The 72,089-nt window shown below is 45.1% G+C and overlaps 2 protein-coding genes across 2 annotated transcripts; one reads left to right on the top strand and one right to left on the bottom strand.

Annotated features, from left to right (window-relative positions):
- Positions 1-51,111: 51,111 nt before the first annotated feature.
- LOC120840846 lies at positions 51,112-55,351 on the top strand. The gene is made up of 4 exons (XM_040211603.3): positions 51,112-51,212; positions 51,811-52,035; positions 53,295-53,448; positions 54,860-55,351. Exons 1-4 carry the CDS (start codon positions 51,112-51,114, stop codon positions 55,349-55,351), a joined length of 972 nt encoding a protein of 323 aa, XP_040067537.3.
- A 1,767-nt stretch (positions 55,352-57,118) lies between these two features.
- On the bottom strand, positions 57,119-59,034 carry LOC115315064. The gene is made up of 2 exons (XM_029974290.4): positions 58,186-59,034; positions 57,119-57,781 (listed from the first exon to the last, which is right to left on the bottom strand). Exons 1-2 carry the CDS (start codon positions 58,923-58,925, stop codon positions 57,202-57,204), a joined length of 1,320 nt encoding a protein of 439 aa, XP_029830150.2. The 5' UTR covers positions 58,926-59,034; the 3' UTR covers positions 57,119-57,201.
- Between the last annotated feature and the right edge of the window lie 13,055 nt (positions 59,035-72,089).

The raw sequence follows: 72,089 nt of genomic DNA, 5'->3' as shown, positions 1-72,089 counted from the left end.
ACGTACTTCGTAAAATGGCGACGATAGCGGAGCTGACGCTACACGCTCAAATCCCAGAGCGGGTCGCGCATACGCGATGGCGACTCCGCTTTCCATAGAGCGGAGCGGGAAACCGAAAACGGTCTACTAAAACTCTCTAATAACTCAAAGCGTAAAGGCTCTGTTATACTCCAACTTTGAGCGCAGCGATCGCATCGTAGCGCAGAACGCGCGCTTTTCACTGGCCGGCGAGCAGTGACTCGATATCTGCGACCAGTCAGCATCTGTGTGCGCTCCACTACGCCGCGTGTGCTACGCTCGACGTCGGAGTATAACAGTCTTTACGATAGGCCTAACGTTAGGCCTAAAATCAAGCCAAAGCATATCCGCGTTCCCCCCTCCAAGAGCGCCGCGAGCAGTTCAGCTGGCTCCTTAGCAATGATGACCCGTTTCTTTAGAGCCAAATGACGCGTCGGAGCTAATGGGAATTAAGGTGCCGTTTCGCTGCCACAGAAAACGCCGACTTCGCTCCATGAAAGAGTTAATGGTTTCGCATTAACACATTGCGGTTTTTGTTCCAATGGACAGGTGACAACAGGAGCTTGAGTGCCGCTGACCCGAATGGGAGAGCTACTCTAGGTATAAAGGAAGCGTCTTAAAAAAGTAAATCCGTATTTATTCCAATGCGAAGGACATTTTTACGAGTATCAAAATGTTTCGGAGTATAATGCAAAGGAAACACACTTCACTTTAAAAGCGGAGGCTTGTAATACTGGAGCACATAATCCATAAGAATCTATTCATTCACCTTAATTCCATTTCCTTTTTGAACAAGGTACAGCCCTGCTTCCGTAGAAACTTTTCTTGTGAAACACAGCTTTTTGCTTGACCCATGACCTTTTTTCTAACCTCGACTCCTGTTCTCCAACCGATGCTGTATTTCTTGACTTTGCTAAAGCTTTTGACTAACTACCGCATAACCAACTGCTACTAAAACTTTGATCGTTAAACCTTGACACCAAGGTACTCGAATGGATGAAATCTTTCCTCTCGCAAGGAAACCAGTTTTTTTATGCTAACGACTCTTCATCTGCCTTAGCCCCTGTAACATCCGGTGTACCCCAAGGAACATTCCTTGGTCCCCTACTCTTCCTTATTTACATAACGGCCTTCCACTTCAGGTGTCTTCATCAATGTGTTTATTTGCAGATGACTGTGTCGTTTATCGTAAAATAGCCTCTCTCTCTGATTCTGCAGCGCTACAAGATGACCTTGACTCTATTAATAAATGGTGTTCGCAAATGCCCCTCAATGTTAACAAATGTAAACACATGCGCTTCTCTCGTTCTACCTTCCAAACTTCCTCTCCTCTTACTCTTAATGCTGTTCCTCTACAACAAACTGACACATACAAGTATATTGGTGTTCTTCTAACTAAAAACCTCTCTTAGGACAGCCATATTAATTCAGTGGTGTCTACTGCTAACCGAAGCCTAGGTTACCTCCGTCGCATTTTCAGACCTGTCACAAGTAACCTAAAGCTACTCCTTTACATTTCCTTAGTACGATGGAAATTAGAGTATGCATCTTTCATTTTAGACCCTCACTTTCCTTCACTAACAGAGAGTATTGAGGCTGTCCAAAACTGTACTGCCTGGTCCATTCAAAGTGACTACTCACGTTTTTCTAGTGTTACTCGAATGAAATCTGACATTTCTCTTTCCTTACTTGTTGCCCGGCGGAAATTTTTTTCGTCTGTGCCTGTTGCATAAAGTCTATTATTTCCTTCTAATACATCAGACCCTTCTCACTCCGCCAGCCTATTCGTCTTCTAGACTAGATCATCCTAAAAAATATAGCCCGGCCGCGATGTTTTTCCACAGTACATCAAAACGCCCATCTCCCCGACGCAATTGTCGACTGGAGTGGCCTTCCCGGTGACATCGCAGCCATCGAGGACTCCGCCGCATTTCGCGAAGGGATTCAGCAGTATTGTAATACCCACTCCCCTCTCTAACGCCTCACGGCTTTGAGGGTATTGTAAATAAATAAACAATCACGGATCGCACAAACGTTTTGGCACACGTCCGTGTAAACAATCGCGGATCGCACACTTTTTGGCATACGTTCGTGCCATGACATGACTAGTGAGACTCGTATACCTATTCGGAAAATATGTCTCTTATTGTCCGCAAATCCCAAACATCTGTCTGCATACTCTTGGATAGCAGCACACTCTAAAAAAAGTTTGTGCGTCTACTCTCACGCAAAACCCTCGGAGAGCCAATCACTGCAACTTGCGGAGGCAGCTCAGCGAATGACAATGCCGAAACATATGCTTAGACCAAAAAACGCAGTCTGAGTTGTGGCATTAAGCAATGCAAAACGTCACGCTTGCATTGCTTAATGTCACAACTCAGACTGCGTTTTTTGGTCTAAACATATGTTTGGGCATTGTCATTCGCTGATCTGCCTCCGTAAGTTGCGGTGATTGGCTCTCCGAGGGTTGTGCGGGAAAGCAGACGCACGGGCTTTTTTTAGAGGGCATCTCCGTCAAACATTATCTTCAGATCAGATCAGGTCACATTTTATTTCCCCAAAGATATCCGAATGGGGATACATTACATGAGGGAGGGAATATATACAGCATTCAATGCACAAAAATAAAAGATAAACAGCAAAACGACAAAAAAATTCACTGATCACATTTTACAAATGGGAATTACAAATGTCGCGAAATTTATTGGTATCAGTTTGATGGGCGATGTGAGCGCGTAAGGAAGAGCAAGTAAAAGGGGGGAATTTTGAAATTCCTCTGTTCTGGAAAAGAGAGAATGAATTTTTAGTGGATGAACGCGGCGCTTTGTAATGTAAGATGGATCTTGGAGCTAGAGGCTACGAAATTCCGACGAAAAGTAATAGATGCCATGAAGAAAAACAAGAAGGGATAGTTTTGTTCTAATAGTTAGAGGTTTGAACTCCAGTCTAGTTTTAATAAGTTTGACACTCGAGGTTTGTGAGTAGTCATGCACAATGTAGCATGATACCTTGTTTTGAACAGATTCGATTCGAGGTCGTTAAGAAGGTATGCTTGATGAGGCCGCCAGATGATTTGGCATATTCGAGTTTCCATCGCACAAACGCTTTGTTTGGCTGTTAGCTTGACTGTCTGAGATGAGCGGAAAAGATTGCGTTTGATTATCCTAGCGGTTTACATTCACTTAAAAAGGTGTTATTGATATAATCGTTCCAGGTGAGGTCCTCTGAAAAAATTACTTCTAAATATTTGTATGTTCGAACTTTTTCTATGTCCTCGTGTTTAATGGCATATTTCCTTGGCTTGGGAGAAAGCTGTCTGGCAAATGTTATAAATATTGTTTTGTTTGTGTTCATTCTCAGTTGTCATGTTCTGCAGCAAAGTGAAATCATGTTGGGTCTTGCTGTAGCAGTGATTCATCCTCTGGGTTGGTGATGCGCCGGTAGATAACACAGTCGTCTGCAAAGAAGTATTATGGAGGATGTTAAGCTAAGAGGCAGGTTGTTTATGTAAAGCGTACCCAATACGGTGCCCCGAGGGCCTCTCAGGGGCGGATCCAAGGGGGGGGGGGGGGGTGCGACGAAGGCGGCCGCCTCCCTCCTCCCCCAAACAAGCTCGACCCCTCCCCCTCCCCCTTCTCGGAGGGAAATTTGACATGGGTGGAACCCCCCGGTGCGCGAGAAAGAATGGGAGAATACTATCCTTACAAATCCCCCCTCCCGCCAAAAACAACAACAACAACAAAAAAACAAAAAAAACAAAAAACAACGGGGTTCTGGATTTACCTCTGCGGACTCCGGGCATTACTGATAATTTAGAAGCCTTACTCTCTCCCCGATATGTAGCCTGTTTACGATTTTCAAGAAAAGTGGCAATCCATTGTATGATAACAGGATAAATGTTGAGTTGAAACAGGTTGTACAACTATCATTGGCATAGGCGTAGACTTCGGGGCGGGGGGGGGGGGGGGGGGGGGGCATCAGGGCTCGTGCGCCCCCTGGTAAGATCCGGGGGGGGGGGGGGTTCGGCCCCCCCCTCCCGGGCCCGGGCCATCATCCCTACCGAGACGCTGTTTACGTGCCATGTAAACAAAATAACGCCCACGTTGCCTTTATTGAAAAAAATACATGGGAAATGAAATCCCAGCGTGCTTTCGTTAGCTTCAATCTCCAATTCTGGTGAAAAGATAACACGCCCCCCCCCCCCCCCCCCCGAAGAACTTCTCAGCCTGCCCTCCCGGGAAAATTTAAAGTCTACGCCGCTGATCATTGGTGAGGTACGGAGTCAAAGGTTTTGGTAAAATCAATAAATACGGAATCAGTTGGTCTGGAAGAGTGAATGTTTTCGTGCAAATTAGTAACGAATTAAAAAAAGCTGCGTTTCACACGAAAACCTTTTTCTGAATCCATGTTGGTTAGTACAGATTAGGTGATGGTCAGATAAGTAGCTAATGAGATGGGAATATATGACATGCTCCATAATATGCACGGTACACTTGTTAATGAAATTGCTCTATAAGTTGAGACATGTTTTTTATGACCAGATTGAAAAATTGGCGGAACTTTCTCAAATCTCTAATCCGCCGGAAGGTACATTAGCTCTACAGATTGCTTGAAGATGAGATATAGTAGATGGCAAGATATGGTTCGTGTTACCTTCAAAAGTTTGGGACATATATTGTCTTCGTCAGGTGCAGAGATTGGGTCTCGAGAGTCGATCAATACTTGCCAAAATGCCTTGTGTAAAAGTGAGAGGTTCATATGGTACAGTTGGGGATACACAAATTGAATCATATTGTAAAGGAAACTGTTCTCCAGTGCAAACAGATATAAAATTCCCATTAAAAACGGTTGCTGATTCATGCTTGGGGAGCTCCTGTCCTTGCTATCACATTTTAGACAAAGTTCGGTTGGGACAAATGGTCTTCCAAATTATTTCGGGTTTGTTTCTAATTAATTTTGAAGGTCGCTCATGTAATATTAACTTTTTTGTCTTTCTAATTTCAGATTTGTACTTTTTGTAGCACTCATTATATTTTGACCAGTCTATAGCTAGATGACCTAACTTTGCTCTAGAAAACAGACGTTTTTTTTTTATTAGATAACCTTTTTAACCAGTTAGTGAACCATGGTCGTTGAGCATTCGTTTTGAGCCCAATTTTTGGAACGAAAGTCGACTTTCGTTTCTTAAACTCCATTTTCAACATATTCCAGTTTGCCTCAATCAATCTTCTGTTAAAATTCTCTAAGTACTTGGACGCAAAATTTTTAATGGAGGCAGCAAGAGCTTCCTTGTCGACTTTAGAATGATCATATATATATTATTTGGTGCCGCAGCTCTAAACTCAGTCGGGAGTGTCATTTCAACAAAAGCAATGTTATGGTCACTAATTTCACCGAGAACATCTACTGACCTAATATTGGGAGTAGGCGACGTAAACACAAGGTCTAGTATAGCATGTTCCCTGTAGGCTGAGTAACAATTTGATTAAGGTTAAAAATGTTTGCTATACCCAAAAAATTAGAGGCTTATACTGGGTTTGAACGTGCATTTTCCATACGTCCTTCTTTCCAGTTAACACCGGGGTAGTTAAAGTCCCCTCTCATCATAATACAACAATCTGGGTAAGAAAATTTAATAGATTCGATGCATTCAAACAATCAAAAGCCACTATCTCTTCCCGGAAGGCGATAACAGGCACCAAGAATAAGACATGAGTGAGCGAATTCTAGCCGAACCCACAACGCTTCTAGGTTACTATCAACAGGAATGAGAGATGCGTTAATTGATTTGCTAACTGCAATAAGGGTTCCTCCTCCTTGCGACAGCATACGATCTTTCCGATATAGATTGAATGACTCACTCAGAAGAAGCTCTACATTTTCAACTTCAGGTGTTAACCACGTTTCAGTTCCTATTATTTTCTTAGCATTGTTATCGTCGATGACCGATGCAAAATAATCTTGTTTGGAAAAAGACTAAGGAAGTTAGCGAGAATGAGTGAGACGTCAACTTTTTTTTTTTTGCCACGTTTACCTCATGTTATTGCACAGTCATATTGTTGTTCGGAAGTTGCCTTAGCAAAATCGCATCGTAACTCTGGGGACAAGAGCAGAACTGTTTACCATTGGCGTATAGCTTATCGCTGACAAGTTTGACTTCAATGTTGCTTTCTATGAATTGTTCATTAAATTGCCATTGCTGCGACGTAGACGGGTCCGTGGTATAAAATCTTCCGAAATGGAAACGCAAAGGGAGGGAACGTTTTTTGTTTGTGAGCATTATGAAGAACATCCTGTCTACTTTGATAGTTGAGGAAGCGCAGAACGATATGGCGTGTTGCGCCATCACATTTGCCAGACACGCGGTACGCACGCTCAATCACACCGGCTTCGAAGCCCAGGTGTGTATTCACAGACTTTATTATAATGACAGATGACCGTTTCCATGTTTTGTTATGTTTTCCTGGAATGCCCCGGATGAGCAGATTGTTCCTTCTCATTCTATTATTTAGGTAATCGATTCCGGACTCGAGGGAATAAAATTTTCCGCGCGTGCCACCAAGGTCAGCCCTTAATTCGCTGACACTCGCTTCAACAACTGTAAGTCTTTCTTTAACCTCCCTTATTTCCTGAATTTGTTTTTCTAGGGCATGAACCTTTTTAATAAGTTCGCGGATTTATGAGCAGATAGAATCCAGCCTTTCCCGAGTTTCCTTTTGGTTTTCTTCATTTGTTGCCACGAGCTTTTGAAGCATCACTTCTAATTTTTCCATTCCTGTAAGTGGCCCAGGGTTCAGTTCCACGTCTCCTGATGGGGCTAGCAATCCCTCCAAAAACACGAGACATGTGTCGTGAGATAGGGAAAGCAGGCTGCTAAGCAAAACAGTGAATGCATTACAGAAACCATGAAAACAGGTTGGTACGCATTGTCAGTCGATGGGGCATGATACTTCAAAGAGCATGGGGTTATTAGAACGGTAAAAGTTTGCATTTTTCTTGTAACCAACCTGGGCTGTGAAGCATGTTAGGTACGGCGTGGGTGTGCCGTGCCCCGATGGTTGCAGACAGTGTAGTTCCTTTTGAAGATGTTCCGTCAGCGAAAGTGAAGCACGTTTTCCTCCGACCACGACGGTTGGTGCAACGTAGTCTCACGCAGCCCGGTTAGATCCGCGGCGACGAACGGGAGCAGGACCTGGGGTGTGAGGCGTGTTAGATACAGCATGGCTGCGTTGTAGCCCCGTGAAAGATATTTGCGCCAAAACATGTCTTCCACGAGAAGACATGTTTTGGCGGGCTGGCGCTAGATCTCGTACCCGGCAGTTTTCTTCTAATTAGACTTTCCGTTAATTGAATTTTGTCTTGCTTCTTCTCGTCGACGGTGATGTACCTATACTTATGGTTCCGCGCCCACCTGTCCCCGTTGTTCCCAGCTAGTGTACAATAATGACGTCGCCGTGCAGTGCGACTGTTGTGAATAGTGTCTCCATGCACCACCAATGCGAATGCTTATTTGAAAGTATCGACGCCTCTCTTAATTAACAATAATGTAGCTCTCTAAGCCGTGCCACCTCCCGGAATTTACTGATGCTGTTTATGACGCTGACGTAGTTTTTGCTACCCCAGTGTTGTAAAATCGTTCACTGTAGATGAATGTCTCAAATTTCATTCGGTGTGCCTCATGGAGGTTCAGCAAATATTTCATTATGGGGCACCAATTGTCGGTGTGTAAACAGACTCGTTGACCTCCGCTCCACAGTAGCAACACTCTCGGCTAAGACATATCACCCTACTTCCAAGACAGGCTTAATCCTGGTGTGTACGATGGTAAACTCGTCGATCTGCCCACCCGCCCAATCTTCTGCAACGATAGTCGCGGCCGCGAGGGCAGTTTCTTCGTCGTCATCTCTATGAGTCTCCTTGCTAACCGCAGGCACGACCTCGAACATCTGAATATGAATGCCATCTTCTTGGAGCTGCTCCTTCACCGAGGAGCCACCCTTCTTGAATGCGCCTACTGCTCACCAAGAACTCGCGAAGGTTCCGCCAAAATTAGGAATCCTGCTCTTTTCAAAACAGCTGTGAAGCCAATCACCGATGACTTGCTAGTTGGTGACTTTAATTTACACATCCGTGCAGGTGCAATAAAGCGGTGTGCAGCGATAAATGTGACGACTTACACTCGAATGCTGTAACTACAGTGAACCTGCACCAGTCCTGCCAGCAGCCTTCTAAGACTGTAAAGTCACGCATTTAGTTTCATCGGCCATGCATTTTTCTTCAAAATCAGCGCAGTCACCTGATGTAAAATGCTCCCTGGTCTTCCCATCCTGGTATGACAAAGACACTTCGCGCAAATTCCCTGGAAGTTTCAAAAGACAGGCTATGCCCAGATGGCCCAACTGCTTCACCTCGCTACTTGGAGCTTGATATCTAGAAAACACTGCTCCAAGAACTTCAACCTTTTGTGCGATTTCACCTACACCAGCCCCAAAAAATTGTTTGCTCTTTTCAGCCAGTGAAGAAGTCCGGCGAAAACTGTAGTAGCGTAGAAGACGAGAAAGACTAGAGACATAGGAGCGTGCTGGGCTCATGTGAATCGAGAGATTCGGATCCTGGCGCGTATGAAGAACGGTCTTCGCAGTGCAGTTCTCGGGCCCAAAGTAAAGTGCATTTAGCTTGCCAGACGGGTCCGTGTCTTCTCCGCTACAAAAACAACGATAGATTTCTCTAGACACTATCAAGATGGCCAAATGGAAAAGAGCTCTGAGCAAATAGTTGCGAAGTCAAAAGCCTTACAGTGGTAAAATGATGTGAAAGCTCCATTTTGATCTTATGCCACACCACAACAATTCAGCTCGATTAAGCGTTGCTTTACCGACAAAAATGCTCCAGTCTCTGATCTTTTTTGCCGCCGGGTGTACGCGCTGCGACTTCGAAGCATCATCTCACTGCGGACGAACCCGTATACTTTCAGAGGAGGAAGGAACCCGCGCTTGCCAGCGGGAACGCTGTGCTAAAGCCCCTGAATGTCAAGCTGCTTCTTCACACACACACAAAAAAAGAACGATCTAAATTACCTGCCTCACTGCTTCTCAGTTAAAGAAACATAGTAGATGGCTAAGAGTACGCCCATTTTTCTTTGTTCCTTAATGGCAAACAAGCAGACTGAAAATATAAAAATAAATATTTTGCGGAGAGTCGCGTCCTGGTTCTATATGACTTCTCCTAATGTTGTGGCTGGCGTCTGGATCTAACGGAGCTTGATAATGAGGGAGGCCCCTGGTTTTCTAAACTAGGAGGGATGGGAAGGTGAGAAGTAGGAAAGTGCTTTCTCCTTGGTGTACCCGTGCTTCTGGTTTTGTCTAGCTTCCTTTTTGTTTCGCTCCTTCTTAGCCTCAAGAAAGTAAGCCGTTTCTATATAGTCATACTGCGAAGTTCTGAGTTATCCACAATATTAATGAACATTGTAGAGCTTAAGCAAAACAAGTCTTCATTTTGGTTGACCACAAGCGATCATCTCCCTGAATACGTTGAATGCCGATGCCCTTGAGTGTGAAAACGACAAAATCACAAAACTGGTTTCGCGTAATATGCGGCTGTCCTTGTATTTGGTAGCAGTAGCTATGGTTACGACCTAGACCTGTTTTGCTAGATTTGTTTCCTCTTCTTTTCTTCGTATTTTTCTTGCAGCTTCAACGAAGGCCAGGAATCGTTTTGTAATAGCACAATTCACCTGTACAAGGACATTTGTTCCTAATAATCTATAAGGCAATTCTGCTAAAAAGCTGGATTCTATATCCACGAATGAGTCACACTTATATAGAGTGCGGCTTTCCTGTTCAACGCAGAGTTGTAAAGTAACATCCGTACGGATCCTACCATACTTTGTTGCACACCAGACTTGAAACATGTTTCAAACTATTCGTTGCGCTTTGCCTTTTTTATACCTCCTTAAAATGAGATGCTGTCAGTCTTGGTTTCTTTGTATTTTTCATTTTGAATTATTAGTCTGTCATCTGGTGAGCATTTAAATTTTGTCGTGCTGTGCAATATCAACTTAAAGGTAATGCAGCTTTATGATGGATTTTTGGTCATACACACTCGGTAGCATGTCTGGCTGTTCATATCGCTCCTCATAGTAGGCCACATATGCTTGTTCTGATGAGAGCTTTCTTTGTGCCTCCAGAAGGCGAGGTTTCTTTGTGTGCGTAGCACATGCTTGTTTCTCTCTTTTTTGAATGTACTTTTTTTAGAAGATCAGAAGGAGATATCCCTGTTAACTCTATTGTGGCAGTATGGTGCCATCAGCCAGCTTACTCCATACTGAAAGCGTAATGCGGCTCTATTGCATCGGTGTTTATGAGACCCTAATTAAGAGCGGTTGATTTGTTTGCACTTGGCAAACTTCACAAATAACAACTCGACAGATTTTTCCAGACTGCTTGTGCTGTTCGTTATGAGACTATATGCTTTCTTAGCAGTCTAGTTTGCAGCAGCCATTATAATATTTTGAAGGTTTTGCCATTGCAGGAATGACCTAATAAGTCGCCCTAAGCAGGTGTTTGCATCATGACCGTCGCGGTCATGATGCAAACACCTGCTTTGGGCGACTTATTAGGTCAGCTTACAAGTTCTTACTCGTACCTTGCTTGGTCTTCAGAACTGCGTTTCGAATTCGGCAGCAGCGCAGCATAGTGCGAGACAGCTTTCCTAGCATCATTCTTAATTTTCTGCATGCGGGGAAATGAAAGGAACGTCTTGTGCTTTTTACTCTACTTGCACAAGTTGTATAGTTCCGTTGCATAGCACACGTGGTTGGCACATTCAAGCTTCTCAACAAGGTGATCATAAGGAACTCTGCATCCATCCACCATCTCTACCACCATTTAGAATAAATTTCCGATACCCCAGACCACGCCTATTTACACTTGCTTATAGGACCCTTCAACAAGAATATTAGATTCCATGGCAGCTGAAGATGTGCTGCAGTTCCTGTAGCAGGTGTCTTTGGGGATTGCAATTGCGGTTTGTTTATAGTGCTTGCAATAGCGTTCGCAGGGGGCGTGGCTGACCGCGCCAGCCACGCCCCCTGTGAACGCTGATATATACTGCTCGAAGCAATTCATGGCCCCGAGTGAGCACGGGACCAGCCAAACGATGTGGTCAACTCATGCTTTCTTCTTGTTTGCACAGATTGCGGTTTCCCTTCAGTTGACGCCCCACGAGTCCCTTCCCGGTCGCTCCTGCACGGCTTTGGAGTACGGTCACTTGAATGGCCGAGGGAATACGCGCCGGCATGTGAACAGTGCGACCAATCTGCCGGGGATACTTCTACGGAACTTCAACCCAATCTTTGATGGAACTTGGATAGCGACACCGACAACGTCATCGCGTCTGACCGCGCCAGCCACGCCCCCTGTGAACGCTGATATATACTGCTCGAAGCAATTCATGGCCCCGAGTGAGCACGGGACCAGCCAAACGATGCGGTCAACTCATGCTTTCTTCTTGTTTGCACAGGTTGGACCAATTCCTTCGTTAAGCGCTAGAAAAACAAGTAATGTGTGTTTACTGCTGTTCCCGTGCTCACAAGTGCTTTGTACAACTATTTGCGAATGTGTGGACGTAGTTGGCCTTCTTCTCATGGTTTCTGGAGACGTCGAGTCTAACCCCGGCCCGATGAGTGATGTACAGCTTAAGCAGTTTAACGAAATGCACCAAATGTTGAAAGTCGTCAGTGAGCGCTCGTTCAGAATTGACCAAGCTCAATCAGGAATTCATGCCTCACTAAACGAAGTAAAACAAAACAAAGAAGCCATTAAAGTGGATATAACTGATATAAAAGCTGGCCTAACTGATGTTGAAAATAAAACTACGGCTGTCACTCAACTTCAGCAAGACGTTAACAGGGCGCGAGGCTTCGCAGAGAATGCAGAAGGAAAACGAAGCAGTGAGAGCGCGTTTGGACAACGCGGAAGATCGTTCACGCCGGGACAACCTAGTTTTCTTTGGAATTGCTGACACACTAACCGAAACTTGGTCACAAACGGAGGGATCAATTTTAAATATTTTTCAGCGGTCGCTTAATCTTCAAGTTGCGAATGACGCGATTATCAGGGCCCATAGAATTGGAACACTCTGTCAGTCAAAGTGCCGCCCAGTCATTGTGAAGTTCTCATCTTACAAGATTAAAGACCAAATTTTGCAACGAAGGTTAATGCTTAAGGCTGACCGCATTTCTGTGAGCGAGGACTACTCGATTGGAACGCGCCAAGCGCGAAAAAAGATTATTGAATTCGCGAAAGAAAAAGGCGACACGTTTAAACTACGGCACAACAAAATGCAGATTAATAACATATGCTACGCTTATGACACGGTGAATGACAACGTATATGAAGTCGGCCCCTCCGTATCTCCGATACCATCTACCACGCAAAATCTGGCTCCCAGCGGTGAATCGCCTCGGCAGCCGATATCGAGTTAACTGACCGCGAGGGGTAGAGTGCCTGCGTCAGCTTTCTCGGATGTATCGGTGATATACACAAATATTGGAAGCATCATTGAAAAACGAGATGACTTGTGCTCAATTATTGACTCAACTGATGCTTATGTAATTGTTTTAACGGAAACTTGGTTAAACAAGAAGGTGCGTAATGATGAGATTTTTCACGCAAATAAAAAGTATAATATTTACAGGAACGACAGAGTAGATAAGAGCGGTGGTGGAGTGTTAATTGCAGTAGCAGCTTGCATGAGTTCTTTCTGCATAAACACGATCTGTGATTTAGAAATTCTTTGGGTATGCATTGGTAAAAACCATTAAAAGTGGATACTAGGAATATGCTATCGACCACCCTCCTACGCGACATCATTTGTTAAAGCCTTGCATTATTCATTAAATGACATTAAGGTGCGTTATCCCAGTTCACCTATTTTCCTTTTGGGTGACTTTAATTATCCTTCTATTGTTTGGCCTGAACCTATAGTTGCAACGACTTTATCTTCTGAATGCAAAGACTTTGTCTTCCTGTGTCTAGATTTTAATTTAACTCAGCTAGACATGGAACCCACGCGAGTGACCCCATTGATAGCAAATGTCCTTGATCTTGTTCTAACAACTCCTCCTGATATTGTATCCCCGATGATACACCTCGCAGGACTTAGTGATCATTCCATATTGCATTTTGATGTTAAAGCAGCAGTTCCTAAGCTGTCAACTCTCACAAAGCAAATTCGTAATTATGCTAAAGCTGACTTCATCAAAATTAATCATGACCTCGAAGCTTCTTTTGACGTGCTTTTAGCAGGTTTCTCGAGCCGGTCAGTAGAAGAAAATTGGCAACTTTACAAGACCAAAGTACACATGCTTATCAATCAGCATATTCCACTCAGAACAGCCTTTGAAAACTCACAGTCACCCTGGTTTACTAGGGCCCTAAAACGCCTGTCCAATAAGAAAAAGCGTTTATTTCGCGCTGCAAAATTCAGCACATGTGAACCTCGCTGGTCGAGCTATCGCACTGCTGCTGAAGTGTATAAAAAGCAATTGAAGACGCCAAATTAGATTTTTTCACACGCAGCTTACCAGCAATGTTGATAAATAACCCTAAATAATTTTGGAACATTATGAACAAAACATCCCATTCTTAAATCACACTAATGTCTTCAAGTGGTGAAAGTATGCCTAGCGAAGTCTGCGCAAATGTATTTAATCGCGTTTTCATTGATTCTTTTTCAAGTGATAGACGCCTTGATACACCACTGCTGGTTAGCACGGAATACCTGCCGATGGATTCGATTCGTCTTGATTATGTTGGAGTGATTTCAATTATTGAAAATCTCAGATTGTCCTCCTCAACAGGAGTGGATGGTATCAATTCAAAATTCCTCAAGAATACTAAATTTTACTCATCCATAATATTAACTGTTTTTCGAACAGTTAAACAAAGATGCCGTTCTTCCTCTCGACTGGAAGATAGGGAAGGTGGTACCTATACTCAAAGCTGATAACAAGCATTCTGCTCATAATTACCGCCCAATCTCAATAACCAGCGTACCTTGCAAACTACTTGAGCATGTCATCTTCTCCCACGTTGTCAACTTTTTAGAGTTTAACAATTTTTTCAGCACTTCCCAGCATGGATTTCGAAAGACATTTTCATGTGAAACTCAGCTTCTCTCTTTCACCCATGACCTCCATTGCATTTTAGATCGAGGATCCCAGGCAGACTGCATTTTCCTAGACTTTGCAAAAGCGTTCGATAAAGTGTCTCATAAACTACTGATTCTGAAACTTTCCAAGCTTAACTTAGATCCTAACATACTTGCATGGATTCAATCTTTTCTGTCTGATCGCTCGCAATTTGTTACTGTCAATAATAGTAACTCATCTCTTACATATGTTACTTCCGGGGTTCCTCAGGGATCTGTTCTAAAACACTACTATTTTTAATTTATATTAACGATCTCCCGGTTAACATCTCCTCGTCTATGTGTCTGCTTGCTGACGACTGTGTCCTTTATCGTGAAATAATAGATAATCATGACACCAGTGTTCTACAGTCCGGCATTAATACTATCATCTAGTGGTGTGATTTATGGTCAATGAGCCTTAACGCTAACAAATGTAAGTCTATGCGTGTATCTCGGCAATCTTCTGACAATCCTAACTATTTTCTTGATCAGGTTTATATGGAGCCAGTGTCGTCTTATAAATACCTCGGCGTGCACATAACATCTGACCTTTCATGGAGGAATCATATTCAGTATGTTTCTTTTAACGCTAACCGCATGCTAGGTTATGTTAAACGAAATTTTTCATTAGCTCCAGTTGCACTAAAGTTGACTCTTTATAAAACATTAATTCGTCCAAGGTTGGAATATGCAGCCTCGGTCTAGGGTCCTGGAGAAGTCACCCTCATTACTGTATTGGAAGCGATTCAAAAGAGATCAGCTCGTTTCATCCTTTCTTACTACCACGACACTGCTAGCGTGACTGCCATGAAAGCTACTCTATTATTGACGCCTTTAGCCTTGCGGCGTAGCATTTCTCGCCTTTCTTTATTCCATAAGGTTTATTTTCACAATTCTATCCTGCGCGACAAATTAATATCCCGTCCTTTTTACGTTTCTGCTCGCAACGATCACAATCTGGTATTCCAATTTCTAACACAACAATTCATTCATCGTTCGTCCCTCGTACATCACGAGAATGGAACCACCTTCCCGGGACAATTGCCACCATCGCGGACTCTGACATTTTCAAAACTGCAATTACTAAACTTTTACCTGTTGAGTGTGTTTAACTTATTCTTAGGCTTGTTTTCCTTTTCTGTATTTTTTTTTTGCTCTCCCCCTCTGTAATGCCTCTGGCCTTGAGGGAAAAATGAATAAATAAATAAATAAATAACTTGTTGCGCACCCCTAAGTACAAAACCGTATAACACGGATTCCTGATTTGGCTACGTAGCGGTGTCCATATGACCCCTCTGGGAGCAGCCTCTATCTACGACAGCAGTCATAAACGCAATGGTACCATCTTGGCAGAAATGACCAAACTGCCAGCAAGAGCTCCTTATTTCTTCCCGGCTTCAATGATGGATTTTATCAAGGTGGCTTTCCAGTGCTCAAGAAAAAAACAGATACACGAAATGTAGTTTTACGAACACCAGATACGACTGGAGGGGGGTTCTAGGCAACATAATACATACGAGTGCATTACACCATCAAAAGAGAGCAGTCCCATTGCTTTAAAACGAGTCAAAGTGAGCTGAAGTACATTTTTGCAGCGGAATCTGACAAAGAAAATAAGTGCTGCTCATTTTAATTTGAAATGTGATAATGCAACGCCTTCCTCAATGAGCCACCGGTGTGGATGCAGTTAATTTTATATCATCAGCACACAATTCACCGCAACTGTAATCATGTCTACGGGAGGCCCACCGCAAGCAGCAGTCGTTTTATTTTCCTAGATTATGACCTGCCTTCCGACAGCTCATTCAATATAATATTTCTGAAGCTCTTTGAGTCACAAGACTGACTAGGATTGAAAGTAACCGGAGGAATCAACAGAATAATTTTTCAGTAAACATTCACACCTGCCCAAGTCCTTCTTCAGGGCGCATAAGTGCATTCTTGCTAGGCGCGGGCAGCTTCAAGACAGAGCAAGCCTTTTCAAGATTGGAATGCCTAGCGCCAATCGACATGAAGGCCCAGACAGCGGCATCATTCACACCCAGTTCTTTTTGCGGAGTTGCGATGGTTGGTGACTGTGTAACAAGGTATGTTGAAACGTTTCTTTTTACATTGCAGCCATTATACATACATAGACATACCCATTTTGACCAGAGGCCGACCTTCAGCTCAACATTGAAAATTATTCTTTCTTGCTTATTCCGTGGGCAATCATGCTGCTCCAGTTCACAAAGACGCTCGACGAAGTGGCTAGCTGTGATTGTTCTCCTTTTAGCAATTGCTCCTTATTCAGATAGAGTTGTTCGGTTTGAGGATGAGTCAATTACTAGATCAGAAAAATCTTCACTTATGAACAAGCAGGAGAAGCCATTCATGGGTGACGTAAGAAGAGCCTTGGTGCTTCTCTGTCTACGCAATTCGAGACAAATGACTTCTGTGAGAAGAGTGCTCTATGCTGGAGTCGTCCTGTGATTGAAGTTACAAGAGTTGAACCAGAAGAGGCTCTCGTTTGTAAATCTTTTATACTCTCACCAACAACACTCTGGAATCACAAATACATAATCACAAATAGATTACTGCTTAGTCTGGGTTGCAGACGCTCGCCATTTGTGTCTTAGACATATTTATTTGAAGAGGTCACCAGTGAAATGTTCTTTCCAGCTGGAACTGATGTGTGGGCTAAACTGCTTTCAAGACAGCCTCGGTCTTGAGAACTTTGGTGGGCGACGCATAACCTCCGAGTTATTATTTTCCACAACCTCCTTATGTTTAACATTTTCATTAAAATACCTGAGACTGAATGAAAAAACTTCAGACAACCGAACAGAAAAAAAACGACTCACAAAAGCGTTTTAAACAGAAATGTTGCTATTCGTAAAAAAGTCAATTAAAATATAAAGCAGAGCACCGAAACAAGCAAGGGAAAACGCGCACGTCGCCACCAGCTCTTCCTCCACTTCGGTCGCCCGTTCCCTCGGTGCTCTATTATCCCCGAGAAGTTTGGGTGGCGCCCCCTTACGGCAAATTGTGGGGACGTCACGCCGAAGACAGAATTTTTTAAAGACTCGCCCGGCTCGATTTGCGGAGGCTGGGACGATGTTAGCTGTCGTTTCTACTTCCTTTTTACGGAATTTCCTGTAGGAAATGTGAATTTAATAAGTGGTTTCACTGAGGCATGGCCTGTAGCTGCAGGCGAAACTTCAACCAACATTTCAGGCATGACTGTCAGGGCAGACAGTGCTTGTATCACAACTGGTATATAAAAAGGAAGAAATGTGTCCACACCCGCAGGAGCAGCACTATAGATTTACATCTCACACAATTAATGCTGCTGTTGGTTTTATTGAACTGGCAGTTATGTAAAATAATTCGTGTTTTTTTCTCCGCTTCTAAAGAAAAATGACTTACCAGAAAAGCTGCATGCTGCTCAAGCAACATGTTAAATATATTCTGGGCCACGGAGGGAGAACCACAAGTAAGACAGCCCAAGTACAGGGACAAAATAAAGAGATCAAAGGAACACTGTCATATGCAAGTTATTTATTTATATCTATTTATATTGATCAGATTTGACCTTCGCTGGATTCGATTAGTATGAAGGGTGTTCATCTGCCCTTCATATATTTACTTATATGTACATTCCATCTCGGTCGACAGTGCGCGATGGTGTCCTCGGTCTCGAGCTCTCTATCTCAAGCCCCTTGGTTCTTCTTCTTCTCCTTCTTGCTGGCCCTACATTACTCCCCCCTCCGGGAAGGCCAAGGCACGGTTTGCCCATGCACATGTCGGCAAATTGATGACTTGGTCGGAAGTCGTGGAGGGTGTCGCAACGATGACTTCAATGGTGTCTGGGGCGAAACCTGTACACTCTCAATGTACGCGGGTTTCAGTCGATCAACAGACACCATGTCGTGTCTGTTTCCTAGGTCTAAAAAGAAAACCTTGGGGCCCCTTTGAATGACGATAAACGGTCCGTCATAAGGGGCCTGCAGAGGTGTCCGCACTGCGTCTCTGCGAACGAAAATGTGTGTACACGTATTTAAATCTTTGCTCATGAAAACTTTCCTGTTAAGCGGTTGTCGTGTAGGTGGTGGGCGCAAAGCTCTCATCGTCGTCTTGAGTCTTGATACGTAGTTGTGCATGTCTGGCACCGCATCTTCTTCGAGAGTATGGAAAAACTCGCCTGGCAGCCTTAGGGTCGTACCATAAACGAGTTCAGCCGGTGTAGAGGAGAGGTCTGCTTTGTAGACCGTACGAAGACCCAGTAAAACGAGTGGGAGTGCTTCTGACCAGTTTGTCGGATTCTTGCAGGCCTTTAGCGATGTCTTGAGTTGCCGATGAAACCGTTCCACTAGACCGTTTGAGGCCGGGTGATAGGACGCGGTGCGGATTCGCGTTGCTCCTAAAATCCGTAGGAGTTGTGCAAAAAGGCGGGACTCAAACTGTCGGCCTCTGTCAGTTGTGATTTTGTCCGGTACGCCGAAGCGTGAGACCCATGTTGTCATGAAGGCTTGGGCGACCTCTTCAGCTGTGATATTGGTTAGTGGTGTTGCTTCTGGTCAGCGTGTAAATCGACCAACACACATGAGAATGTACGTAAATCCCTTAGAAGCTGGTAATGATCCAACAAGGTCGATATGAACTTCGGAAAATCTGGTATCTGGGAGCTTGAACCTGGCGACTGGCGCAACGGTATGTCGATTAATCTTTGCCTTTTGGCACTGCTGACAAGTACGTGTCCATGTGCGAACATCGACATTTATTTTGGGCCAGACGAATCGTGATGTGACTAGGCGTTGTGTGGCCCGAATGCCAGGGTGTGCGAGTGAGTGCAGAGCCGTGAAGATTTGACGACGGAACTGCTGAGGAACAAACGGCCGTGGTGTGCCTGTAGAGATGTCGCACGTTAGAGTGGTACTGCACCATGGAAGATGAATATCTTCGAACCTGAGCGCGGTGTGTCCAGAGCGTAGATTTTGAAGTTCTTGGTCTGACTGTTGGGAGCGCGCCATCTGATGAAAATCGACGGTACTCAAGAAGGTTCCTTCCAACGACCGTATATCTGCGCGGAAGAGAGCGTCGGCTGCGTTGTTGCGAGAACCTTTGACGTATCTGATATCGGTTGTGAATTCTATAATAAACGCCAGTTTCCTGATTTCTCGAGGAGAGTATGTATGTCCACTGGATGTTAAGGCATAAGTCAAGGGCTTGTGATCGGTGACTATGTGAAAGGAGCGTCCTTCGAGGAAGTATCGAAAATGTTTCAGTGCGAGATGTATTGCCAAGAGTTCTCTTCCAAAAGTACTATACTTCTTTTCTGATGGGCGTAGTTTCTGAGAAAAGAAGGAGAGAGGTTGCCATTGCTGCTCAATGTTCTGTTGTAAAACAGCCCCGACGCCTTCTTCGGACGCATCGGTCATGACACGCGTGGGAGCGTTAGGCGCGGGGTGAACCAACATCGTGGCACTCGCGAGGTCGTCCTTAATCCTCTCAAATGCGAGGACTCTGCGATCCGTCCAGATGATGTCTTGGTCTTTGCTGTTCTTAGGAGACAGGGCCTCTGTAAGAGGCTGGATAGTAGTAGCACAGGTAGGAAGAAAACGCCGGAAAAAATTTATGAATCCCAGGAATTCTCTTAATTTCTTGAGGTTCTGGGGCTTTGGAAAACGAATAATTGCGTCTACTTTATCCGGTAGTGGTCTAATGCCGTTGGTGTCAAGGCGATGCCCAAGGAAAATCAATTCCTGAACGCCGAACTGGCATTTGTTTAGGTTGATGATGACGCCGTTCTCCTCCAGACGTGTCATGAGAAGGCGGAGGTGCTCCAGGTGCTATTCTTGATTTCTGCTTGCAACGAGGAGATCGTCAAGGTACGCAAAACAAAAATCGAGTCCTCTTGTCACCTCGTCAATAAATCGCTGGAACGTTTGTGCAGCGTTTCGAAGTCCAAATGGCATACGGATAAATTCATAAAGTCCAAAGGGAGTGGTAATAGCCGTTTTGGGAATGTCACTTGGTTCAATGGGAATTTGGTGGTATGCCTTGATTAAATATATTCTAGAGAACATTTTCATACCGTGGAGTTTGCTTGAGAAGTCTTGAATGTGAGGCACGGGGTATTGATCAGCTTGTGTTACGTTGTTTAAGGCGCGATAATCGCCGCAGGGACGCCAATCACCTGGAGTCACCTGAGGCACCATGTGAAGTGGAGAAGACCATGAACTCGAAGATGGTCGGATGATGCCCAGTTCCAGCATGTGGTCAAATTCTTGACGGGCGATCTGAAGGCGTTCCGGAGCTAGTCTTCGAGCTCTAGCGTAAACCGGTGGCCCGGAGGTTACAATATGGTGTGTAACATTATGCTTTAAAAGCCGCATAATGTTGCTTGGTCTAGCCAGGTCTGGAAATTCTCTCAATAAGTTGTCATAGATAGAAGTGGTGCTGTGAAGAGCAGGTGAGGGTAACAGAGATGCCTTTGTGATGGCCCCTGTAACGGTTTGTCGGGTTGTTCAATTCTCGCTTTAGGTGTTCAATTCTCGCTTTAGGTGTTCATAGGGCTCTTGGTCTGGTGGAGAAATGACGATGTCTCTCACTTCCATTGCCTCTGCAGACGACAAGGACGTGACGACCTCACGAAATTTTGTCATTTGTGCGGTGATGTTTATACGGGCAAGCTCCTGCTCTACTTGCGCGAACCACAATTCCGGGTCCGCAGGCCAGAATGTGGGTAGTCGGCGGCTGATAGTGCCAAGTTGGTGGACCAGTTGTTCGGTGGTCGGCTGTCCACCTCCGGCGTTAGCGTCAGCCATGTCGGGCTACTGTAAGAAGAACTGTGAAGGAAAAAAAAAAAACGACGGTGACTTGCCGTTGCGTAGTCCTGTCAGGTGTGGATTTCCGTTTGCTGAGGTCGGGATCACGTCTGGGTCACCATATGAAGGGTGTTCATCTGCCCTTCATATATTTACTTATATGTACATTCCATCTCGGTCGACAGTGCGCGATGGTGTCCTCGGTCTTGAGCTCTCTATCTCAAGCCCCTTGGTTCTTCTTCTTCTCCTTCTTGCTGGCCCTACAAGTATTTCAATGGACTCAACTGATAGTATTTGTGAACTTGTTTACAATATACCTAAAGTAATGCACAACAAACATGAAGGTGTCTAGCCCGTTATTAGTCACGTCTTGAGAGTTTAGGTTTTAAACAATCTAAAAATTGAAATATTAATTTAATCAAATTGTCAAACTAAAATACCAGAAGCTGGTATTTTAGCTTTAGGTATTTTAGGTAAAAATGTGGAGCCCTCCACAGGTTCCACATTTTCTGCAACTAGTGCAGCATCTTCCACTAGACAGCCTTTCGAATGCTTGCTGTTCCTCTTGTTTTCCTCTGTTGTCAGTAAGGCCAGCTGCAGTTAGTTTGGAGGCTGAGGAAGCTTTTGGGGACTTGTGTCGTTTGGGAACAGGGTCGATTTTACCTGAAAATGATAATTCAAACTGAACGGTGCATTTTCCGAATGCACACGGCTGGAATAAAAGAAGAATGCCAAGAAAAAGTATAAATATTTTAAAATGAGTGCTATATTGCTGTGCATAATTTGGACAGTTCAATACATCCCATACAGGCAACTGGGGGAAATTGGGCCTTTTATCTTGTTATGATACGCAAGTATTTTCAGTCATTATATATGTGTCCTAAAAATAAGACATATCTGCATACGTGTACGAACTATATCATTAATTCCAAAAGAATATACATTTATGTAAAACAACCCTGTTCCAGGAGCATTCCAAAGGCCTTCAGATACAGCACCTTTAAAGCATCTGCGAACCATCGCATGAAGAGTGGCAGGTGCAGAGGCAGGTCGCGAGCTAATTTGCCGACCACCCAAAAGCCATTGATAGAAATGCCATTTAAAATGCCCACAGAGCGGGGTGTAATATACTTTAGAGCGGGGTGTAATATACTCCTGACTCGTGAACATGCAAGGAACACAATTTCAGCGTTTAAAACATTTACGCCGCCGCCGCTTCGCCGACCCTTCGCACGGTCGCCTTGTGACGGGTGAACGGACGGGGAGGTTCATCAGCGAAATGGCCTCCTCCGTTAGCTTTTATTATTTGTAGCCTAATTATACAGGTAAAAGTGATAAACAATTTAGGAAAGGTGCAGAAGCACGTTGATATCGGGGTTCCTTAGCGTCTTGTACACCGGGTAAACGATGTTTCAGTCCTCGAAGTGCTTGGGACACAGAACGGCCGACATTGACAGAACCTTTCTCATCCTTAGCTTTATTGTGTATACTTTTCTTAATCTTGACGTCTTCGGGCGGTGAAGGCTGATGCCTGTTTTTTTCGGGATTTGTATTGCGGCACTGAACACTAGGTCAGCATGGTCGCAAATCCTGCACACTACGGTCGGGGCGAAACGGGTGCAGGGAAGCGGGCGAGATCCGAGATCGCGAAGCGGTGTCCTTCCCTTATGTCACGGTGCACCTCCCCCAACCAAAGCGTGGCGACCGCAGCGAAGCTGGTGTTCGCCCTCGGGGATAATAAGCCTTTTCTCGCAACAATGGGGTGGCCGAAGCACACGCCGGATCAAGCATGGGCTGCTGCACGGCGTAAACCAAAATGTGAAAAAGAACATTGTCGTTATGTAGGCGCACGGCCTCAGCCTGGTTGTTAGAATAAGGAACGCAGTCAACGTCATGATCATGCTGTGCTTGAATGTGAAGCGACACGTAGAGGAGAACGTTACCGAACTTAGACTAGACACGCTGGTGCGACCAAGCAATTTGTGCAGCGCGTACGCGAGAACGTGTTTGGTACTGGCTGTTTGTTCTGTGCGTGATCGGTTTTGGTTTGCGCGAGATACAGCGCGATGCAACATCACCGTACGATCGGTCCTCAAAGGGCACCGGTTGGTGCCCTATGAGAGCACCGGTTCGTTCCCTCAAAAGTACGGAAATAGATTAATAGCGGACATTGACATCCGTCAAGCTGCAGCAGACTTTGGCTTACAGCTCTAACGAGAGCCGTTGGAGCTGTAAGCCTTAGAAAAAAGGGTCTATATAGTCCTCCCTAAACGGAGGAACGCTCTTGTAACTTATGTTCCCTCGGAAAAGGAGAACCTTTAGTCCTTGAAAGCAGGGGAGCAAAGTTCCTCCGTCGTCTTCATCTCATCATGGCGGCCCCGAATCGAGCATATCGAGCTCTATAAGGTTTAACAAGGATGCTACGTCTATTGTACGGAGCGAGAGGAGCAGTAACTAAAAGCGTAACACCAGCTTTCCGTGAACTGTATTTATTTCCGAAGCAAGCTTCCCTTGCAGGTAAAGAAACTCCCGTTTCGAAAGGAGTCACTCAGTCTTCCCGTCGTCAGCTCTGCGACGTTAAACGTAGACAACCTATACCCAGTTTCTTCGCGCACTTTACGTCTCAACTTTGCTCTTCCTCGAGCCACAATTCCACCTTCAGCACCGCGCATCACGGAAGAGTGATAAACCATTCGCGAAACCAAAAGCCGCTCTCAAAATATCAAATTCAAAGCAGCCTACTTGGCTCATTGTTACACGGTGACCAGAACATATCGCAAAGCGTGCAATAAGGTTAGATCGTTTGCCACCACATGGCAGGGTCAAGCAGATTATTGCAAGTAGCCAGGCTAGGTGGCGCTGCTACGAATGTGCCACGAATAAATTTTTATTCGCTCACGGCATCACTACGCTTGAGGTAACTTTATCTAAACGCATGTATACATTACGCATACCACAAGCAACAGCTGAACATATTCCGCCAGAGCATACACGTACACGGCACATACAAACATCAATTCAACACCCAACTAACTCGATTATTACTTCCGAGCTCCGATCTTCCGCGTTTTAGTGCCGTCGTTCTGAAGGTACGAATTTTCTTGGTAAGCACCTAAGCAATAAATATAATTCTCAGCATTTTGATCTTTTTTTCATTAATGTCATAGCTCTGAAAGTATTTTCAACGGCTCAGGGGATTAATCTCTTAACAAAAGGTAAACGCTCATGCCTTCATTATTTAAACGCCAATAAAGCAAGCCGCTCCACTGCGGTTCTAAGCCACGTGTCTTCTTCCCCGCAAAGCACGTCGAAGCTAGTTTTAGAGCGCAGCTCTTCGGCGTTCCTTTCCGGCTTGAGGGGCGTCACCGTCGGCGTAATCGTGAGGTCACGTGACCCCCCTGAGGTCACGTGACCCCCGTGGCGGAGTAGCAGCCAGGATGACGAAGTGAGGAGGAGGGGTATACCCTCCCCTAAGTACCCTTCCCCCCTCCTACACAAGAGCTGCGCTGTAATTGGGCGTTACAGGGAGTTGTAAACGGCTTTCATTTTTTCGATCCTAGTATTTGTGATTCTATTTGTGCTTTTGCTATTTCTCTCTGTTCCTATTTCTCTGCCCGCGAAACGATGCTTCACAGGTAGAGAAATCGCTTTTAGATCAACATGAAGGCAGTCAAAGGCGCGACATGCTGCAGGTTTTTGGTGTGCGAAGCTATGCCATGGTGAGTTCGAAAACATCTAGCACCATCCCTGCGCGTCACTTGGGGGGCTGTTTCTCCAGGAACCGTTGTATATTTAAACAACAAAATAAAATATATCTTTTATTTGGATTTAACATAGCATCCTCCCTTAATCCTAAAAGCCAAACTGTAAGTATACGTACTTTCCGTCATGTTTCAAGAGGTTCAGTCCTTCCCCCCGAGCGTAATCGCTTTTGGGGAGGGGACAAAGTGACATAGCAGACGACAGTCACAATGACTACTGTACGATAGGAGCTACGTTTCAGACCAGAGTTCGAAAATGACCATCCGCAAGTGGATCAACAGACCTTATGTAATTTTGGTGACGCCTATCGGCACGTTGTGGAAAATGCAAGGGTCCAAGCTTCAAAGATTGCGACTTCTTCATCTACGTTTCGACCCAATTCTGGACGAGGAGGTTCAAAATCGCGGGAACCGTTGGTTTAGAAAAAATATCAATTTCTCGCTCGCTGACACTTTACCATATCTGTTGTCGACACAGCATCAAATCATTAGGCGTTCGTTCAACCTCTTACTTTCAAACTAGCAAAAAGTATTTTTAAACAAAAAATGAGCTAAAAAAACGCGTTTGAAATATTTGGAGTTGATTATCGAAATGGCGAAGCTTCTCGCCGTACAAGGCGCTAATAAAAAAAATAGTCAGAGTGAAGGCGAGCTGGTGTAAGTTGAACATGATTGTAAACCTAAGACTGGGGTAGAAAAGAGAACACAACAGAAGGTAGAAAAAGAGGAGGCAACGTCTCAATAAATTTATTATCGACAGATCGACGCTCATCGGACGATAGTTCATGATCGTTGAGACGTTGCCTCCTCTTTTTCTACCTTCTGTTGTGTTCTTTTCTGCCCCAGTCTCAGGTTTACAATCATGTTCAAGGCGCTAATGTTCGGCAGGGTTGCAGGGGTCAGAGCTGACATTAGCCTGGTGACATCAGAAAACATTTTGGATAAAAAAAAGTCCAAAAGACATCAATTAAGTTGAGAAACTTTTGCAGATCAGTGAATTTGAGAATACGAATGCGAGTGCTACATCAGAGGCGCTTAGACTGATGACGAATGCTTCGAGTAAGTTGATGCGTCACTGAAATCTAGATACATCACATTCTGAGTGCCCTCCTGTTGTGTCCACAAACAAGGATGTCGCAGCGCCATCTTTGGAGCAGTTAGAATTTGTTTGAATTTGTTTGAATAATTTTGAAAGCAGGGCATAGATGTCGGCCTTTTGACTAAGATCAAGATGTTTCGCTGTCTTGTTGTCTCGCCGCCTCGCTGTTTCGCCCAGTCCGTCTTGCCCAGACCGTTGCCCCCTGTTGCGTCCCCAGGACCTCGTTTGTTCGTGGTCCCCGGGGTTCTCGGGTTTCCAACCATGGCGTCCATGGTTATACAAGCCAAGGGTATGTGTTTCTCGTTCAGCGTCACTGCCGACACCGCCGTCGACGAGATTATGGACGCTTTACAAGTAACCGCCAGTTCCAGGAGTTTGAAGTTCCTGCAACACTAAGGTGGAACAAGGTTTATGTCGTCGGTGACCAGCATCGGTGAAGCGAACCGCACTGTAGCCCAAGGGAACTTGGTGCTCCGTGACGTTGCGGTGCCACTCGAAGCAGTCGGCGTTCACGTCCTTCATGTCTCCATTTATCGTCTCCCACCATATGCCACGGAGGAAGCCGTCGTGCAAGCCATCGCCCCATACGGAAAAGTAAAGTCCACCACGTACGTGTCGTACCGAGACCGTCCTGACATTCTGACAGGAACGAGGGTAGTCAAAGTGGAAATAACGAAGCCGATACCAAACTTCCTAACCATCCAAGGGCACCGAGTAATGGTGGATTATCGTGACCTGCGACGTGTCTGCAGCCGGCGCGGACAGGAAGGGCACATCGGGCAAGCCAGCAAGACCGCACGCTGTGAACGTTACGCCGTTTTCGGCCATTCAACAGCGGGCTGCACCGCCCCTTGTTTGCGGTGGTCACGCCCACACAACAGCGGACTGTACGCAGCGTAGGTCTGGCGCCGCTGTGGCCCACCCAGCGGGAGCGCCTCGACCCCACAACCGATCGCAGTGCGCCGCAGGAAAGAGCCCCCCCTGTTTCTGAGGAGCTCAATGACAATTTCGACCACTCCATCCGTCCGCGGGATCGTCCACTGGCCCCAAGTGACATGCCCTCCGGTGATTCATTGAGTGAGTTTTTCTCAGTCACCTCTACCGCTGTCAAGTCACCCGATGTGTTTTCTATGGAAACCCCTGTGCAAGCCATCGTCAAAACGCAAGTCGCTGCATCGACGCCCCCCCTCGTTCCAACGCAAGTCACCGCCGCGACGCCCATCATCGCCCCAGCGCAAGTCGCTGCCGCGGCGCTCCCCGTCGCTTTGACGCAAGATGACGCTGCAGCGTCTCCCGACGATCTCGATTCCCAGGAGAGTGACGTGGCCGACTCGAGTGATAGCCCCGGTCGTCTGGTCATTTCCGACGACACGGACCTAATCCCAGGCCAACGAGAGCCTTCCACCCGTTCTGAGTTATCGCAGTCAACATAACGTGAGTCGTCCAAGTTTTCTTCTCCTGACGAAGGCGAGGACGGGGCGGCTGACCGTGGTGACGCGAAGCGAGCTTTTCCGAGCACTAGCAGCGGCTCGGACGTTCCCATCGCGCCCGCCGGCAATAAAAAAAAAGCGTTCCGAGCCTTATGACTCACGTTTTAGCCTATCCTGTGACCACGCTTTTTTGTCTTTATATTTTATTTTAATAGGCCTGCACGTGATTACCCTGAATGTTCAGGGTTTTCGCTCCCCGAACAAACAACGCAAGGTTGTGCACTTTGCCCAGGCGAAACATTGCGATCTGCTTTTTCTTCAGGAAACAAATTTTTTTTCTGCACGAGATGTAGCCGAGCTAAAGACGAGATTTTCTATCCCATGTTACTTTTCTTTTACTGTGTTAAACGTTCATGCGGCGTGGGCATTTAATTTTTCGTACTTGCTTCTTTAGAGGCGCATTTTCTCTTTGTGATCCTGACGGCCGCGTCCTTGTATACTCCTTTTTTGTGGGTCATGCTAAGTTTCCGATAGTGAGTGTTTATGGGCCTGCGCGTGCTTCGGCATCTAACAGTTTTTATAGTAGTCTTTTTGAATACGTTCCCGACGACGGTTTCTTTTTGCTTTGCGGGGTCTTCCATTGTGTAGAAGATTGTGTTCGAGATGTTCGTCGCCCTGGACGCGGACGTCCTCCTTCGAATGCCCGTGAGCTTGTACGAATACTTATGCTCTACATTGTGCGAGATGGTGGGTGGTGTTGAATGTCACGGCGTACATGTCTACGTGGTCGCGAGGCTTTTCGTCGAGCTGTCTAAATCGGGTATATGTTCCTTTTCGCCTAGCTACTCATATTGAAACCTGCACGATGCTTTCTTTTCCGATAGCCGCTGGCTACATTTCGGACCATTGCCCAGTGTCCATTGTTCTCGACGTCTCCAGTTTTTTCGCAACCGCGAGGCAACAAATAGCGAATTGACGTCTTCCTTCTGCGAGATGACCTAGCCCTTTCGAGCCTGCGACGATCTATAGGAGTGTCACTGACGGTCGTTCCCCTGTCTCACACCCGGTGGGATGGGATCAAGGCTGACTGCCGTTTCCTTGCAATAGCAGCAGGAAAATGCTTTGACGCAGGACGACCGACGCCCTCAGCGAGGTTGTCAACCGCATCCGCGCAGTGCAGCGAGGAGGAGCGCGCAAAACCTGATATCGGGATGCCTGGTGGTCCTTTGTGATCGTCACCAGCGCCTTTTCCGCTTGTCCTCCCGAACGGTTGTCGAGTAGCGACTGCAAGACCGGCCTGTGGATGACCCAGAGGTTCTTCGGTGCCTCCGCGCCGTGCGAACTGGTGGAAGCGGACCGCCTTTCATTCACAATTTCTAGCTCGCGAACGGGAGCTTTTCCAACGATCCGCACCACAAAGACACGGTTTTCAGAGATTTCTTTTCACAACTTTTTTGTTCTGATCACCTTGCATCCGAAACGTTTGATGAGAAATTTCGCCAGTTCTGTGGCGACATTCGTGCTTGCCCAGAGTTCTTGGCCCAGCCTCTCCTGCGTCCCACCGACCGCGATGAACTTTTCGAGATCCTTCGTGCTATGGAGACTGGGTCTGCCCGAGGGCCGGACGGCTTGCCAGCCGAAGTTTACGTTTCTTTTTGGGAGATATTTGGGGCCCCTCTTGTCCAGCTGGTCAAAGGGATTCTGGAAACTGGCGCCGTTCTGCCATCATTCAAACGTGGTCGCGTGGTGCTCGTCCCTAAGAAAGGTGGCTTGCCGTCAGACCCTTCAGAGTGGCGGCCCATAACGCTTTTGAACGCGGACTACATGTTGGTGACTTCGCTGCTGGTCTCCCGACTGCGCCACATTTTTCCCCACGTGAGCCCAACGCAGACGTGTTCCGTCCCCGGCAGGAACATCTTCTCGCCTCTCTCTCTCACGCGCGATCTGTTTTCATACGCCAATTTTACACACTTGTCAGGGTGCTTTGTCTCCTTCGATCAGGCCAAGGCCTTCGATCGAGTCGAGCACTGTTTTCTGTTTGAAGTATTGAAAGTTTTTGAGTTTCCTGACACCTTCATAGCCCTGCTCCGATCCATGTACAGTGGACTGACAAGTCATCTTCAAGTAAATGGGCGGATCCTTGCTCCCTTTTCTGTGACAAGGGGAGTGCGGCAGGGTTGCCCCTTGTCTCCCCTGCTTCATGTCCTAAGCATGAATCCTCTCCTCCGTCGCCTTGCGCCTTGCGCCCGCATACGCGTCTTTCCGTTACCTCGCCGCGGTGTTGTCGCAGTTAGCGCGTACGCCGACGATATCCGTTTGTTTTCGCGTGACTCGCAGTCCGCTGCACAGCTTTGCTCCGAGTATGAGTTTCTTTCGGGGAGCGCGTCTAAACACCTCCAAAAGCCAAGCTCCTTGTTTTGGAAGCTCCCCTCCCTTCTGACATGCAGACATCCAAACTGTAGCCGTGGTTCGTGTCCTAGCTGTGTTTGTTTACTGTTGTGGAGTGTCGCCATGCACTTGGGAGACTATGAACTCCGCGCTCGGACGCCAAGTTGCCGTGGCGGAAATGTTTGCGTTGTCGCTTCGTGACAGGGCGTATCTTGTGAGAGCAGTTTTGTGCGGCCAACTTTTCTAAGGTGCCAACGTCGGCCTCCCTCCACCACGATTTTGCCGGCGTGTAACGACCTGCCTTTTTAGGTTACTGGAGCCAGGGGACGGAGCTTGTGACCAGAGCTGTTTTCCGTCTCTCGCGTTACTCAGAGGAAAGGGAATGCCTTGTATCGACACCATGTCGCGAGTACTCGCGCTTCGCACCATCGTTGGGGTGCTTGACGACACAGAACACCCGGCGCGCTGTTTGGCCTTATATTTCTTGTGTCCCTCGCGTCGAAGGCTAGTACCTCGGGCCCTCGGCAACTTCTACTAGAGCGCTGAGATTACACCCCCTTTCTACCAAACGGTGGTGATTTTCCAAGAAGATTTATGCAGAATGATACCAGACCTCATGGTGCGAGACGAGCCACTGGCTGGTATAGTCAAGGAGGTCTGCTTGACGCGGATCACAGCTGATGAGCGAGTACGGGCAAACGTTTTTCCGTGGGACTCCTTGGTTTCCCGCCGTTCCCCTGGACCCGTGGAGGACCTCGAGTGGCGTCGAGGATGGGAGGTTCTTCAGACCAGGGATCGTCTCCAACGTTGGGGCATGGTGCCCGATTGCCGGTGCCCTAACTGCGGAGAAGTGGAGAGGAACTCCCACGTTTTTGTGACTTGCAGCGTTGCGCGATCATTTTGGCGTCTCGGTCACCATGGTTTTCGCACTCCGGGCATCGTGCAGTACGTCTCGGGCCGCCGCTATTTTCGAGGAGGCTTCGCCCTCCTCCTATGAGCAGTCGGCCAGCATGTGCTTTGGCAGAACCGTTGTGCTGCAGTGGGTCAGCAGCGTCGTATGCAAGCCATGTGGCCTCTCCCGTCCCGTCTTCGTGGTTCCTTGTAACGTTATCTAGATCATGAACTCTTTTGGCTGGGAGAGCAGGAGTTCCTGAGACGATGGTCCTGCCTTTACGTCCGATTGGCCAATGGCCGGATCCTTCTTTCTTTCCCGCCACTTCCCTTGGTGTGATAGGACCTTTACTTAAATGGCATCCGAGTTTGACGTTTTTATCTTTCCTCACGTATTGTTCTTTTTTTCCTGAATCAGTGTTTTTAATATGCTATTTTTGTGTGAGGGATAAGATACCGCGTTCAGTTCCTGTGTAAAGTCTGCCCATTGTATCGAAGGGTCCGATAACTCTAAATAAGCTTGAAGACCAGTGTGTAAATTATGTATGCGTCCAGTTCCATTGAATTGATGTCAATACACTTTTTCTAAACACCTGATATTTCCGATAGATGGCGTCACAGATATGAATAAAGTCCATTGCGCCGGAACCTTTGAAGCAGTCTTAAACTCTTTAATGGAAAGCAGAATATCAATCGGCAACACCCCGCCACTTCTGATCACGGCCTGAACAGCGGCATCCGTACCCGATTGTTTACGTCATCTCATCTTGCTGTTACACCACAGATACGCAAACAAACAGTCACATTGTTGAAAATCCCGGTGTACGTTCACAACGTAGAACACTGCAATCGCGATTTAGCAGCTATGTTTCCGACACGCAGAAATACAAAACCACGTTCATTGCCCATTGGCACTCGGCATTGGAAAACAGAACCGAACACAGCACAGAAGGCACACAGACACCCGGCAGCAAAACCTGCCTTTCCTGGACGCAGTTTCCGCGGTTTCCATAACGCTGTCAACGTTGGCACATCGTTCCGTAATCCGGAGGCGGCCATCTTAGCCCAGTGTACGTAGCTCTGCTGGCACCGCTCCGGAACTTCGCTGTTTCTAACGGTTTCGTTTGCTCGTTTGACAAAATTAGTGGTAAAAACGTCAATGCAACCGAGATATTATGCGTGGTTGGACTGGGATATGGAATGAAATTCGTGTCCTTCGCTACCGTTGAAGCTCAATCAATACAACGACGTTTATTATACACCGCGTGCGACGTGCTCGAAAAACGAAACCGAAAGAAGATGAAGCGGGAGGGCGAAACTTTTTTCCCGTCTGCGTGGAGAATGAGAAAAAAACAACAACAAAAAAAAAAACGTCTCGTTCCTCTCTTCTTCTCGTATCCAGTTGGGGGCGCGTCAGTAGAAGGGAGAAAAACGCGGCGTTTGGTACCTTTTCCCTTTTTTGTTTTGTATTTATAGCGTAGGAGACCGCTCCACTGTCAGTTCCCGCCGCCACGGCTCCTCTGCCGAAATCGGATAGGCCCCGCAGGAAGCACACACACACTTAACGACCACCGCCGCTAAAAGAAAAACATGCACCACAAACCCGTGGCCAGGGCAGGGTCTACGTGGAAAGGGCCTTCGCCTGAGAAACAAAACAAAAACAAAACGGCCAGGTTACTGCGAATGCCGTTTCCCTCGGAACCCGGGTCGAACCATCATTACACAAGTCTTGCTTATTATTGACCGGTAGAATATATCGAAACCAGCACATACTTCACAAAAATGTTGACCAAGCTGTGTCACTCATCTCGAATAACATATACCAATCAAGGTCATTCGTCAAAGAACCAGAAGGCTCTTGTGAAATAGCGTCTAGGGCATGCCCATCACAAGTTCACCTGCAAAATCCATATAAAGTGGTAATATTTTTGTTGTTGACTATACCCAGCCTTGTAGACGTCATTCGAAAAGAGTAACCGATTATATTACAGTTACACTCGGTTAAAGAGTATTCAATTATATTATTTGATTACTTGACAAGAAAAGTAAGTGGTCGTTACGTGAGAAAGTAACCGTGACTTTTCTGATTACTTCAGATTTTCGAAAAGGCAAAGTTATACACGGGTTGGAAAACGGGTCTTTGTACTGTGTAAGATTGAACTGGAATCACCGAATTGAAACTACTTTTCCTCTTACTTCACCAATTTTACCAGACCGTCCTTTGTTCGATGATTTGTAGCAGGAAAGTAGTACGAACAAGTGACGGCATTAGAAAGGGGAGGGAAAATAGCTGCGGTTACAAGTAATTCTAGTGCTTCCAAAAGTAATAAGATTACTCTTGCTTTACAAAGCAAATACCCCTGACTTATATAACGATGTCAACAATTAATGAGTAGACGTTTCGTCTCCCATGCGGGAGACATCATCAGTGCACTCTCGCTATTCAAGTGATACATCATTTTCACGAATGTTCTCGGGATTTAAAAAAAAAGTAAAGCGTTAAATTGATTCTCTTTCCACATACTTTCCAAAAACAATGGTACGTTACTTGAACGGAAAACTCTTATCAATAGAACTGCCAAATAATTCATCGCTTTTTTTTTTCACGAAAGAAGTTTACAGAGTGATTAGGGGAAAAGTGTGGTGTTAAGCAAAGAAAGCAACTATGGAAACAAAAATCATTGAAGGAAACAATTAGTATTGCGTCTGTAGGAAATTGCATCAGTCAACCGTCGATAACACTATAAGACTAGGTGGAGCGACCCGAAAGTTTTTGGTGTTGTAGCGTGCGTGCGTGGCGATGGGAATGTTCGTTGCCTCGTCAGGCGGCAGTGTGGGACCTGTGAACGGATGCACGAGGGTGCGCTTTGGGGAGGCTGCTTTGCTTTGAATTCTTGCAGGTACCATAGTTGTGTGCGGGAGGAGATCACTACCGCGGTTGAAGGTTACAAGGACGGGTGCACATCCCCGGAGACGTATCTGTTGTGTTGAGTGTGAGATGAGGTCGTTGCTTTGAATTGACGTCATAGCGCGTTGTACTATGGTCGAAGGTCACAAAGACGTGTGCGAATTCTGGGAGACGTGTGTGTAAGAGATGGTATATAAACGGTTGTGTCAATAAGGTTTAGTAGCTGCGTTTTGAGACGTTTTTTGTTTGTCCCCTTCTTGGTCCGTCGTCTCCGGTTTGTTTTTCAAATATCTGTAACATCAACCAGCTCGCCTGTTTACTTATCTTTCTTCAGTGGTTAGATTACAGTTTTTCTTAAATATTGGCTTTCATATCAGTTTTTATTTATCGAACCTAATTACATCAAATAAAAAAACATTCTTACCTTGTTGAAAATAGTTAGTGTCGTTACAGGTACAGCCGGCTGTCATTTGGCTTCTAAATCAGAAGGGTCATGGACAACTGGAATATACACAAAAAGAAATTAAAAAAATACACAAATGAAATAAGCAAGAAAAACTAAACTGTCAGAAATGAACTTGAGAAGTAACACAGAAGCGCTCTCGAGAATTCTCGAAGGGACGAGGAGCTCGTAATGTTAGCGGCAAGACTGTTCCCTTCATTAAGGGTTCGCATGAAAAATCATTTTTGAGGCACTCGTTACGGCAGTTCAGTACGACAAACGTGTTTCCATATTTGTCTTATGTGTGTTTTATAAGGTATTCAATTGTATGAATTTGTTAAAGTGTTAACGGGATGAGTGATGAACAATAGTATATGAGAGTTTGAGCCAATTAGTCCCGCGACGAATTGACAGGTCAATTTTAGATCGATGATAAAATCTCGTGATGGAGCTCAATCTTCTATATCCGTTAGAAATAGAACGCCATGACTTCTTTTACACTCCGTTGAGTTGTTTATTATTCGCCTTTTTATTATTATTATTTTTTTTTGCGGGGTCCGCGGAACGCCCACATACTCTAAAATAGGTCGACTAATGCAGTATAAATGTCAAGCTTGGTTGAGGATGTGCGGTGCTCCAGTTGTCTTTTTGGTGATCAGAGGTTTGCCGACGCTTTCTCAACGATCGAGGATATATGACTGTTCCATGCAGCTACACTGTGTAGTGGAACGTAATCTATACAGAAGTTAAATACTAAGGGGGTAGTTTTGCTGGTTATTTTTATTGTTAAGCATTTTGAGTTGTTGAATAATATAGTCCTTACACCGTTGAGAAGAACTTGTAGTTGGGCTAGTTGGTGAAATTGTGCACAGAAACTTAATGAAAACAATTTTAGTGGCAAAAGACCTTTCTTTTTTTTTAAAGAAAAAAAATCCCAATCATTTGCAAACATGTGGAAATGAATTGCCTCCTACCTTCGTTCCAAAGTGGAAGGTGAGGCCCAGCAACGATTCCTGGGGAACGTCAGTAATAACGCTACTTAGTTGTGGAGCAAACACCAACCACTTCGACAAACTGGTGACAATTGCTTAAATAGGAATCTAGCCGAAAAGGTAAAAAACGTAGGCGAGCTGGTGAATGACATCCATAGTAACCCTGAAACGTAGTTTCTCGTTTCCCAGCATCTTTCTTAATTTACTATACCTGTTTCAGCTGCGACACGCAGTCGAATGTCTTCGCTAAATCTCAGACTACGCCCCTCTGCCCCCACCCTCGCCCCTTTATGAGCAACCTCCGCAAAGTCATTCACTGTGTGGCCCTAAACTCATCAAATAAAAAATTGGAGCCGAAAGTTTGGATTGGAGTACGGCGACAAAAGCGCAAAGTTATCTTTGTTATAGTCCAATCGATGCGCTTCGTGTATTTGGGCCCCAACTTTGCGTTTCACGAGTATAGAGCCCCAGGCAGAAGGAGCTTGGTTACTGTAGAGTAGCCATGTCTGAAACCCTGTTGGCTTTCTGACAAATTATATTTATCGTCAAAATGTGACATTAGATGTCTAAATAATAAAGGTCCACAACCTTGTTGCACGGCCTAAGTAAGGAAACCGGCATATAATTTTATGCGTTTTGTCTATTACGTGCCTTATGAACGAGGTACATTCACCCGATTTGTTTGAAAGTTTTTCATTTTTAACCTTGGAAAATTCAAGCTTTGCAACATTAAGAAAGTGTGCTCTAATTGTATGTTCTACGCTGCAATGACTCTATCAGGTTGTGATTAGCTTCTAGACATCCAATAGATATCACCAGTGGAGATTCACGAACACGTTTAAACGTAATACCATCCTCACCACCTCACTCAGCCAAAAATACCACCTGACAATGCAGTAGGTTTGTCTATTATTACTATTATATATTTGTGAAATTTGTCCTGAAGTGCATTAAAAGGAAGTTTAAAAACATAGGCCATCTCTCTTTTTTTGTTTTGTTTTTTCGTACTTTTTTTTTGCGGTCGCAGGGATTGAATGTTTTTGTCTTAAAATAGTTTAGGTAAACACCCTTTCGCATTTTCTTAAAGTATTATATCTGGCCATCTCTGAGTCGTGGTTTGTGACGTCGTCAAAGGTTGAACGACGTTCTCTTAATGACTGAAAGACGAGGTCTTGAGAAAAGGAAGAAAATGAGAACTTGATGACACCACTTACTGACACAAAAACAAATTGCGGCCGCTTTGAGCCTTAACCGGGAATGCGCACGGGCAACCCTTTTCGCCGGATTTAAACAAAACACTGAACTAGTTCTAGCCAGCCTGTACGGCTTATCTTCCTAATAACACCCGAAAAACAAACAAATAAACTTCTGTACAAATTTGTTTTTGGAGTAAGGTCCGTGCTGACCACTTGCTCTTAAAATATATGTTGATAACGAAATTGCTTAAGAAAATGCAGCATTCGTGAGTAAAAAAAGCTTGGAACACGTGTCAGCCGACTCGGAGCCAACGGCGAGCTGTTCTGGCTTCGCGCCAAATGACAGTTTAATTCGCGTTTTCTTTTTTTCACTTCGTAGAACTGATGGCTTCGAAACTCCAGCTTTGAATACATTCGCCAACAATTTATGGTATTCCTACATGGTCTTACGGGTAGAGAAGTTCCAGAAACGTTGAATCAAGGACAGAAGCATTAAATAACGCTAGCCAACACACATGCTACAAATATAGAACATTTTTGCTTTGTTTCGTTCAGAAGAACATAGTAAACGCTGCCACCAATGCAGGAGAAACTAATGTAATTATCATTAAATGTAATTAAATGTTTTTTTAGAAATAATTGGAAATCACGTTCCCGAATGTTCAATTAAGTACAGCATTATTCGCCATATTCAAAACGGATTTCGGTCTAATAGGTCAACTTCCTCCGCGGTACTTATACTGACTCAGCTTCTTAATAAGGCTCTCTACGACAATAAGATTGCCGCAGTTGTCTTCCTTGGTATAAGAAAAGCCTTTCATCCAGTTAATAGCACCGTTGATTAGAATAATATCAATAATTACAGACTTCAGAGGCAAAATATTGGAGTTATTCATTACTTATTTATCTGATCGAAAACAATAAGTAATAATAAATTATTTTATTCACACGTCACTAACGGTCGAAAACGGGTGTGCACCAGGACTCAGGATTAATATGGGTGTTACATATCCAAGTAGTCTGAAACCATTCATATACATTGATAAAAACAATGTTAATTGAATATTTTAGTGCGCAGCTCTTAGGCGCCCGTTTCCGCGCATAGCGGCGTTGGCGTCGGCGTCGACGTCGACGTCTGTAACCGCTTGCGTTGCATTCTGGGACACCGCACTAGTTCAGTTCCCCACTAAATTTAGAGAAGAAACATAATTGGTCTGTACGTTTGTGTTGTCGCATAATACAGCCCTGCGCATTCAGTTTCCCCGCTAAATTTAACGGCAAAACTTACGCCACATGACCTAAGCCCCAAATCAGTTTTCTCGCTAAATTTAGCGTGGAATTAAATTGGTGTTGAGGTCATGTGGCGTCAGTTTTCCTGCTAAATTTCGCAAGGAAACCGACTTCGTGTATAAGTACCGTGACATGAAGTCACGTGACATCATTTCTGAATAAATTTAGAGGGGAAACTGAGCTGGTGTACGTGACATAAATTTTTAGACCGAGTTTTTTTTTTTCGGAATCGGAAGTGATTGCCACAACTAGACTATTAATAAACTGTGGTCCTACTGACGCAGAAAAATTCAAAATTCGCCTGGTGAAGTATGTACAAACCTTCCCGCACCTGTGCTAGTAGGCACGTTTCTAATAATGCCATTGAGACTAGTGTTCTTTTTCTAAACAAATGCAATTGCCCAAAGTATTAGTACTGCATAAAAAGGGAACGATAGATATAAGAAAACTATTGTCCTATTTCGACACTTACGTTTCTTTCTAAAGTTCGTCCGAAGTTTTTGAGAGATGATTTTAGTGCTGCCTGATCTCTCGCTCTGCAGAAGCGCATTCCGGCTTTGCTTATTTAATGAAGTCGATTACTATAACCCTTCATTACGTCACCATTTCTCAACACAACCACATTAACTCTCATCACGTGTCGAACATCGAAATAAAGTCGGCATCCCCTTTGTCACTCATCAAGTATTGATCAGTCGTTTGTACCCACGACGTCTGTCGATTGGAATCGCTTTCCCGCACCTATCGGCGACGTAGTCGAAAGCGCCGAATTCAAAGGTGCCATTTGTGAGTTTGTCTTGTGTTAAGATTAGCTGGTCGTGTTACGTTTACCTGCCCCTAAATAGTTTTGTGTACGTATATGAATGTTTGTTTGTTTTCTAATCACCTGCCTATCTTTCTCTGCGTTTGTTATTTAGGTGCTTCTGTGTATTCCTTTCTGTAATGCCTTGGGGACCTGACGGACAAAATAAAAAAATAAATAAATACTACTGCGCCGCTTAACCAATTATTTTCTTAAAAACATAGCTTACTCAACGCCGCTCGTTTCGTGTTCAGAAAACATCTTTCAACAAAATCTGCACTTTTCGCCGTAGAAGAACATATCTTGCACCAATTTGAAAATAAAAAAAACACGAAAAACTACTAAGTGTTCTTGTAGATTTTAACAAGGCTTTTCATAGCTTAAATAACAATACTTTCTTGTAGAAACATAAATATTATGATTTTTGCAGCAAACTAACGCTTCTTAACACCTACCTAAAAAAAAGATCTGAATTTTTTTACGGTTTCAATGATGCAGCACTTTCACAGGTTAGTCAATGTAAATATTTAGGCTCAATGATCGCCTCAGACTTTTCATGGGATACTCATGTTAACTATGTAGCTTAAAAAGCTTTAAAGAACTAATGCCCAGGCAGCACAGAGCCCTGGGCATTTGTCAGAAATTTGGGAGTTTTGGGCCTTAAAAAACCCTAAGGAGCCAGACTAGAGACGAATTCGACCTTTTTTCGGCAAGAGTCACGGTATTGTGGCCCTAATTAGCCAAAGAGGTGCAAAAGTTATAGGCTTCGCTCCCTGGTAGCCCGGCTATTACCTGTCCTCTTTGGGCCAAAATCGCCAAAGAAGCGCCAGAGTTAGGCCTACTCCCAGGTACTTCGGCTCTCATCTGGCATCTTTGGGGCCCCGGTCGCCAAACAAGTGCCATAACTAAGCTTACTGCCTTGCAGTTTGGCTAATGACTACGCGAGTGGTCTGCAACTTAATTAATTAGAAATCAAGTTTTATTCACCTCGCAACTTTTGATATTATTGTGGGTGTCTCTTGATTTCTCCAGGCCCAAGGATGGCTGAATGTTTTGCCGCGGCTGGAACACGCTTAAACGCCAATTGCGCCGCATTGTTGTTCTCGCGCGTAGGTACACAGACCAGTATGGGGACGCGCCGTGAGAATGGTTCGACGTTACAGAAACTGCTGCCACCGAGCAAGCGCTGCACGAGACTGATATGCGCACGTCTCCTCAACAGACGCCATTATTAGGCAGCGCTTTGCAAAACAGTTGTAGCTGTGTGCGTGTCCTGCATTGTGGCTGAGAACGTTCAAGGACTATCGACAACGGAAAGCGGAAGCGAACGGGGATCTGTGGTGCCGCTCCCGCTTCACACTTGGGGGAACAAATATGAAATCCTGGCGGCGACGATTTTTTAGTTAATATGAAGCTTTCTCCACAATCTTTCATTCTCCTTTCCCCTAAGCCTCCCCCCCCCCCCCCAACTACGAAACGCTACCTATAGACCTTTGCAAAAAGCGCTCTCTGGCCGCCACCATTTCGCGACGTGCGCGACCCCTGTCATCCAGAAATTTCTGCTACCCGCCTAAGCTGTGAAAACCCGGTGAGCGCGACTCCCAACTTGCATTGTGTATTCAAAGATTCGGAGTTCGCCCGCTTTTCTTGAAAGATTTTTTTCTTTTTTTGCCTGTTCAGGATGCTTACCCCTTTTGTGTTATCTTCCACTGTGAAAGCCAGGGAATACCAGGGATCGTAGCCTGTTCGGCCTTTGGAGGAAAATAACGAAGAGAGCGAACGTCAAACAGCTCGCGACACGGGCCGTTCAATCTTCGAGGAATGTTTCTGTTGAGATGATCTCCGAAAAGCCTTCCCGGCTGTGCTCCGGGTTTCCGGGAAAAATAGCTGATGGGGTCCTAGATTTGGGGATGGAATAGACACGTTCGTTCATTTGGTTTGGTGCTGTGCGAAAAAGCAGCTCTCTTCCAAACGTGCCCTAAAACAAACCGGATTCCATGCGATCGTCATGAATAACTACTACAGGGGACACCGTAAATTGGATATGCTGTGTTATTTGAGACCTTCTTCAAATCCTGTTCGGATAACGCGGCAGCATGGTGTGCGTGCAATATATGTTGTTCGATCGACGAGACTTTTTTTATGCCACGTGAGCGGGGACTACCCATGCAGTTTGGCTCTCCTGTTTGGTCAAATAGTTTCGGCAGTTAAGATTTGTGTAGATTCGTATTTTGCCTTAAAAAACAACAAAAAACAAAAAAACATGAATTTAAAATAAAACAAACATCTAAGTTGAATTTGTTCTGTCGCGCACGGACTCAACAAAAATAGCTTTCGGTTGTTTCTTTGTATTCCCAAAAATAGTACAATGCCTTCGTAAAAACCTCGAGATATTTTATTCGACATAAAACGAAAAAATAAAAAAGGAAACGCGGCCATTTATCCGCCACCAGCTTCCGTAATTGGGCCTACGGAGGCTGCCACAGGCCCCTGACAAGAAAAACAACAGCCCAGCGCAGTCGGGCAACAGTGACATACACTCTCAAAACCAGGGATGCGCGCTGTAAATCGCTTCGTTCAAGACTGCCGCTGAAAAGTCACACGGGCTGCCTAAAGGATCTGTAGCTTAGGTCCCTAAAAGCCCGTTCACACTCTTGCGACCGAGTAAGACCGAGAGAGACCAGACCGGTTTTTAAGCCTCTTGCGATCTCTTAGGACCAGCTCGGCAGCATCGAATTCAGTCCTAAGAAGTCGCAAAAGGCTTAAAAACCGGCCTGGTCTCTCTCGGTCTTACTCGGTCGCAAGAGTGTGAACGGCGCTTAATACCGCTGTTCAGACGGTAAACTCAAATGCCACTTAGGCCAAAGACTTCCAAAATTCCCAAAGGTCATTCCAGCTTTCGGGTGTTAGACGTGTCGTAGAACATCGCGAATGCCATTTAAGATATGTTTATTGCAATTGTAGTTTTCGCTTTGTTAGAGAAAACGGTCACCCATTTAGCAAAATGAATTGCTCGATACAAAAAAAAAAAAAATTGCTGACATATTGCCATTTATTTTTGGAAACAATATTTTGGGTTGTGCTTATATGAATTTTTTTTAACGATTACACGTGTTCTTTTTTTGCTAGCGAAGCAACTTTACTTGGTACGAGCTGGTGCGAGCCGCTCTAAAGGCAACAATGATGATCCCGCGCGAAAACTCTCCATTGTTCCTCGGCTTGCAAGTTCGTTCTCTGTCTGGTTCCTCGTCTCCTCGGTATGCTCTGCTTACCCCACCGATTTCGATAGTGTCGATATCGGAGCCTTCGGAACCGCCAGAGACTCAGGTTGCTGTTCTTTTTTGTATGCACGCGCGGCAGCAAAGCTCCTTGGCTGCCATTTGAGCAGCAGTGTCATCGATCAAAAGTGAAACCGATCGCTTGGAGGGCCAGATGCTGGCCCTCCAAACGAAATACAAAATAACACTGTAAAATTAAAGTTAAATTTAAAAACAAGACCACAGGCGAAGGAGAGCGGAAAACACAAAAACAAGATCAAGAGTGAAGAGATAAGGAGAACGGAGAGCACAGTGATGAGCAGGTATGGGTTCGAACAGGAAGGAACAGAGGACGTGATTGCTGTGCCCGCGAGTATACACACCACACACACACACACACACACACATATATATATATATATATATATATATATATATATATATAAGGACGCCAAAGTCCCTCTAAAGTAAGCAGAGAGCTCCATAAATGTGTTTTAAATTTATTTTAACTGATGAATTTCTAAATAAGAGTATATTTTCTTTTATTATTTTCGTAGTCATCCGTGATTGCTGTCGACGAGTGTAGGCAGTTGAGGAGCTAACGGACTTGTTGTAACTCCCTTGATCGTAAATGTCATTTAGGCCGAATGACATTTGACTTGCACGTCTGACACCGCATAATTGCGTTTGAGTTAAAGGACATCTACTCCAGAGGCCTCCAAGACGCCCGTCTGACAGGGGTATTAGATAAAGGTACATGTATCAAAAAGCGTTCGGGATTACACGGCAAATAAATGGATGGTTTAAGGCTGATGTTTATTATACCGGGGATAGCCAGGCTAAACCGAGGGGCGAACGAGCAATATCTAATTTAGTAGGGTACGTTGTTGGGCTAGTTGGTTCATCTTAGTAAAACATATGAAATAGCGCGAAAAATGACAAGGACAAGAAGTATACAGGGCAGGAGCCTGTCCTGTATACTTCTTGTCCATGTCTTGTTTGCGCTATTTTATATGTTTTACCAATATATTATTTTTGGTCTAAACACGTTTGAGACACGTATACTTTATTAATACTGGAATATGTCGTTTTGAGACAAATTAATAATTGATTTATTGATTTTATTGTATGGTGCAAGTAAGAAATCAGCTTTTATTTAGAATATCTCGCTTGTGTGACCAAATTTCCCGCCCTGTTATCTAATCCAAACTCACTGGATCTGGGAAAGTAACGCCATTGCCTTGCCACCTGCTAGCCGGACATAAACAAATGCCAACATACGGACGACAAAACCTCTCAAGGTGATTGACTCATCGCTGTCGGTTGCCATTGTCATCGCCATTTTGGACCCTTTCAGAGCTTCGAAGCTTTGAAAGGGTCGTTAATACCAGTCGCACCAAGATCGCTATGAAGCATCGTCGTACTGAAAGCGTTCCTCGGCCAGTATGAGCGTATTTTTCACTGTGCATTCAATAAACTTATCACTCATACTTATTTTCTTAGCTCTCTTACAAGTATGACGCTCTTCTTGCGCGTTCGAAGAGAGTAAAATTATTTTTGATTGCCCTCAAGCACCGACGCCGCGTGTGATGCAGTACACCTTCGTACTAATGAGCAGAATGTGAGGGCACAAGTGAGCTGGTGTATATGTCAAACATATTAGTGAAAAACCCAAGACTGAGGTATTGACAGACGACGACAAGGAAAAGAAGGAGAACGCCATCACATGCAACGTCAGTGCTTCGAAGCATTGAAAAATAATTTTACTGTCATGAAACACTCAATAAGAGGAACATAACTGTAAGAAATTTGGCGACATAAGCGTGAGTGATAACTTTATTGCATGCACAGTGCCAAGGACGCTGATATTGACCGAGGAACGCTTTCAGTACGATGATGCTCCATAGCGATCTTGGTGCGACTGGTTTTGACAACCCCTTCGAAGCTTCGAAGCTCTGAATGGGGCCGAAATGGCGATCACCATGGCAACCGACAGCGAAAAGCCAATCACTGTGAAAGGTTATGTCGTCTGTATGCTGGTATTTGTTTGTGTCTTGGCGCTACTTTCCCAGATCCAGTGACTTTAATTTAATTTAAATGTAGACAAGGTGCGAAACGTGATCGACAACTCTCCGCGTTTTCCGAGAGTGCTCTGCTACTTTGCTTCTGCCTCCGGGTCTTCTCAATAGGGAGCCTCTCGAGACCGAGGCGGATCGTCTGGTACTCTCTGGCGTCCCTCCTTTGTCGCCGGAGTTCGCCGATGTGGTCCTCCCAAAGGCGAATTAGCGACCATTTTTCCCCCTCGGACCAGTGAACTCTAGTGCCTTCCTTACCGGCGCCGCTGGTGCTGGCACCTAAATTCACTGGTGTACCAGACGAAATCATGGTCACAAAAATGCCCTGGGCAGGCGAAGCGGACGACTCGTCGTCGCTAATCAAGGTAGAGTGTACTCATTACTCAAAGCACGTACAGCCGCCATTGCGTTTGGGCCATCGCTGCTGCCCGCTGTTGCAAGTATAAATTTGTCGCTACCGTCGTCTATAAGGTTTGGGTTCATGTTTACTTTATAATCTTTGCCTCAGAAATACTCTTTTTATTTCGATGCAATAAACAAAGCAGAAACATATATGCTGCACTTTTATTTGGAATGCATATGTCCGAGGCTACTCCCTGTAGCGTTAAAGGGACGTCTGCGAGCAACGTTTATTCTAAACCCTCCTTTAGCTAAAGGGACCTTTGTGCGCCGTGTGAATACGAACTCCATCTCCCCTTTACGACATGGACCTATGGTAAAGGTACCTTTATATCGAACGTGTGATTAAGGTATCCGTCTCACTAAAGCCGTGCAGTACACCCAAAGCTGCAGGAGACAGAGCCTGTGTGAACTTATTCAAAAGAAGGGAAGGAGGAACGAGAGAGAGGGTTGGGGATCCCCCGCTCCTTCTTTACGTTCTCTTGAACAGGTCGGGATACACTCTGTCCCCTGTAGCTTCGGCTGTACTCCACTTTTTTTTTTTTTTTATAAGTTGTCTTCGCTTTCCTTACAATACAGTGAGTCGAAAATGCAGAGAGAGAGCAAAACGCGTAGCCTCTCGCCGTAGGTCGCGTAGTACAAAGACGCTTAGACGAAAATTTGTCACGTGACTCTCCCTTTCGTGCTGATGGAATCTCTGGGGCTGTTGTTTTTGCCGTTTGGTAAGCGATAGAAATAGGCGGGTCACGTAAGTCCCGTTTGCGAAATGCGCTCTTCAGTGTTCTGTTGGTTTCGTGCGTTGCAGACGCGGCCGTGCTTTTTGGTTGTAAACGACCGGAATGCGTCCATGCCATTTTTTAAGTCATGACCATTTTTTTTTTCGCTGGAGTTCGTGGAATCCTTTTGCTGTGTTTGTTAATCACGCTTCGACAAAAACTGCTCTTCGCCGACGACGAGACGTCAGTAGAATGTGCTCAACCTTCTTTCTCGACTGTGTTCTTGGGCTGCCCGAGTCGAATTATGCATCTATCAACGATTACATGATATCGTTCTTTTATTAGTAAGTACACTGCAAGCATGCTTGTGATAGTAGTTTTGCTTGCCTCTCAACTGTCACCGCACTTCTAGAGTGTCAACAATGTGAATAATCTTAGGCTTGCCAGATTTCTTCTTCCATAGAAATATTGCTCGACTATGTTTGTTTCACAAAATATATCATCAAAACCCAAGACTACGTCAGCCTCTATGAACACAACCATCTTGTGTATCATCTCGTGTCGATCACCAAAGTAAAGTAGGCGTCCCTCATTGTCGTACAACAACCTTTAGTCAGTATTTTATACCTAAGTCATCACCGGACTGGAATCGCCTTCCCACACTTATACGATACGATACGATACGAACTTTATTTTTCACCGCAGATACCCCGCCGGCTTAACCGAGAGCGCCGAGTCTAAAAATGCTAATCATAATTACATTCTGCTTTCTAAGACTTTTTTAAGCTCTTTTTTCTGTTAAACTGCCTAATTTCATAATATATACGAGCTACTTTGGTCCACTCCCCTCTGTAATATCTTCGGGCACTGAGGGCCTCAATAAAAAAGTTAATCTCCGATGTTTTTGTCGTTTAATTTATACGTTTTGCTTGGCATGAAGACAGTTTGCTTTTATTTTATTATTTGCTTTTCGTTTTACAGCGAAGTATGACCTATGCATATACGTCGACAATAAGGTGTGTGTAACGATAAGGGCTTAATAAACTTCTGGGAGCAATCGAAAAAAGGTGTGTTCTTCGGTGTATGTGATTGATATGCAACAAATTATATGCAACGTCCGAACAACGTAGATTTTCACGACGTCCAGTCAATACGGAGCAGACGCATCGCAGACTATTCGCTAGATATTGCGCGAACACTGGGCCGGGGCAAAACGACTGCACGGCACTACCTGCTGGATATCAAACGGTGGTGTAAAAGTGGACATTTGAGCGATATTAGAACCAACTTTTGGGCGGTACTGGCACGACACTGCCAAGCATCTCCGTGCTGCCTAAAAACGGAAATGATGAGATCTGACCATCGTGTTTCCAATGCTTATCTAATTTAATTTAGTTTTGGAGCACGTGATATATCACTTTTGTGCCACACCAAGGGAATGCCAAACTTCGGCAGGCCGCTGGGCTTTCTTTGGCACTTTTGGCACTTATTTGGCACTCCAGTGGCTAGCCAAAGAGCCAAACTTCGGCATGCCCCGAAACCCCAAATTAGGATTTACTTCGACAGCTCTGGCTCAAGTCTGGCACTTACTTTTGTCTCAACTATTGCGGACCAGAGAAAAGCTGAACTTTGGCATGTCCGAAATACCCTAATTAAGTGTTATTTCGGAAGTTATGGCTCAAGTATGGCACTTACTTCGGCACTCCTGTGGCAGACTAGAGGAAAGCCAAACTTTGGCGTTCCCTAGCATCGCCCAACTAGGGCTATAGTTAGGCAAGGTAGTTCGGCACTGACAAGCGCCATGGAGCAAAACACGGCCAAAGTTGGGCCCTAACATTTGCCACACTTTCGCTCAAATTGGGTGTTTCTCTGGCGTGCTACCTGGTTGTACTTAAAGAGAACACTCAAACAAGCACCCACAGCCACAAAACTTCTAGCTTACGCCATTCTTGTTAAACCTACACTCGAATATGCTAACATTGTCTGGTTTCCTCATACTAAAATTCTCATAACTAAACTTGAAAATATACAGCGTGATGCCTTAAAATGTATCTTCAATACATACAGGCGCACGGACGCTTCGAGCGAACTTCTAAAAAAAGCTGGTCTCTTAACGCTAAAAAAGCTAAACAACTCAGGCTTAAGTTCACCTAGCTACCTTTTTCTTCAAGATTATTTTAAAATTATCAGGTCTAGGTATGTATCATTTTCTGATACCAGGCAGATTAGGCACAAGCACAGCAAAATATCCGAAAATTCCTTAAAAAATTACTGTTTCCGCTATTCTTTGTTCCCATTAGCCATCAGAGAATGGAACCAACTCGATGACACTATTACTAAACCACCACCGTTTATAAATCAGGTAGATAATCTCTTACATTGCGATTAATAATTTAGGGTGTCTTGGTTACGCGAATTTTGTTATCCGTGTGTGTTTGTGTAATAGTATAATATTTATTATGTCTTACTTTTCCTGTCCAATCAGTACTACACATACGCATATTCATGTGAATTATCTTATTTTGATGTTCTACGCAAGATCGAAGTAGTTTGTTGGTATGTGTATGTGCAGTCTTGTTAAAATTGCTCGTGGATTTGACAGTATTCTTAAATAAACAAATACGAAAACTCCAGCAACAGTAAGTACTCTTAAACGACTGTTCCTCTTCAACTAGGGTTATTACATTAGGTGTCCCACAAGAAAACATCCTGAGCCCTTTCCTAATTAATATATATGTCGATGATATAGAAAACATTTATAAAAGAAGCAAACAAGTTATTTATACCGACGACACTAATATATTTGTTTCTGCTAGCGAGCCAAACTTACTGATAGCACTAGCAATTCAAACCCTATCTAAACTAGAAACCTAGGCACATACAAAGTCTTTAAAAAAACATAAACAAAACCCAAGCTATTGTCTTTCGTACAAAAAATAACTTTGTGAATTACATACAGCCTTGTCTTAAACATGGCACCTATTAACATTGTTAGTACCTTCAAGACATTAGGCGCATTTTTTTAAATATGTCCTTTGATTATCATTTTGAGTACGTAATTTTGAAACTGTCCCGTGTCTTTGGATTACTACAAGATGTCTTGATGAGCGCTCAGCTGAGAATAACTGATGTTTATTTAAAGAACAAGTTACGTACCTCATGAAAGCGCACGTGGCAATTCGCATGATGTCGTCCTTTCCCGAATAGCCTTGGTATAACGTGTTTTTAAAAAGGCTAGCAAACAAGAAAAAAAAATATTTCGTGCTGCAAAGCTATCAGACAATGAACAGCGATGGTCGGCGTACCGTACTGCAGCTGGTGTGTATAAAAAAAGCACTTCGAGATGCAAAATCCCCTTATTTTAATAATACGTTAGCTTTCTTGTTGTTAAATAACCCGCGTCAATTTTGGAAGGTTATTAATCCCTCTTTCTCTTATAATATAACGCTTAGAGATGCTGACGGAGGTGAATCATCCAATTATCGGTGTTCTTTTATTTTAAATGAAGTGTTTACTAAATCTTTCCCTATTCCAGTTAGTTCTTGTATCCCTATATTTACCACCTGTGATTTCTTGCCTATGTATCCTGTTGTTGTAGATAGTGAAGGAATTGCTAAGATTATTGATAACCTAAAAATATCTTCTGCGGTAGATGCTGATAACATTAACGCACAATTTTTGAAAAACACTCAAATGTATTCCAGGCTTATCCTGTCCAAGATTTTTTCTCAGTCACTTCTACATGGTGTCTTGCCATCGGATTGGAAGGTGGGGAATGTGGTTCCTGTGCACAAAGGTGGCTATAAACAAAATCCATCTAACTACCGTCCCATCTCCATAAGCAGCATACAAATGCAAAATCGAACACGTAATTTACTCTAAACTTGCATACTTTCTGGATTCTAACTCTTTTCTTTAACACATCACATCATGGTTTTTGGAAATTTTACTCATGCGAAACCCAACTTCCTACCTTTACTCATAACCTCTATGTCACACTTGACCAGGGTTTCAGAACTGACTGCACATTCCTTAATTTTTGTCCAAAGCTTTTGACAAAGTTTCTTACGCCCTTCTTGTCCATAAACTTAGTAGCCTTAACATGTGTCCGTATCTTCTCCCTTGGATAGACGCCTTTCTGACTAACCGTCTACAGTTTGTCAACGCCAACGGAACTAATTCTTCATACACGCCTGTCAGCTCCGGTGGTCCACAAGGTTCTGTACTCGGTCCAGTATTATTTCTTATATATATTAATGATCTCCCTATCCGTGTCTCCTCTTCTATTAGCCTTTTTTGCTGACGACTGTGTTATTTACAAAGAAATCCTTAACGACTCTGACATATCTGCTCTTTAAACCTGTATTAACAATGTAACCCAATGGTGCAACTACTGGCTTATGGAACTTAATTTCTGTAAATGTAAATCCATGTGTGTCTCTCGTCAAATTAACATTTGCCCTTCCTACTTCATCAATAACTGTACCCTCCTTCCTGTCTCCTCCTACAAATACCTCGGTGTTTACATTTGAAATGATCTGTCCTGGAATATTTATGTCGACTATGTCACAAAAAACGCTAATCAATTATTAGGATACATCAAAAGAAACTGTTTTCTTGCCCCTCTTTCAATAAAGCTTCTCAGTTATAATACCTTAATTCGCCCTAAACTTGAATATACCGCCTCAATCTGGAATCCTGGTATCACTCTCCATCTGCCGTAGAATTCATTAAAAACCGCTCCGCTCGTTTTATACTTTCTAACTATCACCGCACAGCTAGCACCACTTTAATGAAAGCGTCTTTATCCTTGCTCACTCTTTCACTTCGTCGAAAGATGCCTATGCCTGTTCCGTAAGATTTATCACTCTAACCCTACTCTCCACCAAGCACTATTTTCTGAACCATTTTACATTTCCTCACGCAGCGATCATCAATTAAATTTGGAATACCTCATTGCAGCACATCTACCTTTAATTCCTCTTTATTGCCTCAAACCTCGGTTGACTGGAACCGCCCTCCCGCACCCATTGTCCCAATCACTGCCTCAGATAAATTTAAGATTGCTGTTACTAACCTGTTACATGATGTTTAGTAGAAAGTTGGTGTATTGTTTGCCTTTTCATTGATATTTGTTTTATTCCACGTATTGTGCCATTACAAACCTGTTAAATGATGTTTAGTAGTTATTTTGTGCAGTTTTTGCCTTTTCATTATTATTTGTTTTGTTTTATTTACTGTGCCCCACTCCTCTCTATAATGCCGTCGGGCCCTGAGAGCCATAATAAATGAAATAAAATGAAAACGAAACAGCTCTTTTTTTTCCAACCTCTGCCAAATTAGTTATTTACAGTTCCCTCTTTTTTTCTTACTTAAGTTATTGCCCCGTCATTTAAAGTACGACTTTGGCTGGAAACTTAGAAAAGATATACCGTCTGCAAAAGATGATTATAGGAATTATCTGCAACGCTCCATACGACTCCCGAACTGCTGGTTTCTTTAATAAATATGCTACTATAAGTGCCTATAACTTCTTAAATTAAAGCTTAGCCGCTGGTTTAAAGAAATAACAAAAACTAGACTTTAAATTTTTGGCAAATCTTGCCACCCTGACCAGAAATGTTATAGCGTATTCCACCTGACATGCTGAATGCTGAGATATGGACACTCATTGAACTAGTTGCGATCTTGAATATACTAAAAGATACGTTACCACACTTACTGAACAGCTTAAATGGCTACTTGCACTTGGATTAACTCACCACAAGAGAAATTCGTAAATTTTATGTGTAAAATTAGCTTTGTGTAAATATGTCTGTTTGCTTCGGCGAAGCTCATCTTGTTTTCTTTGTTTGTTTTGAGTGCTTTGTTAGGCCCCGTTCAATTTATTCATAAAGCTTTTTTTTCAGTCCCTTTTCATCCGTTGATGGAAAAATAAAGTTATTATTATTATTATTATTATTATTAAGAGATGCCGCCTAGTACGGACGCATGCACTATCTGCTTCCGTGTCTTCTACGGAAGACAAAAGTTTCTTCGATGTTCAGATTGCAAACTTCGTGCGCACACAAAGTGTGTATGCTGGCCGGACAACGTCGACACCTTTCTTCAGTCTGGGGTAAGCTCCTTTCTCTGTGAGAGCTGTGCGATTGTCGGCGGTGCTGCGAGGCCTAACAGCGATGGCGTCGTCGGCAATCACGACAGCGACGCTGCGGACTTTGCCCGTACCCTTCGGGCCCTCTCTCCGGCTCGACAACTTCCCGCAGGGCCACCCGCCTCCTCTCCTCCCGTTGACCTTGGAGCCGGCGTCGAGTCCCTGCGGAGCCTGCTCCTCGATGCTATGGAGGGAATTTCGTTCCTGACTGACGAGGTCGCCGCCCTCAGGGACGAAAACGCACGCCTCCGACACGAGCAAAAACGCGACGCCGAGCTACAGGCGGGTGCCATGGCCTTACTACGGACGGAGGTTCGGGGTCTGCGTGACGCAGACCCCGAACCTCCGGCCAGCGACGAAAGCCGGACGCGCCCGATCGCCGGCGGCAACCCGTAGATGGGGCTGCGGGGGGGTCTTTGGGAAAAGACTCTTATACCCCTGCCAGACGGGCACCTAAAAGGACCTTTACGCCAAAGGACCTTTAGTGTAAATGTCATTTAGGCAGTGCCACACGGCAACTCAAATGACATTTAGCGTAAAGGTCCTTTTCGGGAACCTGAGTTCCCACAACTCCTTTACGGCTGCTAAAGGCCTACTCTCGTCAGCAGCGGTCTACACTAGAGACGCGGATTGAAAATAAAGATCGTACTGATTTCTAAAATAAATATTTTTGTAATTTTATTATTAAAAAAGAGCGTGTTTGACGTATAATCTGTACAGACCTCGCTCTACTAATAGTTTTTTGTACCCATGGCCCCAGCTATCTAGTAGGCGTAGTCGTCCCGCTGCTCGCCTGCTCGCATCGTTCGCTTCGGCACTTCGGTTTTCCCCCTTTCGATTTTTCTTAGAACCATAGTTATCTAGCTTTTATTTCTCTACTTTATATTTTATCATCCTTTAATAGTGTATTACTAACTGTACTGTATATATTTAATCTTTGTTTTGTATATATATTTCTATATCTCTCGCGTCGTGCGATATGTCGAACGACGGAGGAGCGTCGACGAGTAGGAAGGGGTCGCCGCGCGTCCATTGGAGCGTCGACGCGACCTGGGCGCTGATTCGGCTTTGGGAGGATCGGCTGGAGGACCTCCGTCGCGCCAAGAGGAACGGTGCCGTTTACGCCGAGATCGCGGAAGCGTTGGGAGCCCTGGGCTTTCGAACGACGAGGGACCAAGTCCACAACAAGATCGAGAATCTGTGCAGCACTTATCGGTAAGGAAAACTTCACACGTTTGGTGTAACCTGCTAATCCTACGAACACACACACGCCAAACAGTGCCGATAGGGACGACCGTTCAATTTGCGCGGCGCGCAAAGACAGGGCTCGCCTACCTGCAGTGTTTGTCTCGCGTGCCGTGTTCGGCCACCGCTCCTTTGCGTAGCTCGTACGCGTTTTGAGTAGCCGTCTTCGCCTGCAGCAATGTTCAAAGCTTCACAGCTGACTTGCCATGTTTCATGATCTCCGAGGCTCAAACCACATAAGACATCGGTACTGAAGAGCTAAACTCACCTAGGAGCAAAATCCGTTTAAATCTACAGGGCGAGTCAAAGGGATCGATGACTTTTTGAAGGGACGGCATAAATCGGTTTCTAAACGTATCAAGCTACAATTTTGCATAAAGGTGTCGGTGAACGTGCATCAAGGGTACAAAAAAATTCACTGAAGAAACTTGAGTAAACAGTCAGAAATTAAAAACATTAAATTCCTTCCCACGGCGACCCGAAGGTGTCTGATTGGCGCAACAGTCGGACTCGACAGATATCAGCAGTGCTCTCAGCGTCGACAGCAGTGAAGACACCGAGTACCGCATTTTTCAGAGTCGGGTTTAGTGATGACAACTCTTGTTGTGGCTTGTTTTGGTTTTACCCCTCCTCGTTGAGGCGCTTCACACAGCCCAGAGGTTGCCGTCAAAACTCCACCCAGAAGCAGTGGGATCCGTATGCCCTTAAAGCGCTTGCTTCGACCCCCTTTGTAGAGTCTTAGTCCGACACGTTCAGAAACAGATTTTTGAGTTTCCTTCAAACAGCCATCAATCCCTTCGACTTCAACTATTTTATATGTATTTGTATGTTGTAAGCAATAACAGGCAATGCCACAGAAGGTCTAAGCTGACATTGCGATACGATTAGAAAGTAAAACATGCTGATTTTTATGTGCTGGCACTATATACATGGTTATCACTGACATCATACCACTTGCTGTTGTGGCAGCTGGTATATGTGTCCCTTCTGCAGCATATGTTCCACCCCACTGAGGTTGTTTTTTTGAGCAATAATAAGTAGAACTGGCCACCTGCACAATGCCATGACGTCACATGCAAGCCACGTAAAACAGGTAGCATCATGTGTGCGCCAATCTTCAATCTGAAGGTGGTTTGCAAAGCGATTTTTGTTTATTAGGTGTTGTGAGTGTTGCATGTACATTTACGGAACTACATGAATGTGACACTTACAGCTGCCTTAATTTTTAGGAAACATGCACGGGAAGGCACCACCACGGGATCCGGGAAGCAGACCTGGGCCTACTACTTCGCCATCCACAGGTTCATGGGGTCGCTGCCGCTCAACAACAGCAGCCTGGTCGTAGAGAGCTGCCTGGACCGTGCAACGCCTGCAGTAGTGCAGGTCGGCTGGTGATATCAATCTTTCATAACAAGGTTTCTGTATTATTAGATATTCAACGGTTCCTACATACACCAACTCGTGTTTACAGACAGATCGGCAAGCTCTTATACGAAAAACAAGTCGTCTGCTTCCGACCTACCTGTCAGAGATCCAGCGATTCTGCATGAACTGGGACTCGTCCTTCATCAAATAGAAGAGGAAATACCTCAAAGGCTACACTAGCACTTCCGAAGAATGGCTACTGTCCTTTATGTGCCCTCGTTGGAGGTTCCTAGACGGGCCATCGGCAATGCAATGGTGACGATACCGAAAGTGGAGCAGGCGACTGCAGGTCTCTCACTTGTCGGGTAAGTTAGTCCTCGTGTTGTTACTTTGGGGAGCTAAGGCTGCTGTATAGAGCAGCTCTATGCTTCGTTTCACGATAACTTGGCGAACTGTGGAGGCTGCAGCTTCCGCGACCCAATAAGAGTGTCTGAGCAAGGCACGTGACAACACTCCATAATCGAGGCCACGGAGCTAAGCCTCGTTACCACCACAACAACAGCATTGTCCGTGACAAAAAGTTGTTCTAGGCTTCTTTTACTGTTAGTAGTGTTGCAGTGAGACCCTTCTGTCCGCCACACTACATGACACGGAAGATGTAGACATGTTACTTTTTTTTCCAATGATACTTAATACGGATCAACCCTTTCCCAGGAACAATATGGCTTTTGAATGATATGTGAACGATTGCAGCCGTGTAATCCACCACTTCCGCTCAAACATTGCACTGTGCCGTGGCATTAGCACCCACCACAGATTCGCTAGTAAATTGAACGTATGGTTGTCTCATAAACTGTTTCCAAAGAGCTCACTACTCTAGCGGATGGCAATGTTGCGCCGGTGAATGTTCATCTGAAGTTGGTTGGTTTCACAGCAGACGACCTTTGATCAGCAGATGACAGCCAGTTCCTCCAGGTCTTGATTTTGGAGCAGTGACACAAACGCTCCCGTGACATAGAGTCACATGCCTCGCTCCAACGCTGTTTTTGGGTCGCAGGAGCCGTAGCCTCCACAGTTTGCCAAGTTATCGTGAAACAGAATATAGGCAAAACCAGTGGTGTAATTGGTAGACTTCTGACCAAAGGTGGTGGCCAGGTAGTTCTTCAGCGAGCAGTTGGTGGATGGGTGTCAGTTCATTGAATATAGTTAAGGAAGGAGTTGAAGAAGCCAAAGATGACAGCAGATTCCTCATGCCCGTGCGTCCGAAAGTGATGGTACATCTGTTCAATGATGCAACATGCCTCACACCGATGCACTTGTGGAATCACGAGGGTGTAGCTTCCAAAGTTTGCCAAGTTGTTGTGAGATGGATTATAATACCTGAATTGCGGTTTAATATGAATATCTGATTGTATGGAAATTTTCTCAGTTGCTTGCAGGCTTGCAGGATGGAGGTGCAGAGGATGGCGAGGTGTTCGAGGAGCCACCTATGGACGTGGGAGACGACTCACATGATGTCGGAGCCGCTGGAGTCGGCTTCGAGGCTCCAGATTTGAGCGGGCACAGAGGTGAAAGCTTGGCCGCAAGCTCAAGGAGGGCGAGCACCGCGAGCACCAGCTGCGCTGCAAGCACCTCTGCCAGCAACGGCGTGTCCGTGCCAGCGAGGGCGCCTCCAAAAAAAAGGGCTCAGCACCCTAATACTGCCCTCATTAGGGCAGCAATTGAGGAGCAGAAGCTCCTCCGTTTGAGCTTTGAAGCCGCTCGAGCAAAGGAATTCGAGCTCCGGGAGCGGGAGCTCCTTCAGAAAGAACTTGTGTTGCAAGCGCAAGAACGTGTTTTGAAGCAACAAGAACGTGCTGCGAAGGCGCAGGAAGACCTGACTGCGGCGATGATCGCTTTTCTAAATAAAGCACCAAAGTAAGCGGATGGAGCACATTTGTGTTGTACTTTGGAGCAATTATTCATCTAGCTATGGTATTTGATATGTCTTTATTGTTAACATGCACAATTCCAAGTGTTCTACTATGCATTAATATTCATACTACCCCCCCACCCCCCCCACCCACACACAAAAGAAAAATGTTATGGAAAGTGACACTCCTGTGTCTCGCTGTTATAGTGACTGACAGGGCGAGAAGGGTAGCCACCTCGGTGGCTCCGAGGCGAGGGTGGTGGCCTACGGATCCCATGTGGCGGGTTCGAATCCCGGCCGAGGTGCCCGCAATCTGACGGAGGCTTATTGCAGAGGAGGCGCCGTGTAACCAAGCTTTCAGTATAGTCAAAAGATCCCCAGGTGGTCCAAATTAATCCTCAATCCTCCGCTGGGGCGTGCCAGATGCCCATCGTTGGTTTGGCATGTAAAGCCCCCAAATTTGACTTGGAGCGAGAAGAGTTGAATCTTTCCGAAACTCCAGCATCTCCAGTTAATATTGGGGAGGAGATCAGACCCTGACACCCCAAGTGACTAACTTTAGAACTACACAGATGGGGACGAGAAATAACAATGAGCCAGCGCTTGGCTGACGAAACCGAACGCTGCGTCAGCGTTTGGCTGGAGTTTGTGTTCGGTTGCTTGCGGGGAACGAGGGGCTCTTTTGTTTCTACTCCGGCCTGCATGAAGAATGCAGCATGCAAGGTGCATATGCCCAGCTCGGCACAAAAGCCGAAGTGGGTCAAGCTCGCATTCTCCGACAACTGCTTTCGGGAGAGATCCGGCACCAACGATAAACGTGACTGTTTCGTGTTAGTATTTGTATGTTACACTACCCTGCGCTCTATTGCAGAAAATGAGGCGAACATGACCACAAGGCCTATGGGCATGTCCACAGACGTGTCGGGTAAACACCGAGGTGTGGGGACAACAAATAAGTTGGAGCAATACCACTTAGAAGACAAGGCCTTCGCATGACCTTTGGTTAGTAGATCCCTGACCCGCCCCAAGCGGCAAACAGCCCGAAGCTTGACGAGAGTATGGGTCACGTCGCAACTACGTCTCGTTCGCTGGCGGCCACAGCTGTGTGTGCGCGACTGCAGAGTGCGATAGAGAGCTTCCACAGTTATTTGCAATGTGAAGACAACTACAAGATTGCCTGTATTAGCAGCCTACTAATGTAATTTCTCGCGACACCATTGGTTGCCGGTCTTAGCAGCTTGTTAATGTGAGCTCGTTCTGAGCATGACCACTGAAGCAGGCAATGGAGCAGACGATGGTGCTCATCCGGGCTACCTAAAGGGTGCTAAAGGGATCTACTATTGATTATGTTTAGAGGAGCAAACACGCAGGCCTTGATCTCCTCACCAATAGTACCTAGCAAGTTCCACATCTAGTACTGATAGGCCAGACAGGAATGCAGAGTGGACACAAGTACTATGTTAGTGACTCAAAAGAAAGTTTCAACTCTCTTTTGAGAAGCCTTCGGCCTGGAACTTGTGCCCAAACCGTGTCTCGTGCCACCCTGCCAGATGGGGCATCAAAGTTGAAACGTGCACACCTCTACCATCTTCATTCAGACATAAAAAAAAAAGATAAAAACTGAAAAATGGTTGAAATGTTCAAATAAATACTGCGGTTTAACTTCATTTGAGACAACGGGAGGAGGCATCGAAAGAAGTCAGCTTTAAAGCCAAATTTGTTTGGCCCTGAGAAGGGCCTTTGCTGGGGCTCAAAAGGGCCTTTTCTTCTGTGGTGGTGAAGGGGTCTTTGCTCTGCTGGTCCTCAAAAGGGCCTTCGTTCCGGTGGAACTCGAAAGGGCCTTTGCTTCGCTCTTCACTCTAGTGCTGGTGAAGGTAGGCAGCAATGGAGTCCCGGACACTCGAACCATTGCCTGCCACGGCATCCGTGTTGCAGACTGGCTGCTCGTAGAGGCGGGCCTCCGTGCCAACTTCGGTGAGCCACTGGGACTCCACGCCGTCGTTGAAGTGCTCGCAGATGCTATTCAACGTGCAGCAAGCCCGTATAACGAAGCGGGCGTTGTCCACGTCGCACTCCAGCCGCTTCATGATGAAGCGGAACCGTGCCTTGATCCTGCCGAAGGCGTTCTCCACGACCCTACGTGCAGACGACAGTTGCCGGTTGAACTTCTCCTGCGGAGACTGTCCCGCGACATTCTTGCGTGCGTATGGCTTCAGCATGTTGCACGTCAGAGGAAAGGCTTGGTCGCAGAGAACCAGTGGCGGCACGGCAGTCCCGTTGATGGTGACCATTGGTGTTGTAAACGTTGGCCCTTCCAGAATTTTGGCCAGTGCCGACCTCCGAAAGACATGCGCGTCGTGGCACCGCCCTGGCGTCCCCACGTTGACGTACCGGAACCGGTACCGGTGGTCTACAAGGGCCAGGAGAATGATGCTGTACCTGGAGAAAAAAATACAATGCATGCGTCAGTTTTTCACACATAATACGTGAGGCTTCGGGTTTTCCTAAAGCTGTAGATTCAAAAAGAAAATTTTTACACATTATCAGAGCTAGCACGGCACATTATTGAAAATGACAAGCTAACAATCACCTGCTAGCATCTCGTGTTTCGGTAATGTTTCGTCATTTCCACCTCATTAAACGCGGAATACATTTTAGCGCTGAAAACATGACACAAAGACGAGAATCGGACGCCACAGTGCGATTCTCGTCTTTGTGTCCTTGTGCTTTGAGCGCTAAAATGTATTCCAAGTTCCAAAACGAACTAGCCCAACAATCTACTCTACTGAAATCCATTAAACGCAGCTATTTTTGTTTTGTTTTGTTTTAATTAGTGTACTTACCAGCCCTTGTAGTTGTAGTAGTCGCTGGCGTTGACCTTAGGTGGCGACACGGGGAAGTGGCAGCCGTCCAGCGCGGCTATGCCCTGCGGAAATTCCAGGGCAGCCTGGAACTCGCGGACGTGGTCGGGGAGTTCGGCGGCGGTCATCATCTTGAGCCAGTCGCGCTCCAGCTCGGAAACGACGATGTGGCAGAACTCTTTGTAATTATCGTTGACCATTGACCGCCCCAGGCCGAACAAGTGGGCGACGGTCCTGTCTTCCGCGCTGGAACACAGCTTGTAGAGCGCAGCTCCAACTCGTTTCTCGACCGATATAGTGGGGCGCATAGGGGTGACCTGGCGCTCCATGTGGGGCCGACAAACGTCCACGATGTACCGAAAGGTCGCCGGCATCACCCGGAAAGCCTGCTTGAAGTGGCTCTCCGGCAGGTTCGGTAGCGTCTCCTCAAACCATCGTTCACCCCGAAAGTACGCTTGGACGCTCCGCGGCATGGTCGTTTCTCCTGCTGTCGCTGCAGCGATGACCAGGCTGTTTGCAAGAAGCCTTTCCTCGAGGAAATCAGCTTCTCGTCGGGCAGACTGAACGTCGGAGCTGATCGACGTCAAAGCCTCCGTGATCGACGACAAAGAACTATTCAGCGATGCTAAACCACTTTCATGGTGGTTGCGCAGGCACACCAGGAACGCGACACGAGACGCAGGGTCCATCGTAGCCGGATCAACATCGGGAGGAAGATCCATCGAAGGAACAAACTGGGGCAACTGCGTTGAAACTCGAGCGCGAGCACGACGCCGAACTGAACAGGGCAAAAGCGTAAAGAACGGGAAGGAGTGCGCGCACTGAGCAACAGGACCGAGCAAGGGAACCTGGCAACGCCCCTCCGAGCGAGCGGGCGACGCTCAGGGTTGCCGCTAATTGCCAAAAAACCACTGTGCATGGGCATAAAGCAGACATTGTTGTAATCACTCGACTAAACTCGTCATTTTGTTTTTTCTAATATTTTGTTTGCTTTAGAAAAACTTTAAAAATATATTTATATCGCGGAAATATTATCTTTCAGGCGTGAACGTGCTTTATGCGTTTGAACGAGCTGCGGGAGTTCAATCGCTGTAAACATCCTCTAAATGACATTTACTTGTGCCGTCTGGCACGGCAGAACGTAAAGGTCATTTGAAAATCCTGAAGGCCTTTGGCGTAAAGGTCCTTTTAGGTGCCCGTCTGGCAGGGGTATTATGCTGCCGCTCTACACAGCTCTCTCCCCCAAGCTTCTCCTACGAAAATTGTGGCGGCAACCCTCCCTTCGGATGGCCAGAATAATGCTCCGCCGAAAGACGACATCCCTCCCAGTGGCATCAACTCTGCACCACCAAAAGCTAGGACCCCGGCGCTTATCGGGGCGTCGGAAACCTGCAAGTTGATTGTTGCCCCTCCATCAACTCGACGAAGAGCCCTGTTCGTCACCAAGCTGAACCCGGACACCAGCTGCGAAGACATCAGTTCTCATCTCTCTTCCGTCGGAGTTGAGGAAGTGGAGTGCCGGAAACTGAAGACGCGCTACGACTCCTACGCCTCCTTCCACGTGTCTGTGGCTGCAAAAGACTTCGAAAGGCTTTCTGATCCTACCGTGTGGCCCAAATCATGCCTCTTTAAGGCTTTTCGAGGCGCCCTTCGCGAAGACCTGCTCCATGCATCCGAGGCAGCCGCCTCCCCTTTGAACGTTGGATAGACCAAGGATGAGTCACATTGATTTATTTTACCAAAACGTTCGCGGCCTGCGTACAAAAGCCGATTGCTTTTTCTCTAATGTTACCTTATCAAATTGCTCTATATTTTGTTTAACTGAAACATGGTTGTGTTCTAGCATCGGCTCCTCCGATTACTTCCCTCCTTGTTTTGAGGTGCACCGTCGCGATCGTGATTCTACCCCGCGGAGCAGAACGGGAGGTGGAGTGTTGGTCGCAGTCGACAGGCGCTACCGCTCTAGGAGACGCGAAGACAGAGAAATTTCCCGAGAGCGTATGGGTCGAGATTGAGGCTGCAAAGGGAGTACGCGTTTTAATCGGTTTATTTTACCTCCCTCCCCAGACACCGCCAGATGAATTTTATAGTTGTCTTGTTGGCATAGAGGATACAGTGAATGACTTACAGGGATGCGAAGTCTTAATCTTGGGGGATATTAATGCTCCTGGAGTCAACTGGCCGCAGCTTGATGTTTTTACGGACAACTTTTACTGCAGGCAGAAAGGCACCCAGCTCTTAAACTTTTCTTCTTTCCTAAATCTCAAACAACACAATAATGTTCTGAATCACCAATTTAATGCTCTAGATTTATGCTTCTCAAATATGGACAGCGTGCGTGTAGCACGGGGTGAACTGCCATTAGTTCCTCAGGATACATATCATCCTGCACTTGATATAGTACTTTCTTTCGAGAACTCCTCTGTTCGTGGTAATTCTGGTGATTCCCCGCCGCACACCTCATATAATCTGTCGGCAGGGGACTATGTCGGGATGCATCATTACCTCACGAGTTTTGATTGGGCATTGATCTTGGAGTCGCCTGATGTGAATGACCAGGTCATGCTCTTCACGCAAACTGTTCGGAAGGCCATGGATACTTTTATTCCGTTAAGGACAGTTACTAAATCTCGCTTTCCTAACTGCTTTTCCAGTGAGCTAAAAACACTACTGAAAAGAAAGGACTTCTTTCACAGGAAGTTTAAGAAAAGTGGCCTTTTAAGGTGGGAAGTAGAATTCAAGAACTGCAGAAAGCAATGCAAGACGGTCCTGGATCGCGACCGCCAGGCTCATCGTTGCTCAGTGGAATCAGATCTTGTCAATAATCCGAAGAAATTCTGGAGGTACATTAATTCACGTTCTGGGAGGCATATCGAGTCGAAGATTGTCCTGGATAATCACGAGAGCGATTTGAAGTCCGTTCCTGAGTTATTTGCTGAGCATTTTAGGTCCATCTACAGGGATAGTACGCAGCGTTCTGCACCTGCGCTGCCTCACTTAGATGGGTTTGGTGACTTGTTAAGTTGCATTAATGTTGATGAGGAGTCCGTACGATCCTGTATTAAGAAAATGAGAGCAACATTGTCAGTAGGGCCCGACGGCATTCCCTCTGCGATTCTCAAAACGTATCACGACATATTCACGCCGGTACTGTGCTCTATATTTAACAACTCGTTAAGGTTGGGAACCTTTCCTGAAACGTGGAAAGTCGCTGCTGTTGTTCCAGTCTTAAAGTCGGGAAAAAAAGGTGATATTTGTAACTATAGACCTATTTCTCTTCTCTCTCCATTTTCTAAGCTCTTTGAAATGGTAGTTCATCAATTCCTGTCTTTCAAATTTCGAAACTTAGCAATTCCCAATCAGCATGGTTTTATGAGCGGCAGATCAACAACTACCAATCTTGTTAGCTTTATGTCTGCTGCATCTCGTGTAATATGTAACAGAGGTCAGTTAGACGTTGTCTACTTTGACTTAAGCAAGGCTTTTGACGTAGTCAATCACATTATTCTTTTATCCAAACTTTCCTCCTATGGAGTATGTGGCTCAGTACATGACTGGTTAAAAAGCTACTTGTCAGAGAGAGAGGCATATGTCCGGGTTAACAACATGAACTCTTCGTTGTACAGGACTCGCTCTGGCGTTCCTCAGGGATCTGTTTTAGGACCCCTTCTGTTCACAATTTTCGTAAATGACGTCTCTTTTGCTGTTTTAAATTCTTCATTCCTGCAATATGCTGACGATATAAAAATTTATCGAGAAATAGTTACTGAACGTGATTGTGCTAAGCTCCAGGAAGATGCATCTTCTTTCTACCGATGGTGCTCTGAAAATGACCTTTTCTTGAACCCGTCCAAAACCAAGGTCATGACGCTCTCTCGGAAGACTCACAATATCTCTTTTGCATATAATATTCAAGGAGAGACTTTGTCTCGAGTAAGTGTAATGAAAGCTCTCGGAGTCATTGTTGATTCTGGGTTGCGTTTCTCTGATCACGTTGGTAGGCTGGTTAACTCGTCTTTAAGAATGTTGGGTATTGCCTCTCGCTTAACCAGGGAGTTCAAAAACCCGACGGCTTTTATCACGTTATACTGCTGGCTATCCAGGTCACAGTTAGAGTATGCCTCAGTTGTTTGGAATGGAATTTCTAAAAGTCACTCCTTGGAGATCGAGCGTGTGCAAAAAAAGTTTGTTTCTATCTTTAAACATCGCTACATAAAGGAGGATGTTCACTGATTAACTTATGAGTCTGCGTTAGAGCGTGTTGGTTTGCTTAGCTTGCACCGGCGTCGGGAGAACGCGGACTTACTATTTTTGTTTAAAACGCTGCATGGACTCATCAATTCTCCGAGCCTGTTATCTGAACTGTGCCTTAGGGTCCCACGTGTGCCTACTCGTCTTCTGTCATCTTTTTATGTTTCTAAAACGTTTAGTCCGGTAAACCCAATTGTGAGAATGGCTCAGCGTTTGAATCATTACTCTGAAAAACTTGATATTTTCAACCCTTGCTACAGGACGTTTGTCCTTTCTATTAAAAACTTGCCTGTGCAGGATGAGCATTGTTGAATTGCTCTGTTATGTCTGAATGTCGTCATCTCCATGTCGTGTTTTCTGGTGGTGCACTTGTTGTCCTTCGGTCTTGTGTTCCGTCTCTACTGTTACTGCCTCGTTTTTATTTCATTGTACTAATTACTTGTGCACTGTCTAGTATTATGCTAAAAATGTATCTTATTTTCTGCGGAGATGTGTATAGTGTTTTTTTGTTTTTTTTTATCCACCAGTGTACCAGCACCAAGACCTCAGGGTTGTTCCTGGGCACTGTATAATAAAGATTGATTGATTGATTGATTGATTATTATTATTATTATTATTATTATTATTATTATTATTATTATTATTATTAACAACGTGAAATATTTGGGTGCTTATTTTGATTTCGACATGTCCTGGAACACTCATATGTCCTACTTATGCGGTAAACTACAAACTATATCTTGAATGCTTTATAACACACGGATGTTTATGCCCGTCAATGTTCGGTTTTTGTTAGTCCACGCGCTTGCCTACAGTGTGCTACTGTACGGAATCACAGTGTTTGGTATCTGTTCAGGTCGCTGGCAGGCAAAACTTAACACTTTTTTGAGAGGCATACTGAAGAACATCCTCTACAGTACGCCTCTTTCTGCCACTGCCGACATTTTTGAAAGCCTTCAACTGCCGAATTTCCGCTCACTTTTTATTGAGACCGTACTCCTTCGCAATTTTGGGAGCAGTGATTACAAGACACCGCTACATTCGTCCCGCACATTACGCAGCTCTCCTCGATTTGTAGTGCCACGTTGTTGAACCCGGTATGGTAAATGCTCGCGCGAATCTTATGTGCGACGTGTCTTCAACGCCCTCCCGGACTATATTTATGATATCCCATCACTGAAAACTCTAAAAGAAGAACTCAAGTGTCTTAACCTTGATAGTATTTAGTGCCTGCTCCGTGTGCGTTTATGACGATCCTGATGGTGCTGGTTGCTATAGCTACCGCAGATTCGAAATGTTTCCTCTTCTTTTTCTATTTTATTTTTCGGTCTCCGTGCATTGTGTTACACTTTATTTGGGACTCGCGTCTGTAAGTGTTAATTCTATTTTCGTTGTTACATTCATTTGTACATTGCTTTCGTATGCTGTATTTTTTTTCGTAATTCGTACTCTGTGCTACAATCGGGAAAGGGGGAGGGGGGGGAAGGGGGTTGGGGCGGGGAAGGGGGGTGGGGAAAGTTTTATTACCTCTCAGTTCTCATTTTGAAGGCAATGCCTTTACCATATCACTTCAGTGGACTTTTCTTATTTTTTTAGGGTGTCATCCCACAAGCCCTTCGCTGGCATTGATGTGCCAGCAAACATATCCCTCTTTAATAGTCCCACTGAGTCAATAAAATGTATATATGTATGTATGTATGTATGTATGTATGTATTATTATTATAATTATTATTATTATTATTATTATAATTATTATTACTATTATGCAACCTCTACGTAAATGATATTTTTGTCGTAACGACAAATTCAACGATTTTTCAATATGCGGACGACACTCTTTTGTTTTCCCGGCACCTAGTCTACCAGCGTGCAATGAAAATGCTTCAAGCAGATGCAACTAAAATTATTGACTGGTTTTCGGCAAACAAGCTACGTGTAAATGCTTCGAAAACAAAACTGATCTGCTTCCGTAACCTTTTAAAAAATGTCAGTTTTACTTTTCCACTATTCCTTCACAACTCCAGTTGTCCAGGTTGTAATTGTAGACCTGTCGAATATGTTAGCTCAGTAAAATCCTCAGGTCTTCACTTTGATTGTGATCTTACGTGGAACACTCACATGTCTTACGTATGTCAACGGTTGAGGAGCGTGTCGTGCATGATGTACCACATTAAAGGTTTTATACCAGTGTCAGTTAGGAGGAACATAATGCACGCCTTAGCTTACAGCCTAATAAGGTACGGCATAACTGTCTTTTTCAATTGTTCACTATCCTGGCATTTAAGAATTGACCGAGTTTTAAAAGGAATTCTAAAAAGTGTCACATACAACAGCGACTTTTCACCCAACGGCAACCTCTTCGCTTCACTTGAGTTGCCGTCTTTTTACTCGTTTTTCCTTCAAACTCTTCTTTGGCGGCATTTCTGGGAAAGTGATTTCAAACTCGCGTCTACCCTATCTTGTGAACTCAGATCTGTTCCAAGTTTCGTCACTCCTAGGGTGAGAACTCACTATGGTGAAGGTCTGCGCACAATTTATGTCCCGAAATTTTTTAATGATCCTCCAGAACCACTGCTTTCCATTAACCAAAACAAAACGTTGAAAAAACGCATGAGAAGCATGTTCTCTGATATGCTGAAACAGTGACATGTATTTTTTCTTGATAAAAATTATAAAAAGAACATGAAAAGCATTTTTTTTATGAAAGTAATCGTTTATGTAATTTTAAGAGTAGCTGTGACTGCGCATATTTTTTATATTTTGTCTCCCTGAAAAATATAAAAAGCTTCTTTTTTTCGTAAGAAAAACGATTTTGTAAAAATCTGCATGCGTCTTTTTCTTTTTTTTGAGGAAGTAAGCCAGCCTTTGGCAGTTCGCTCCTGCTTCCGACACGACTACGGTTTTTATTGTATTCTCGAGCTACTGTGCATGTCCGTATCTGTGCGATTCCTTTTCTGATGAGGCTGTGTTTTCCCGCTCATTTCAAGACCGACAGAAATTTGAGCCTGCGCCTTGAGGAGAAGATATCATCGGTGTGTGATTCGTGTTTGTGCGTGTCTGTGTGTGAGTGTGTGTACGTGAGAATGTGAACATTTTTAATATGCTTGCTGAGCTACTGCTGGGTCTAGTCCCGCAAGCCCCTGAGGCTCTGAGAAGACCTGAAACTTGATCCTGGCTCTAAGAATTAGTTATTAAATATTATTATTATTATTATTAGTAGTAGTAGTAGTAGTAGTATTCACAGAAAGGTCGTTCCTAGTCACCGAATAAAGCCGATTTTTTATTCTTGATATTACATCTGTATACAATATAAAAATTACCCAAACAGTTTATAAAATAACATATTCCAACGACCCACATTCCCTAAGTTGGTTTAAATCTCCAACACGACACGCAAAGGCTGCAACAAGTGATCTGATTAATTTACCATCATGTCTCAATACCTACGAACAAAGACTAGTGGAGTTTAACGGTGCCTTGATTTGGAATAATATACCTAGCAAAATGAAAGTGAAAAGCAACGAAGTAGAGGGGCTTAGAGCGATAAACCGGGGTTCCGGTCTGCACTCGAAAGTGACCCCCATAAGGCGGCTGCCATTGCACGCAAATCTGACCACTCGTCACATGACCAAACCAAATCCGTGACGTCACAGGAAAGATGGCTGGCCCCAGCTGGGCCGAAGCTTGTCGGATGCTTTGTTGGTTGTCGTTCGTCTCGGCGAGTTGATTGCAGACGCCGAAGCCGTCATATGAGGCCAGTCGAAAGCGACTTCAGTGTTTAGCGTGGTGTCTGACGCAGGTTTGACGTGAAAATAAGGAGGAACAGTGTGCATTTCGCTGGTGACGACGGGGATATTGCCACAAAAAGACAATCGGCCCTACGTTGCTCGTACCTCGGATTGATTCGGATACCGCTAGGATAAATTTTAAGGCGACGTTTCTGTGCTCTCGTTGACCATCGGAATCACCGAGGTCTGCAGTGAAGCGTGTGCAATATATTCGGATACACAGTTTAGCGACGGAAATTGCGTGAGTCGTGCTTGGCAGTGGGCAATCGTGGTGCAGCTTCGTTCAAATGACCGAAGGCTTACTTTGGTTGTGCGGTGCACCGGATAGCTGTCTTAAAGCTGGTAGTTCCCGTGGCATGCTTTAGGTGATGCTGTGCTGCTTCCGAAATTGTTCCGGCGTAGACGTGCGCTTTCACGGAGCACAGGTGTTGCAGTTGGTATTGATTCCGCTGGTCCGTGGCACGCTTCGTCGACACAAAAGTTTCATCAACACTCGTTACGCAAATTGCAAGCCGTATGGACATTTCATTGCGCGTGTTGCTTACCCAGTCCACCCGTTCACGCCGCTTTGCGACGACAGTCTGCAGCGGCTCATTACCAGAAAAGTGGTTCCACATCCATTGCAGTTCAGTTCGCCCACGGCAGTCGCCAAACCCCGAGGAAGAGAATTTATTCAGCCAGAATGCCACTAAAGCAAGGCAGTTTTTTTAATGGTCAGGGTAGTCTCTCTTCTGTCAGTTTTGTTATATTGTCACGAATGCTTTCTCCAGTCATATTTTCTATCAATATTTACTATTCTGGAAAGTTCCAGGCCATACTAAGCTGTCATCGTATGTTCTGGTGGAGGTGCTGGGTACTTTACTGATAGCCCTTCACTCTGTGTGCACCTTAGCGGCTCCTCAGTCGAGTTGCCCGATAACGGGACACGGGTGGCGGACTATCGCGCGTCTTAAACCCCCGGCGAGCGGTGAACCAAGTCCTATCTCGAGCTGAGCAGAAAGACCGCAAGACGAGCAAGTACCACAAGGACGAACCTCGAAAATACACCACAAAGAACCTGAAATCCGAGTCGGTCGCTGCTACCAGCAGGAACCACCGGAATTCGGTCTTTTGTCAGAAGAACCGAAGCTGACTAAGCCAACAATGACAAACCTGTAGGAGCGAACCGCGTCCACTCCCACCATTGTTTGTATGCCCGCCGCACTTCACACTCCGACGCCCTTCCACGCATGGTATATGAAGACGTCGAGGGCTGGATCAAACAATATGACCGTGTTGCCCGCCACAGTGGGTGGACACCACAACCAGCTGCTGCAAAACCTATACTTCTCGTGGAAGAAACTGTCAGGCACTGGCTTGAAAACCACGAATCCTCCTCAAGGTCAGGGGAAATTTGCAAGATCGATTGAAGTACACGTTCATCAGCCAACATTAACGAGAGAAATCCGAATTCCTACTTTCTGTTTAGGACACGGCCCCAACAAGAGCGTCGCGGCCTTCGTGGAGGATGTTTTGCGCTTGATCGAGCACCCACGCCAACCCTGGTGCTACAGAAGACGAGAAGCTAAGAATCCCATGCCCCTCATGTGAGGGACAGCACCTTCGGCAGCCTTGTCCGCAACCCCACCACAGCAGTTTAAGGGTTCATATCACCGAGGCTTCCAACATTGAATGTACACTGCAGCCTCGAGCCTGTCACTATCAACAACTCCACAGCATCTCGACACTCGAGTCATCCAGCTGCAACTTCGACGCCAGACTCCCAGGGATCCGCAACATGATCCACATTGATGTCCGGGAGGAGATCAGTAAGCTACTTTCTGCCATCAGTTGCCCAGCTCTTATTTTGATTGCCGAGATTGTTTCGGAACAAGTTCGACAGGCATTTGAACTGAAGACTTCTTCGAGCAAAGCGGCATCTGACGAACCGAGGGCGACTTATGCCAGAAAGTCACGACTTCCATCACCGACTACCTGTTAGTATTCAATGCCAATTCAACGAGACACACAAACGCCGAAGCATTCCAGACATCAGAAAGAACCAGTGTAGGTTCTCGCTGAACAAAGTACACCGAGGAAAACAGAGGTGCTGTGAATGGTCGACCGAAAACCACTCTGTTTTCACTGCATGAGGCCGACCATGTCTAGCAGCCTGGAGGTGCCCAGTACCAGTTAATTGGCATGCAAGAGTTTGTGCCGAACGACCTTCGACCACGTCTCGAGGATCGTCCGCGGGACATTGAGGATTATCTTCGGCGGCCTGTACCCCTTGTGCTGACATTAAACCGAAGCTCCTGATCCCCATCACCTCGACGGGAGGTGAGCACGACAAAGCAGGTGAGCGGCAATGCAAGGACAGTTGATCTGGTGTTGGGTGTCGTCCAAGGACAATACCTAATAATTTGGTGACACTAATTATTTGTGTCCACGCAATGAAGCACACGATTTCCAACTTTGACGGAGAATGCCGCTGAGTGACTTGAAGAAATAGCATGGTTGGTTGTACTCAAAAGTCGACACCACGCAACACCCGACTTCACTTTGCCATATGAGACTAACACAAGTTGCAGTGGTCGCGGGATGCAGAAAAAATCGCCATTACGAAATGGAAGTGAAATGGCTTGGGTAGCAAACAAACATTGTTGCGAGCCATCAAGTCAACACTACAGCAAAAGGCACAGTCACGTAAGCAGTACACGCCCGAGCTTGCTGCATTGACGCAGAGGACTACCAGGAAAATTTGCAGATAAGAAGCCAGCCCTGCAGCTTCAGTGCATCAAATGTCAGTGGCCGTACATGACGTATGATTACAAGACAGCATCTGTCGGTCAAAGTTGCCACTCGACGAAACCGAACACCGACGTGCCAGGAACGTCATCCGAGGACAAAGAGCACAGGTATTACGACTGAACGCCTGACACGAGACTGTCGCAGAAAGAACTCGTTATGGAACCATTTTCTAAGAATCAATATTTATGTAATTAAGTCGAAATAAACATATTTGACACACTAACCACATAAACATATTTCCGCTCACCTTTACGACTTCAGAGTCTCTACACAAAGAATTATGTTAACCGCACATGCTGGACCTTTTGAGGACACCCGCATTTCTGACCCCTCAATATTAATTGATGGGACATGCCAGACTGGCAGACTGGTTGGAAGTGGCTGCACTCGTTTCACTTCTCCTGAATATGTGGCGCATCCGAAAACCAACTCCAGTGATGTGAAAATGTTGTTTATTAATTTATTCCCTCCAAGGGTCTCTGTAGGCATTGCAGAGAGGACACTAAAGAGCTACACACATGATAACATCAAAACACACGAACATTAATGAGCAAAAACCGGGCCCAGCTACCGAAGATAAATATTATACTCGTAAGAAATAATTGTTGCTGCAACTTTTTGACTGCAACAACAAGCACACCTCTGAGCATCTAGTTTAATAGTATGGATGCATTGTTATATAGCGGGACATTTCCTATACGTATGACACAATAGACCCTTTGCAAAACCCTATCAAGCAACACATCTGTCACCAATTTTTTTCGGCGTAGAGCACACGAATGGGCCCCAGTTCACGATGAAGGCTAATGGAGCATTTCAGTCCAATGGGCACTGAGCCAAGTTCGCAGTGATGGCTGACATAACATTCTTGTCTAACAAATGCCAAAAGTATGAAGGCCTTGGGTAAATAAAGTAGTTGTTACTGTAATCCGTTTCATCACAATTTGGCAAACAGCGAAGGCTACAGTGACGGTCAGTCAGTATTTACACTGGAGACAGGCACATGGCAACATATCATCACAGTGCTCATCTGCACAGATTTGTCACACACCTTTCCTCCGTCTCTCCGATTGGGTTGAGGGGGCTGTAGAGGTTGCCCTTCTCCAAGTTATGGTGAAACAAGGTATAGGCGGCCCGCGCTTTTGAAAAAAAAAAGTCTAATGAAGAGGTTGAAAGGGATGGTGGTCAACATTTTTCACCTCTCAGGTGCTTCCTCGCTAAAAGTTGCTGCGATTATGCAGTTGACTAGGGCTGAAACAAATTTCCCTGTGCCTTACGTCCGACGCATACAGTTCGCGTCGATTCTCAGACATTCCAACGTTCAAATAAAGCTAAGAGAATGTGAAAACTTCATGCTAAAAGCACTTAAAGTTCTATCGATCCTCGAACACATCCGGGAATCCGAGCACCAGTACGGCGATACGGCTGATGCTGTCTCATAGGTGTTAATATCCAGATTATCCAGAGCGATCTAGCGCAAAAAAGGTATCGAGTCTCTTTCCTCCGTATTTTCACATTATACCTGCGTCAGCGAGCTCGAAGAAGCCCGAAGTCGTCGGAAAGCACCTGCACATCACGGCTACCGCGCACCGAACAAACGCGGATCCGCCAGCTCTGGGCGCTGCCATCTTACCGGTGACGTCACGGTTCTTGGGAGGTCACGTGACGAGTGGTCACATTTGCGTACAACATGGCGGCAACTGGGGGGGGGGGGTGCCACTTCCGAACTTCCGGTTTATCACTCCAAGCCCCTCTGCCTCGTTGGTGAAAAGTTACTTTTTGGTACGTTTAAAGATGTTTTTTTAGATACTAGATGAAAGTTAAGATTATAACTTTCCATATTGTGTAAGTTTAGTGAAGTGTGGATTCCTTTATTACGGTGTTTTTTGCGGTGTTTTTTTTTAAATTTATGATGTGCATGCTGCCTGCTGCATTGAAAAAATTACATGGCTGCTGGGCCCCAATTTAGCCGTTGGCTAAAAGTTCAAACGCTTATTTATTTTATACCATAAAATTAAAAAAAAAGAATGAATGAAATGAATGAAAATAAAGACACCATGCACAAATGTTCAGAAAAGCAAAATGGTTACAAGCCTGGTAAGGGTGAAAATTGGAACGATTAATTTTTACTCTCCGTGGAATTCTTTGGCAGATGTTTGTTCTGCTAGAGCTAATTTTCAGTTCAAATACAGATTTCATTTCCTCTATGGAAATCTCCATTTTACGTCTGTTGAGGCTTTTAGATTTTAAAATGTGCTCGCGCAATGCAGCTATTTAGTAAGTGAAGAGAAAACTGAATCCACTTAATACACCAGTACTCGCCCTTGCAAAATTCAAGATAAACAAATATAAAAACCGGCGCCCATGTTTGCTATTACTACTGCGTGGTAAATGGTATTTTAACTGCTGCCACATTCCACACTCCAGAGGAGGTAGGTGACGCCACCCAGTTGCAAAGTTGTGACTTTTAGAAACGGGAAGACAAACCTTGTCGAAACATGCAGCGAAAGCTTCCGCGGCCTGGCAGCGACAGTGGGAAGCAGGAAAACGCGGGTAAAATGCACACCGTTGGAGTCTTGAAGTGAACTGGCAAAACTTCCTCGCTTCAGCAAAACGCAATCCACCACATGTGAAGAAAAGCAATAACGCTCCAGGGTTAATGATATCTCACAAAAACAATTTCATTAACATTTATTTAATACCGAAAAAACGGATAATTGGGAATGCCGCGCAAACCCAGGGCATGACGGTATCCTTTAACTTGAATAATTGTGGCGTTACCAAAAAAAAAAAAAAAAGTAGTAAGTATTTTTATATCGATTCCTTGTACCATTCTATAGTCTTGAACTCCTACTGTCATAAATAGTATGGTCCTGAAAGGTGATTTTATTTCGACACGTTGACCACAAAATAGAAGTATATTTATGAATCGCTCAAAATGAGTCTAGCGACGGAATATGGCGCAAAACAGTCGCGGTTTTAAAGGCGAAAGTTCATTTTGCGACACACGTGTTCCCTTGAGGCACAGAAACGAATCCACTTTGGAAGTTCAGTGC

This window comes from Ixodes scapularis, unplaced genomic scaffold (assembly GCF_016920785.2).
Source record: "Ixodes scapularis isolate PalLabHiFi unplaced genomic scaffold, ASM1692078v2 PGA_scaffold3__209_contigs__length_174095766, whole genome shotgun sequence".
NCBI classification, from domain to species: Eukaryota; Metazoa; Arthropoda; class Arachnida; order Ixodida; family Ixodidae; genus Ixodes; species Ixodes scapularis.
Note: the sequence above shows the minus strand (reverse complement) of the source record. Positions and strands in the feature narration are given on the sequence as shown.

What these genes read in the sequence shown, in the direction of transcription:
- LOC120840846 (XM_040211603.3), top strand. Translation starts at nt 51,112, where the DNA reads ATGGCCTTACTACGGACGGAGGTTCGGGGTCTGCGTGACGCAGACCCC. An exon ending in CCGATCGCCGGCGGCAACCC is followed by an intron (nt 51,213 to 51,810) that starts GTAGATGGGGCT and finishes TATGTCGAACGA; the next exon opens with CGGAGGAGCGTCGACGAGTA. An exon ending in AATCTGTGCAGCACTTATCG is followed by an intron (nt 52,036 to 53,294) that starts GTAAGGAAAACT and finishes CTTAATTTTTAG; the next exon opens with GAAACATGCACGGGAAGGCA.
- LOC115315064 (XM_029974290.4), bottom strand. Translation starts at nt 58,925, where the DNA reads ATGGATCTTCCTCCCGATGTTGATCCGGCTACGATGGACCCTGCGTCT. An exon ending in TACTACAACTACAAGGGCTG is followed by an intron (nt 57,782 to 58,185) that starts GTAAGTACACTA and finishes TTTTTTCTCCAG; the next exon opens with GTACAGCATCATTCTCCTGG.